Below are 72,089 nucleotides of genomic sequence, written 5' to 3'. Positions count from 1 at the left end.
TTTATGCTTTTCTCTGAGTCATTGCTATGGCTTATTTAACATTAGAATAAATTTTAAGACCTATGCTTTTTCAGTAAGTTAGCTATAAGAGAAATACTCAAGCATGAAATTGAATCATGCTTTCCTGAGGCATTCTTTTTTTATTTCTAACTATGCTCCTGTCAACTTTGCTATACGAAATAAATTATAAAAAGAGAACGTAGATCTGAGCATTTTATAGCTTGAAGAAAATAAGAATAACAAATGAATCAATTAATGAATACTTAGAGTAATTTATCAGAAATTTATTTTCACTCAGTAGTGTTTACATATACTTTAAACTTTTATCGCTTTAGGAAAGTACTAAAGTAGCTAACATATTTTGTTATATAAGTAGAAAACAATAACTATATCACTAAATGCTTTAAATTACTCATATACATAATTATAATACAAATAAAAATATTGATCAATTTGTTTATATTTTCATAGTTGGATATTTGAAAAACATTTAATGAAGTGATATTTCTTTCCTAACATCAAAAAATGAATGATGAAGTAGTAATATGATTTTATAAAACTTAATGCATATTAATTAGAATAATGGTTAGCCCATAGTGTGCTTTTAGTAATGTTAAATATTAAAATAACAAGAAGATAGTAAAGGAACTTTTCTGGTAGCCTGACTAACCTTCCCTTCTAGAATTCCCTGATGATTATTTCCTTTCTTTTTTTCCTTTTTTTAATTATTAGATTATTTAAAAAAATAACAGTCCAAATTCCTACTCTCTTCCTTTCTTAACTAACTTTCTCCATTAAGGTGTTCATGAATCTGTGTTTGTATGAAAACTTTTACCTCCTTTTTTTGGGGGGGGGGAGGCAAAAGAATTCCACTCCTGAAACCTACAAGGACTGGAGAATTTGTAGTTATAGGTTATATATGACGGGGAATATTTATAACAGGTAGAACAAATGAGAACATTGGGTAATAGAGAATAATAAGAAGAAAAAGAATAAAGAGACATGGATAGAAAGAACCTGTTGTGAGCAGATTCTCAACCCTAAGATTCTAATCCTCAAAATTTACTATGGTGTCTTGAATTGAACTCTGAGAGGGATTTCTCAAGAGTTAGACTTTAAGGGACCTCAATATCTCCTTCCCGTACTTCTCAATACTACTCGATACTATTCCTTCTTAATGCTACTTCCTGTAGTATTTATATATGCTCTGGGTCCTCCAAACCCTGTATGGCTTATTCTGGTAATCTAGAAGCAAACTCCACACTCCGATTCCAGGTAAACTGTATTGTCAGTCTCAAGTGTGCCAGAGTGTGCCTAAAATTTCCCACAAAATGATTGGATCGATGTCATACAAGTGACTTAATATACATCTGAAAACTCCAAAACAAAAAGAAGCAACCTACCCAAGAGCAGCAGATGGCTATAAAAAATTAAACTGAGGGCTGAAATCAGTAAAACAGAAAAAAAAAAAAAAAGAGAGACAGCAATACAGAGATTCATTGAAACTCGAGTTCATTAGTTGAAAAAAAAACAACACAATGGACAAAACTTTATTCAAACTAACTAAAAGAAGGAAAGCAAATAACAAAATTAACAAAATCAGGAACTAAAAGGGGGCCATAACAATAGATACCTAGTATATCTAAAGAATCATTAGGTTATATTTTTAAAAAAAGAACTCTACTTCACACAGCTTGGAAATCTAAAAGAAATGGGTAATGTTTTCAGTAGATCTAACCAGTAATACATCAATATCAGATAAACAAGTGAAATAGACCTATAACCCCTAAGGAAATAGAAGCAGTCATCAAAATTCTCCCAATCAGAAAAGGCTAAGGTAAAGAAGATTTTAGGACAGAATTCTCTCAAATTCCTCCACAAAACAGAAAAGACAGAATATTGCAAAGATCATTTTATGAGACTAGAGTCAATCTTATGACCAAACTGCAGAAAGATTCCTCAAAGAAAGAGCATTGCAGACCAAATTCCCCCTTAAACATACATTCAAAATTACTCATCAGAATACTTCCAAGTGAAATCCAAGAACAAATAAAAAATACCATCCAGCATGATCATGTAGGAACAGGAGGAGGCTAGAGAGCCCAGAGACCTAGGGTAGAACCAAATATGAATGGCCTAAATATTTCAAGAAAATAATTTCTAATGATAGAGGGACTTCTCCAATCATCATCAAAGTGGCTTTGTTCAGGAGCAGATGGAAACAAACGCAGAGACCCACACTCTGACATTAGGTAGAGAGAGAGTCTAGATTAAACGTCTCTACTGGATTGGTTCTCTCCCCTCAACTCAGAGTAATTCAAGAAAGACAGGACAGAAAGATTGTAGGAGTCAGAGGGGACAGAGGACACCAGGAGAATATGATACACTGAATCAAATCAGCAGACCTCTTATGGGATCTTTGAGACTGCAGCAGCAAGCATTCTGCCTGGATTGTCTGCCAGGTCCTCTGCCAACACGCTGTGAAATAAGCTTGTGATTTTGTGAAACTTCTAACTTTGGGAGCCAGTGTGTCTGATTCTTTTGTCTGTTTTTGAGAATTTTCATCATGCTGGATCACCTTGTTCAGCTTCAGTGTGAGGTCTTTGGCTTGTCTTGCTGTATAATGCCATGTTTGCTTGCTTTGTTTATGAGGCTTGCTCTTTGAAGATGGAAGAAGGATACAGAGTGGATTGAAGAAAGAGAGATGTGGTGAAGCTGAAAATAGTGCAAATCTGGATAACCACTGCAGGGATGTATTGCATTAGAGAAGAACCCATTTTTTTTTTTATTGAGAAAAAGAAAAAAAAAAAAACAAGTTTCTGCCTCCTCCCATCCTCCCATTTCCCTCCCCCTCCTCCCTCCCTTCTCCCCCTTCTCCTACCCTTCTCCCCCTCCCCCCACTCCTCTCCTCCTCCCTCCCCAGTCCAAAGAGCAGTCAGGGTTCCCTGCCCTGTGGCAAGTCCTAGGACCTCCCCCCTCCGTCCATATCTAGGAAGGTGAACATCCAAACTGGCTAGGCTCCCACAAAGCCAGCACATTAAGTAGGATCAAAACCCCGTGCCATTGTCCTTGGCTTCTCATCAGCCCTCATTGTTCGCCATGTTCAGAGAGTCCAGTTTTATCCCATGCTTTTTCAGTCACAGTCCAGCTGGCCTTGGTGAGCTCCCAATAGATCAGCTCCACTGTCTCAGTGGGTGGGTGCACCCCTCGTGGTCCTGACTTCTTTGCTCAAGCTCTCCCTCCTTCTGCTCCTCATTCGGACCTTGGGAGCTCGAATTTTGCATGCAAATGGATGGAAATAGAAAACACTATACTGAGTGAGGTAACCCAGACCCAAAAAGATGAACATGGGATGTACTCACTCATAATTGGTTTCTAGCCATAAATAAGGGTCACGGAGTCTACAATTGGTGAACCTAAAGAAGCTAAGTAAGAAGGTGAACCCAAGGAAAAACATATAGTTATCCTCTTGGCTATGGAAAGTAGACAAAAATGCCCGGGAGAAAATTGGAATCTTGGAGGTGGGGTGGGATGGGGGTAAGGGGAGATGGGGAGAGAAAAGCGAGAAGGGGAGGATGGGGGAAACTTGGGGAAAAAGGATGATTGGGATAAAGGAAGGTTGGATAGGGGAGCAGGGAAGCACAATTCTTAGTTAAGGGAGCCACCTTAGGGTTGGCAAGAGACCTGAACCTAGAGTGGCTCCCAGGAGCCAAGGCGATGTCCCCACTTAGTTCCTTGGGCAGCTGAGGATAGGGAACCTGAAATGACCCTATCCTATAGCAATACTGACGAATATCTTGCATATCACCATAGAACCTTCTTCTGGTAATGGATGGAGATAGAGACAGAGACCCACACTGGAGCACTGGACTGGGTAGAACCTGTTTTTAATGAGAAAAATTTCCTAATGCAACAGTAAACATATCAACAGTCAAGTTACTGATGAATAATCTTATTTTCTAGATACAGTTCTGCTTTCAGGGATGCAAACATGTTAATTCTTCATATGAGTTAATATGAAGAAATTCTAATTACTGTGTTCATTTATTCAATTAGGTAAATTTTCTATTTATTTATCTGCATGCTTGTTATTGTTTGTGCCCATATCTCTTTTTGCTTATTGCATTAAAATGTATTGTCCAAAAAATATCTAATTTAATAATCTCATATAGCTTTTATAATTACCATAAACTTTAAATAAACTGTTTGAAAATGTGCTAGAGATTTTAAGAGTTCTGTAATGGATTTAAAGAAGAGGAGTTCCAAGTTTAAATGTCATAGAAAATGAAAGCCTTGCTGTTTATAAGGCTTTGTGTCATTAAAAATTCTACAAATAAAATTCTCTAGCATTACATCAGAAAAATTGCACTTAGATAAACACGTAAATTAAAAATACCAACATTATAAAAACTGCATAATTGGGGGACATTGTTGAAAGGTCATGAAATGAAACTACTCACACAATACTCAATAGAATAGCTACTTAAACAACAGAAACTTGTAATATTTCACTGCAGAGATGGGAACTTTCAAGAATACATTTTGACCTATTTTTGTCTGTCTGCTTTGTATCATAAGAGAAGCATTAGAGATTATGCAGTAAGTCTGTGTTCACATAAAATGAAGTCGAGTTCATTGCTCCAGGATTTTCAAGGCTAAATCCTCTGCTTAAAGAGAACTATTTTACTTTAATCCATTTCAAAATTAGAATCTAAATGCATAATTAAATTTTCTCAATGTGAGGAAAGAATAATACATTTTTGGTGACAATTTAGAGCATCATGAATGCAATGTTTTGCTTTAAGTATTAATGATGATGTCTGTGTCCTCCCATACACTGAATATTTGGGGAGGCACGTGGACTTAAATACTGGTATGAGCAAACATTACTAGTCAGGATGACATTTTAATAATATATGTTTTCTGGCACTCTGTATATTATAATTCAACTGACATACATGAAAACAAATAGATATAAGGTACTAAAAACTGCCAAGTAACAAAAAGATAATCATTTTTTATTTCTTTATTCACTACTGATCTATATCCTGATCTTTTTTTTGCAAAAAAAGTTTACTCTTTTATAAATATTTTAAACAATTTGTCTAAACTTTAAAATGCTCTATGAGATTATATGTTAATTTCACTTGCATATTTACGAGAAAGGTACCCTTATTGTAGAAAGTTGTTTGCATATGTAAACTGTATTAAAAACAGAACTATGATTTTTGTAACCATTTGTACATAGATTTTCACAGTGTTAATAATACAGTCTTAGATAGGTCACACCATGAAACAGATATTGTCAAATGTAATAAATTAATATTATATGTAGCAAGATATTTCATAATAAAATATTTAAAATATAATATCCTATTAAAGTCTGTCAACTTATTTTTATTACATTGATTTATGTAGCGAGTGTACTGGGTAGAGGTGGTGCTCAAATTCCATGGTGCAACTGTGGAAGTGAGAGAAAAAAATACAGGAGTCAGTTTTCTCTCTCCTGCTCCTTAGGACCTGGTATCCAACTCAATCATAATGCTTAGCAGCAAGTGTCTTTACCCATGTAGCCCCCTCAATGGCCCAGGAAATTGTTTTTAGTACATCTGTGCATCAAAATATGAGAATCATATTTATGTGCTAATAATTATATAGCTATATATTGAATCTGGGATAGCTGTGTTGTTATCATTAATAGTTTCACTAATATTTATATTAAGACTATTTTATTCACTATCATAAATTTCTTGTTGTAAGCTATCTTAGTAACTGTTATAAAAACACTGATATGATTGCACAGATGCATTGCCCTTTTGTTAAGTGTATGATTCATACATTTTTAACCTGCTAAATGCTCAAACAAATATATATTTGGATAATATATATCCCGGGGGCATCTTCATGCTAGTCGAATATTAGATAATATAAGGAAAGGAAATAGAGAGTACATGTTCCTTTGTGTTTCCACTATGTGCCCACACACATGCACATACAGGTGTGTCTGTGTGTGTGTGGTGTGCGCAAGCTCGCGTGTGCCTGTATTTAGATTTGTTTCCCACTGTCAATAATTTCAGCTACCGTTTCTAATTCTTCCCTGAAGAAAAAGTTTTTATTTCAAAAATACTCCAAGTCACTTATTCTCTTTTGACTTGATCAGATAACCCATGGTCTCTCCAAAGTTTGACCAAAATTTTCAAAGGCAACTTTTATTAAACATTTTACACAAAAATATGATAACTTTACCTTAGTCTAGTTCAGAAAGTAGTAAAATATATTAGAGTCACAGGGACAGACACTGAAAATGGAATTGTGTGATCAAATTGTCCACATATACAACAAAATTATTTCCTTGTGGAAGAAGTAGAATAAGAGCCATTTTTTGTAAGAAAGTAACACTGTATAACTGTTAACCAGCTGGTGCCTTGCATTATAAACATTATATACATGTAACACATATCTTTGTTAAAATTCAATTTATGGCATTATCAGTAATAATAAAGCTTATTGAATCATAAAACTGCCACTAGTTGTTTTAGAGAGTTTAAAGAATGAAGACTTGAATGTTTAATTCAGAACACAATGAAAAATCTCCACGACTGACATTTTTGCAAGTATATTAATGCATATATAGTCATTCAATATGTTTGAGTACATGAATGTGTGTATGTTTGTGGACCATTTGTATCTCAGATGCCTATAAAGACCAAAAAAAGACTCAGATTTCCAAAAGTTGAAATAATAGATTGTTGTGACTTGTCTTGGATATTGGGACCTAAGACTGGGTTCTCTGCAAAAGCAACAATTTCTTTTCAGTGAGCAACAGTTTCTTCAGCCCCATTGCTTATATTTTTAAAGATGATAGGAACAAAACACAAATCAGTGGAAATGTCAGTATCAGTAAAAGATTTACTAGTTTTCAAGAGAAACTCAGAATGGCCTTCAGAAATTTTTGAGAATATTCAAGAATCTTACAATCTCAAACCTAGAAATTTGCCCTTTTGTCAAAACATCAATCTCTCATTTTATATTATTAACAACAATATTAAATACAATCAGTATACTCCATATAGTGCTGACTCTCAGTCATGAAAATAAGGTCAAATTTTGATTGCTTATTTAGGTGGTATCTGTATTGTTAATATACAGTGAAGAAAATATGAAAATCTGTTATGAATATATTGGATCAAGTCGGACAATACACAGGATTTGATTGGCATGAATATTTGATGTCGGGTAATTTACTAAGAGGCAGTATACTGACAGGTAGGAAATTTAATATCTTCTGTGATAGTAAATAGAATTTATTGAATACTTGGAGACAACAGCACAGAATTATTGAACGTTCCAAACAGACTTAATCGTAAGAAACCTAAAATATTGAGAATATAAAGTGAAAAATGGACTTTTTTATGATGTGCAGCTCATATTAATTAGGCCTACATTGTAACTCTCAAAAGGACATGATGATGATTCTTACAAGTGCCTTTAAGAATGTAATTTAGCAGGGCAGTTGTGGTACATGCCTTTAATTCCAGCACTCAGCAAAGACAAGAAGATCCCTGTGAGTTTGAGGTCAGCCTGATCTACAAGAGCTAGTTCCAGTACAATCTCCAAAGCTACAGAGAAACCCTGTCTCAAAAAGCAATAAAAACAAACAGACAAAAAAGAGACAAAAAAGAGAGAGTAATCTATCAAATCATTTCAAAGTGTTATCACTGGTGCTTTTCATTTTTCTTTAAATGATAGTTGATTCCCTGATCTAGAACAGGAGTATTTGACTCTCACCACTACATAGGCTAATATATGATTTAATATTCAAGAAACAGTAGATATTTTTTGCTAAAATAGAAAGTAATGAGAAAATTCTAAGCAGATTATATCAATATATTTAAATATGGGATAATGAATCCTAAATGAGAAAATTCTGAAAAGAATAATATCCTTCTAGTATAGATTTTACATGCATAAACTGAAATTTCTATTTCAGAGTAGGAAACCTTACTCTAATGACAAGGCACAAAATATTTACAAAGGTATTAATTCTTAATTTGTTATCAAAGGAAATAATTAACTGAGGCCTTAGATCCAATAGGTACATGTTCTTATTATATTTGAGTTATATAAGGAAAGGAAAACAAAAATGCATAAACAGGCCTTTGTGTCTAGGATATCTGCATCTTGTAATCAGTTAACCCAAGGAGAAAGTATTATGAAATAAGCTATGCATGTGCCAATGACCGTCCTCTATGTTACATATAAGCCTCTTAATAAATATTTAACAAATTAAGACATATATAAAATGGTGCCTGACATGAGGACTCACACCTACAAGCCCGGAATTCCAAAGGGCTGAGACTAGCAAGAGTTCAAGGACAGACTTGCTTGCAATTCCAGGAACCTTAGAAGCTGAGACCAGGGATTGCTGCAAAGTTTAGGACGGAGTGGGAAAATAGGGAGAAACTCTCATAAAAGCAAAATCAAATAATCAATAAAAAAGAAATATAAAAGAATACTTTACAATCCTTAGACCTCAAAGTCAAGCATTTCCTTTTTATAGAGAAGGCACTTTGTGAACTCTCTTCTGATTTTCTACTACTGATGTTCAGTCTATTGGATATTGAAAATAATATTTAAATATTGCTGAGAAAAAATCAACAAATATTAACTCTAAATATTTTGTTATTTTTCTTTTTCTTAAGATGTACTTTGCTGTGAACAATTTTTGTGCCTTGAAAGCAAGTCCACATTATTGATATAGATTATTTAAAATTTATATAATTTTAAAATACAGTAATTTTCTCTTAGAAGTGAAAAATTGTCATGCATGCAAAAACTGGTGTAAATTTAAAATTAATTGACCCTTTTCAAAGATGTTTTCACTCATATGTATTTGAAGTGAGAAAATATTTTATTTGTCATATCTATTGTAATTATAATTCTGTTGGTCTGCGCTCTCAGCTGGGTACCCTGTCCCTTTAAGAGACAACCCATCCACTCCCAATTTCTCCATTTCTACCATAGATCTCCCTCATCCTCTCTTCCTCTTTCTCTCTTGTTCATCCTTTTTCTGAAGAGAAAACCTCTGCCTCAACCTTCCTCCTCTTCCCTTTCCTTCCTACTCCATCTCTTTTTCTTTTCCCTCGATGAACCCCTTGCCCTTAAAACCTTCCTAATACCCAGTGCTCAGAGATCTAGAGAATATGGCATTTAAATGTTTAATTATTAAAAGGCCTTTTATGATAGAGATAAAATGTTGGCTCCTAGCAACAGCACCCCATTTTCTTCAAAGAAGACAGAATACAGATGGGCACAGAATAATGTCCCAACTGAAATTTGCTTTATCAAATGAAAGCATTAACCACTGATCAGAACTGCCTTTCATCTCAACTCCTGAAGATCTCCAGACAATTAATAGAATGGACCGAAATGGACAGCCTAACTTAAACTAATAGCTCATGTAAAAATTTATCTTACTCAAAGATCTCTGATGCAGCTTACAGCTGAGAGGTTTTATCAGTTTAAAAAGAGCAACATCACAGATTTCAACATAACATTTTGCCATGTCTAATAAAAGGTGTTTTAAGGTATACAAATGCAAGTTATTAATGTGGATACCTACAAATTGTAAAGGTTTGAGAACAAATGGAAGTTATCAAAATTTTATCTCCTATTATGTAGCCATTCATAGTCTTAACATTATCAATAAAATGCTGATAAGCTATCTCTCTACCTCTGGCAGGGTACTACCACTCCTGCTGTTGCCAAGATCAAGATTTTAAATTCTCTTTGGTCATTTTCTAAAGATAATTTTCATTGTATAAAAACATCTATCACAGTCATTCTGGCATAAATATGCTACTGTTTATACAATGCACGTGTCCAAAACTTATGTTTTTACAAACACAAAGAATTCTTCTGATTTCCAGGCAGCAAAATTGAAGGATCCACTTTAAACAGGTCAGAATCATCCCTCTATTAATTCCCTCACCCTAGCATTCTCTTCCTCAATTACTAGGATCTAGAGAAAAATATTTTCTTCATAAACGTAGACTTGTCCTCTGCTCAACTAACATCTCATCAGGTCCAAGAGAAAAAAGACAGCTCCACACCAAAAATCCTGGACAGCAACCTGTTCCCCTGTGGCTGGCATTTCAGCATTCTCAGGTCCTCCAAGAATCTGATGTCCACAATTTATCAGGATGCAGTCTGAGAACTTGATACCTCTTTCCCTTAATCTGCCATGACTAACTCTTTGCAATTTTATTATAAGAGAAGTGTGGGAATACTGAAATTACAATTCAACTGGCCTGCTTTGCCACCTGGGTACCCTGTCCCTTTAAGAAACAAGCACCACCCACTCCCAATATCCTCTTTTCTCCTCCTCTCTTCCTTTCTCTCTGTCTGTCCTTCTTCTGGAAAGGCAGCCTTTTCCTCTTCCTTCCCCTCCTTTCCCCATTCTTCTCTCTCTCTCTCTCTCTCTCTCTCTCTCTCTCTCTCCTCTCTCTCCTCTCTCTCTCTCTCTCTCTCTCTCTCTCTCTCTCTCTCTCTCTCTCTCTCTCTCCTTCACAACCCTCTTATCTTTATTCCTTTCACAATGCCCACTAAATAAACTCGATACCAAAGCTCTATCATCAGGACACATCAGTCTGACTCCCACCCAACAGGGGACCTCCCAGGGTTGAGCTCCCATAAATCATAACAATGTCTTTGTTGTTTGTGGAATTAGTACATGGACCTAAGCTCAAATCCAAATTGAACCAAAGAACTCTTTTGTTGTAAGTTTATCCTATATCAGAATATAATGTGAGCTCAAAAAGTAGTCAATTAAAGTGATGGATAGTTTGGACTGCTTGTTTTATTTCTAATAGAGAAAATTTGATATTATTTAGTAAGTTTTATAGTTTGCAGTTTGCTTCTCTTTAAACTGGTTAATAAAATGAGTTAATTGGTAATTTACAATAAAAGATGTAGTTTACTATTGTCTGTGTGTGACTAAAATCATCTGACTTTATATATTAACTTATTTATTGTCACTTTACAATGGAAAGAGAAATGTTTTCATATTTTACCAGTAAGACAATGTTTGCTGCTTTGACAATATCAAACTATTATAATAGCTGTTAGAATTAAATAAATAGTTTCTGCTTTAAGGAGAGACCTTATAGAAAATTTGTAGAGCAAATCACAAAATATGCCTTTCACATAATCACATACAAGTATAATTGTATACACATGTGTGCCTGTTTTATAAAAGCTTCCTCCATACACACACAGAAATAAAGTAAAATTAATCTATTAAACATTAAGCAGGTCTTTCCTATTATTTGACTCAAAGGACAAAACAGAACCTTGAGTTGTATCTGTTTTGTCCAAAGTTCTCTTATAACTCAGTGTCAATCATTGATCAGATTACAAAGACATGTCAAAGATTTCAGCCCCTCATATCACATTCTATAAAAAGAAATATCATGTAAGTTATGCTCTAAATCTAACATTTCAGACATTTAACCATAAATCTGTTTTGTACTTTGCTGTCTATGGGTGACAGGAAAAATTGCTTCACTCTTTTATAGGATGTTCTCTGCAAATTATCAGAGTTTCTATTTATGGTATCATCAAGCTAACAAGTCTTCTCTTTTTTTTATTCCTTTATTTCATATTATTTTTCTTTATTTCTGGCATATATCCTTAAATATCCAAATAAATGCCTATTAGCTTTCTTGTATGAAGATTCTTATGATTGTAATCTTTAAGAATTTGGAGAACTTAGTTATGAGTTAAGAAGGCAGGGGCACTGAAGTATGATGATTACAGTGGGGGCATGGAAGAAATGTGTGAGTGGATAATATGGAGGTATTTACGGGGTCATGAAAACCAAAGACTGTAGGTGCTTTCTAAAATGCAAGCATAAATAAAGTATACATAACTGAAAGTACCAAATAGCAGGCAGATGGAGCTTCATCTGAATATCGCTTATCATCAAATGAAATTTCCTGTACCAGGTATTGAATAATTAGCCAGAGTAGCCTAATAGGGTAGCTAAAACAATCCAAGTTGTTGTGAAAGCTTATTGCCACAAATAGACACTAAAGCCTGACTGCTAAATACAACTCATTGAAGCCAAAGAAGTCAATCTCATGCCTACCTACAGCCGTTACCCACATAGAGAGACTAGTGTTCATACTGCGGCTCATAGGTTCTTTGCACATTTATAAAGGAGAAATGTAAACAACAAATCACCAGCAAAATGTTGGGAGCAGTGAGACCCCAGATCCTGAATTTCTTGTAAACCCCTTATCTGAGTGCCTATAGCTGCTCTGAGCATGAGACCTTCAGGAGTTCCTGATGGCAGGACAGTGGTTTCTGGTGGGTTCGGCTGGGGCGTGGCTATCTCTATATAATCTGCCCCTGAACACAATAAAGGGGGCTTTCTTGGAAAATTCACAAGTGACCTGTGTCTCTGTCTCTCTGTCTGTGTGTGTCTACTACTTCCCTTAAGGGTAGGTCCTATTACCAGCAGTAATAGCCAACAAAAACTGAACTTAGTGGCACCTTTGAGGTTCTTTTTTCCATAAGGTTTAGTCAGGGCACTTATTTATCTTTTAAATTAATTATTTATTTTTTAACTTTACAGATTATTTGAGTCTTTGGGGTTTTTTGAGTATAATATTATGGCTTCCTATTTAGTATATTTATGGAATAGATGTGTACATATGTGTGTCTCTATGTCTATGTGTTTCTTTGCTTTTTGAAGTTGTTCAGTTCTTTCATTGGTTTCTTTTGTGCTATTATGATGTTTATTTTGTTTCATCTATTTTATTCTATTATTATTATATTTGTAAAAAGCATAAAATATAAGATAAAGCAAAAAATAAAACATTAGATGTATCAAACAAACAGAAGGAAAGGAGGCTCAGTGATGACAGAAACACAAAGATTCACTGGTTCACCTATGCAGGTATCTCATAAGAACACTGAAATGAAGCTGTAATGTATAGGCAATAAATAATGTATTGGCAAAGGGCAGTCTTTATGCTTCCTCTTGCATGGAATTCTTTGAGGCCTGAATGGAGGGATTTGGTGGAGACATCCCATTTGTTACAGAGTGCCATCAGCTTTTGGAGGGCAATCTATAGTATAAGCAACAGTGTGGACTGTTTGGGGTTGACATAGATTCACTTTGGCCAACAACTCAATCAGATGTAACCCATTTACAAGATTGGAAGCTTGATCTGGTAACAACAAAGGTCCAGTTGATGCTCTTTTTCTCATTTATTTGATGATTTTATTCAGATCACCTTCACGAATGTGTGTGTGTGTGTGTGTGTGTGTGTGTGTGTGTGTATATATATATATATATATATATATATATATATGGATCTGATGAATCAAGTTTCTAGGTGGAGACTGCTCATTCAGTTCCTAGTTGCTTAGACCTGAAAAATCAAACAGAAACTACTAATTTCACCACTATTTGGTCAATGACTCTAGAATATTTCTAGATAGCTCTTATACTTTAAATTGTTCAATTTCTATGAATTTTCATATCACCATGAAGTTTTTTGCCTACTGGTAAGGTTCCTAAGGTTTCAGTATGTCCTTCTCCTTACATGGCATCTCCCTGGCTTTGCCTACTCTTTCTCTATATCTCTGTTCTGATTTCCTGTCTGGCTTCACTCTGCGAAGCTATGGGCCAAACCAACTTTATTCATTCACCAATAAAGCAACACATATATAGAAGGACTTCCAACATCAGACCTTTAAATTTAGCCTTCTATCTCAACATTCCTTCCTTCTCCCCCTGTTCTTCCACTTTATCCTTCCACTCCACTTAAATAAAAGCTTCCTGTCATCTGTCATTGCAGAAACACACAGAGAATCCAAACATATAAACCTAACTTTGCCTTTAAAGGTTGTTTATGATCTGGCCTTGGGCAATGGAGAAATTATATTTAATATTTAGAAGTGTATTGTTTCTTTAAGAATAAACGGAAAGTGTATGGTTTCAAATGCAAGAGGAGCCAGGGAAGATCTTAGAGTAGCTGCTGGAGAAGAAACCATAAACATAATATATTGTATGAAAGTTTTTCAATAAAATAAAAATAAGAGAATAAGTGATGTCTTCAAATTTCTGGGCAACAAAAATAGAAAATTAAATATATGAATGTACTGACCTTTACTAAAAATATACAATTGAAATTTAATTAAAATATCCCAAAGTAGATAACATCAAGGACACACAACTTTTGTGTGGGTTTGTTTCATACATGTGTATTTGAACTTTCATCTCTATGTGTACCATACATATGGAAAGTGTTTTGCTCCTGTGCCTGGGAGTATACAACACTCATTAGCATGGGTCCATCAATGTGTGTCAGTTTGCATAAGTCTCTATCTTATTTTCATAAGATATGATTTCTCACAGAACCAGGAAAGAGATTGGCAGACTAGTCTGTAATTCTTTTGTATATTATTCAGTTATAGACATGCAAAGACACAGTTAGATTTGTACATGAATGCTGCTGATTTATACTCCTGTCCCCAAATTTGTGTAGTAATTGATTTAGCCCACTGGGTCATCTTTCCATCCCCATGATGTGAAATTATGACCAAGGAACACTATACCTGATTAAATGTATAGAGTATGCATATAACAGCATTTTGGCATACTTTCTAAATGAACAAAACAAATTCTAGTATGTTCTGTGTCTTGCTTATTTGGTGTAGTGTACTTGAAGAGAACTTGTTCTTTCCACAGTTCTTAAATTTGTTTTGTCCTTTCATTGAAAATTTTAACATGCATAAACAAATTTGAAAATAATAATCAAGCAAAGAAACTAGGATTAAGAAAAACCAGATAACAAACATCCTAAAGCATCACAGACTCATAGATCATTGTCTTAATAAGGCATGAAAAAGATAGTATATTATATTCATAAAATTGCATGAAAATTTATATGCACTTAACCAATTCCAGAGGAAGGAAAAGAAACACAAAAATTCACTGGTTCACCTATGCAGGTATCCCATAAGAACACTGAATTGAAGCTGTAATGTATAGGCAATAAATAATGTATTGGCAAAGGGCACTCTTTCTGCTTTCTTTTCCATGGGGTTCCAGAAGATTTATATGGACATGCATTTTCATTTGGTGAAGTTACTTTAAATAATCCATTAACAACAAGGATTAATAAAATAACATTTACTAAGTTAGCAATAAAGATGTACAAGATACTCTTAGAAGTCATATACTTTAAATACATTTTATTTTGCAGTTTTATTTTATTCAATAGAAGTACAGGAAATTTATTTCTACTTTTTAATAGTAGTTGCTTCATATATAAAATTAAGTGACTGTGATTAATTAAGGACATATCAATAATTTACAATGAAATTTTATATCTTGAAACCCTATATTATTAAACATATGCTCTAATAAGGAAAATTTCAGAAATAACCTGTGATCACAGGAAAATATTATCTCCACTCACTAAAATTTGTCTTAACTTGCTTATTTATTTACAAAAAGTTAATTTTAACTTTGTATAATTTCTCTTAGACTAGTGATAAAACACCCAATGAAGTAAAACACCCCTGTGATATAATGAAACGTTCTGTAAATGCCCAAATGATGGAAAACATATCCAAGTTCAATGAACATATTTAAATGCTAGATATTCAGATGAATATATTCCATAGATTAAGAATTGTGTTGAATTCAAGGAGACACACTCCTGTAGCAAACTCGCTGTTCCTCTGGCTAAAACAATCTTTCTGCCTCCTCTTCAGAAGGTACCCTCAGGGGTTACCCTAATCAAAATGTTTGTTTGTAGATCCAATTATTTGAGTTCCACTTACATGATATTATTATTATTACCATTGGGTGGCACATCATTGTGTAATGTATCACATTTTCTTTATCCATTCTTTAGTTGAGGGGCATCTAGGCTAGTTGCAGGTTCTGGCAACTATGAATAATGCTACTATGACCATAGTTGAGCACATGCCCTTGTTATATGATTAAGCATCCTTTGAGTATATACCCAGAAGTAGTATTGGTGGATCTTGAGAAAGCTTGTTTCCTAATTTTCTGAGAAATCTTCATACTGATTTTCAAAGTGACTGTACAAGTTTACACTCCCATCAGCAAAGAAGGAGTGTTCCCCTTGCTCCACATCCTTTCCAACCTAAGTTATAATCAGCATTTTTTACCTTGACTATCTTGACTCAATTATAACTTATTATTGTAGAATTAATTCATCCTGATAATGTTTGTTTGGGACAATGTAGGACAATGGTCTTGTACCCTATAAAGATTTCCCACTTGTATTAGTTTAATAAAATTCTGATTGACCAATGGCCAGGCAGGAAATATAGGTGGGGTGACCAGATTAGGGGAATTTGGGGAAGAAAGGCTCATCACCCAGACATAGGGGAAGAAAGATGAAAATTTCTCACTGATAAAAGGTACCAACCCACATGGTTAACACAGACAAAAAATATGGGTTAATTTAAGATGTAAGAGTTAGTTAATAAGAAACCTGGCTAATAGGCCAACCCATTTATAATTAATGTAGGCCTCCATGTGTTTCTTTGGGATTAAAAGGCTGCAGGACTGGGTGGAACAAAAACTCTGTCAACATTTATCTTCTATTTTTAATTCGATTTTAAATAATGTTTGTTCTAACCAAACACACATTCTTGTTATCACACCAGTAACCAGATTATTAAACTTTTTACTTTATTGATATGTTATAAGCTATGCTCTTTAAAATTGTTTTTAAATTCTAAACAAGAAAAGGCCATTTCAACATAACATAAAATGTACTCAACAATGTACGACTAATTTTATATTTTCACATTTTTAGGCTCTGGAAGCAATCAAGTTGTGGGAATTACAAAGGGATAGAGAAAGGAGAAAGAGGAAACTTATCAAAATTATATGTGATGCTTTTGACAATTGAATCAATTTTGAAGCAAAAATAACGCAAAACTCAGGCATCCTCAATTACTGCTGAGCACATATTCAAACCACAATTTGTATAATTGCATCATTACAGTGCCTTAAAGGAAGTACTTTGTAACAACTCATACAAGTTAATTGCACAATCTTATTCCTTAGGCTAGGGCCTGACTCAGTTCTTAAAATGCTTGCTGTTAAAGTTTGAAGACATGAGTTTTATCTTTAAAGCACCTATTTTTAAAAAGTGGGGAGGTGGAGAAATATGGATATTTGTGGGTCCCAGGATCAGCCAATCTAGCTTACCTTGTGAGTCCCAGGCATGGGAGGAGTCGCTGCCATTAGCAACAAGGTAAGCAGTGCCTGTAAAATGACACACAATTTTGAACAGTGGTCTCTATATGCTCCCAAACACAAGGGAATCCTCATGTGTAAAAGGAACACTACTAAAGCTTAAATCACAATCAAACCCCACAGACTAATGATGGGAAACTTTAACAACCCTCTCTCACAACTAGACAAGACTGTCAGACAGAAAATAAACAGAAAAACAAGGGAACTAACAGATATTATGTCTCAAACAAACTTAAAAGACATCTCTAGAACATTTCATTCAAACATAAATAATATACCTTCTTCTCAACATTCACGGAACCTTCTAAAAACTGACCATACTAGGTAACAAAGCAAATCTCAACAGATACAGAAAATTAAAATAACTCCATATATCTTGTCAGATCATCATGGCTTAAAATTAGAATTCAACAGCAAATATAATTTCAGAGACCACAAACACATGGAAATAAAACAATGCTCACCTGAATCACCAATGTGTCAAGGAAGGAATAAAAGACTTCCTAAAATTCAATGAAAATTACCATAGAGCATACCCATATTTATGGGACAAAAGGAATGCAGCATTAAGATAAAAGTTCATAGCACTTAATGTCCACATAAAGAAGCTGAATAACCCCACAGAGTTTACAGAAATCTGAAAACTGTAGAACAAAAAAAAGCAAACTCACCCAGAAGAACTACACAGTAAAAAATAATCAAACTGAGAACTGAAATCAACAAAATAGAAACAAAGAAAACAGCACAAAGAATTTGTCAGTGAGACAGAGAATTAGTTCTTCGAGAAAATCAACATAATAGACAAAATTTTATCAAAACTAACAAAAAGGCAGAGAGAAAATATCCAAATTAACAAAATCTTAAATTAAAATGGAACCATAACAGACAAAGACAAAATCCAGAGAATCATTGGGTTATATTTCAAAAACCTATAATGCACAAAATTGGAAAACCTAAAGAAAATTAACAGCTTTCTGGACAAATATCAATTATCAAAGTTAGATAAAGAAAAGATAAACAAATTAAACAGACCTATAACTGCTAAAGAAATAGAAACAGTCATCAAAACTTTTCAATCAAGAAAATCCCAGAGCCAGATGGTTTAAGCCCAGAATTCTACAAGATTTTCAAAGAAGAATTATACTAATACTTCTCAAATTGTTCTACACATAGAAACAGAAGAAACTTTCCCAAACTCTTTATGTAACTACAATTACCCTGATACTCAAACCACACAAAGAAATTACAAAGAAAGAGAATTATAGACAAATCTCATTCATAAATTTTGATGCAAAAATACTCAATGAAATATTGGCAAATCGAGTCCCAGAACACATCAGGAAAATCACCCATCATGATCAAGTAGGCTTCATCCTAGAGATGCATGGATGATTCAATATATAAAAATCTATCAATGTAATCCACCATATAAACAAACTAAAATAAAAAAAAACAAATGTTCATCTCATTAGATACTGAAAAACATTTGACAAAATACAACATCCCTTCATGATAAACTCTTGGAGAGAGCAGGGATACAAGGAACATATCTAAACATAATAAAAGCAGTATTCATCAAGCTGACAGCATCAGACTAAATGGAAAAAAAAAACTCAAAGTGATCCCACTAAAATCAGGAACAAGACAAGGTTGTCCACTCTCTCCATATCTATTTAACATAGTACTTGAGATTCCAGTTAAAGCAGGAAGACAACAAAAGGAGATCAAGGGGATCCAATTCAGAAAAAAAAAAAGAAGTCAAACTCCTACTATTTGCTGATGGTATCATAGTTTACGTAAGTGACTCCAAAAAATTCTAGCAAAGAACTTTAAAAACTCATTAAAAAAACTTTTAGTAATGTAGCAGGAAACTGGTTAACTAAAATAGATAGATAGATAGATAGATAGATAGATAGAGATAGATGATACAAAAAAACCAGAAACCCTCCTTTAGACAGATCATAAATCACCTGAGAGAGAAATCAGAGAAACATCAGCCTTCAAAATAGCATCTAATAGCATAAAATATCTTTGAGTAACTCTAACCAAAATATGGAAGACCTGTATGACAAGAACTTTAAATCATTGAATGAAGAAATTAAGAAAAATTCTGAAAATGGAAAGATCTCTTATGCTCTTGGTGGGCAGAATTAACATAGTAAAAATGGCAATCTTACCACAAGCAATCTACAGATTCAATGCAATGCCGATCAAAATCACAGCAAAATTCTCCACAGAGCTCGAAAGAACAATACTCAACTTCATATGGGGAAAAAAAAAACAGAATGACCAAAACAATCCTATGCAATAAAAGAACTTATGGAGGCATCATAATGCGTGTCTTCAAACTCTTCTGTAGAGCTACAGTACTGAAAACAGGCTGGTATTGGCATAAAAACAGACAGCAGGACCAATGGAACTGAATTGAAGACCCATATATCAATCCACACACGTACAAATACCTGATTTTTGACAAAGAAGCAAAAAATACAAAATGGAAAAAATAAAGCATATTTAACAAATGGTGCTGAAATTAAAATAGGTTCATATCTATCACCATCACAAAACTCAAGTCTAAATGGATCTAAGACCTCAACATAAAACCAAGTACACTGAACCTCAAAGAAGGGGAAGTGGTAAGTACATTTGAATGCATTGGCACAGAAGACCACTTACTAAATATAACCCTAGTAGCACAGACACTGAGAAAAACAATTAATAAATGGGACCTCCTCAAACTGAGACACTATGTAAAGCAAAGGGCATGGGCAGCAAGACATAAAGGCAACCTACAAAATGGGAAAAGATATTCATTCACCAACCTCACATAGAACAAAGTGCTGATCTCTAAAATATACAAAGAACTTAAGAAATTGGTTATCAAAAGAACAAATAATCCAATAAAAATGGGGTACAAATCAAAATAGGGAGCTCTCAACAAAGAAATCTCAAAGGAATGAAAGAAACTTAAGGAAATGCTCAATATCTTTAGCCTTCAGAGAAATGCAAATCAAAACAACTCTGAGATTCCATCTTACAACTGTAAGAATGGATAAGATCAAAAACACTGACTGCAACTTAAGCTGAAGAGAATGTGGGGTAAGGGGAACACTCCTAATTGCTGGTGGGAGTGTAAATTGGTACAGCTGCTTTGGATTTCAGGATGGCGATTACTGAAAATTAGGAAACAAGTTACCTCAGGACACAGAAATACCACTTATGGGTATATACTCAAAAGATACTCAATCAAAACACAAACAGATGTGTGCCACTATGTTCATAACAGCACTATTTGTCATAGCCAGAACCTGGAAAAAAACCTAAATTTCCCTCAGCTGAAGAATGATAAGGAAAATATGGTACTTTTACATAACGGAGTACTTACACAGTAGAATAAAAATATTGACATCTTGAAATTCTCAGGCAAATGAATGGAGCTAGAAAACATCATATTGAGTGAGACAATTTCAGACCCAGAAAGACATATATCATATGTACTCACTCACAAAAAATATCACAATCCCAGAGAACCTAGACAACAATGAGGACCGTAAGAGAGACATACATGGATGTAATCTACATAGAAAATAGGGAAAGAAAAGATCCCCTGAGTAAATTAAGAGCATGGAGAGGGCAGACGGGGAGGGGAGAGGAAAGAAGGGGAGCAGAAAACAATATATATAGCTCAATTAAAAAAACAAAAAAGCATTGAATTTGTAGCCCTAACAAATAATAACATAGCCTGTTAAGGAGACACAACCAAAGAAATTTAATTGTTATAGATTAAGCTAAGTAAATTCAACCTAGAATGTTAGAAAACTGGTTCTTGTTATTGAAGAATAAAGTGAATGTATTACTCTCATGATTCTTCACTTTTGAATTGGCTCTTTTGAATGAAAGTATAAAACAAGATTAAAGTATAAGGGATGGATCATTACAAAAGTCTCATTCTCTGACACAGAATTAAAATTAAAGAATACATGACTTATTAGGAATAAAATAAATGCTTGATACCTAAATAGTAATTTCTGGAAGAATACATCTCTTTAGGGATGTAGATAGTTAAATATACATGTGGTTGTCCTGAAAATTTAACAATAAACTCTGAATTGCAAATAAGGTATTGGTGCATTAACAAAATAAATCCAAAATTCTTTTTTTTAATTTTTTTTTATTTTATTGAGAAAAAGAAAAAAAGTTTCAGCTTCCTCCCAGCCTCCCATTTCCCTCCCCCACCTCCCACCCTTCTTCCCCTCCCCCCACTCTTCTCCCCCTCCCTCTCCAGTCCAAAGAGCAGTCAGGGTTCTCTGCCCTGTGGAAAGTCCAAGGTCCTCCCCTCTCCGTCCATGTCTAGGAAGGTGAACATCCAAACTGGCTAGGCTCCCACAAAGCCAGAACATGAAGTAGGATCAAAACCCCGTGCCATTGTCCTTGGCTTCTCATCAGCCCTCATTGCTCGCCATGTTCAGAGAGTCCGGTTCTATCCCATGCTTTTTCAGTCACAGTCCAGCTGGACTTGGTGAGCTCCCACTTGATCAGCCCCACTGTCTCAGTGGGTGGGTGCGCCCCTCGTGGTCCTGACTTCCTTGCTCATCTTCTCCCTCTTTCTGCTCATCATTGGGACCTTGGGAGCTCAGTCCAGTGCTCCAGTGTGGGTCTCTGTCTCTATCTCCATCCATTACCAGATGAAGGTTCTATGGTGATATGCAAGATATTTGTCAGTATTCCTTGGTATTATTTAACCAAGAATGAATCATAAATGAATTTCCTTCTTCAATCTTTCTGCATCTGCCTACGTGTATGCTGTCTTGTGAATCTGGCCCTGTATCTGTCTGTCTGTGTGTCTGTGTTTCTGTGTATCTGTCTGTCTGTGTTTCTTTTTATTTTGTTGAACAATACAGAAAACATCACATAGGAAAGGAATTACAGATACTCTTACAGAAAATTCAACAGAATATTACAAGGGATTAAGTCACTAATTCTGACTTCAAATTATACAGGTAATAAATGATTTTACATATCATTGTTTATCAAGCATTCCAGTATTTATGACATATACTCATTTATAATGATGCTTTTAGTCTATTTTCCTGTTTTCCAGCAAATTTTTATCTTAAGAAATATGCATTAGTTTTGATTCAGGATAATAGAAGAGTACATAACTTAAGAGCTATATCTTAGCTTTGGTGGAAAATATGATTACATGTGGAATGCAAGGCTTACAAAGTTGGTTTGTTACATTGTTGTCTTAAAAGTTGTGAATTAGGTTGAATACACAGGATTATATCAGCCTTAAATATTACGTGATCTGAAGATGTATTGTTAGCATTGGTTGTGAGGTCCAGTCAAAGTTACAGTCTCTTAGAATACAAGCGATAGAATCATATTTTATTGCCATATGTACCATTGTCCCTAAATTAAGTAGAAAAAATGGCAAAACATATTAACTATGTTATTTTCCAATGAGACAGAGAGTGGATTCAGATGGGAGGGAGATGGGAGGGCAGGGGAGGAGAAGAGGGAGGGAAATCTGTAATTTTTTTTTTTTCGAGACAGGGTTTCTCTGTGGTTTTGGAGCCTGTCCTGGAACTAGCTCTTGTAGACCAGGCTGGTCTTGAACTGGAAATCTGTAATTTCTAATGACAGAGAGAGAGAGAGAGAGAGAGAGAGAGAGAGAGAGAGAGAGAGAGAGAGAGTCTTTATCTTATAAAACAGACCCTTAAACAGTATTTTGTTCTTCCTTGGCATTCCTTCTACTGTTGCTACAGGTGATATATCTTTTCAGGCCATTCATTATTGTAGATTGCAATCTTTATAAATTGTTAGAATTCATGATTGCTTTTAACCTGTGGTACCAGATACATCACTTTCTAGAACTATGGAAGTTATCCCATAGTAAGGAAGCTTGTCAGCATCAACTTGACTTTTCCTTGTTAGACAAATAGTACAATGAATATGATGCTGTCAGTTGATAGCTTCTGGGAGAGGGAAGGTCCTTTTGCCCATTTGCTTTACAACTACAGTCTCAGGCTGGTTTACTAAGCTTCAGTGGAAGGTCACATACCAGAGTACATAGATAGCAAAAATTGGATTTGATGAGTTAAAAAAGGGATAACAGAAGAAACACAAATATTGGAGGGAAAGGAAGAAGTAGACAGTGGATATGGAGAAGTTGAGGATAGGAATGAATATACCCAAAAGGATAACATGTGAAATTCCCAAATTTAAGTTTGTGATTTATAAAATGATACAGAAAAAATGACAAATACATCTATGATCAACATAGTGCAGGCAGACACTGTCATGGTTAATACTGATTCTCAGCTTGAGGCTGTTTTGAGTCATAATGGAAAAACATACCTGTAGGGTTTTTGAAGCCATTCTTAGATTAAATTAACTCAGATTGGAAGATCTATACTAAATTTGGGGAAAGTTATTGTATGGGCAGTGTTTTTGAACGGTAAAAAAAAGTGAGAAAGCAAGCTGAGCCAGAAGCAATAATCATTCTCTTCCTCCTAAATGCAGAAACAATTTAGATCTGCTCCACTTTTCTCATGCCGGGCTTCTCCACCGAGACTAAATTTCATTATAGGGTTTAGAAATTAACACGTATGCTGTGACCATCTTCTTCAAGACCCACACTTTGACGTCTATGCGATTATAGACTATGTCCATTAAGTGTATGACAGGATAAATCTTTCTTCTACAAAGTGCTTTGGTCAGAATACTTTATTACAACAACAGGAAAAGAAATAGAAATCAATTGTAGATGAAAATGTTATGCTTCCTTTAACTGACTTCAATTCTATCTTTCTAAAATCTTAAAATTGCTTAATACATAGATTTCAATGCATGCACAATTATACTTTGAATAATGATAAAAGAAAGTTATATGCAATACAAGTTGAATAAAACTATATTATTTTTTATTTGGTCAATGATAATGGGTTCTGTCAGCATGGTCATTTCCCCTATTCAATTCTGCCTTCTGGTCTTTCATTCATATATATATATAACTTATTTTACATCCTGACCACAGTTTCCCTTCCCTCCTCTCCTCCTGTTCCCTCCCTATGCATCGTGTCTTTCATTTTGTGGACTACTTAGCATTTGATTTGCTTTATAGTAAATATTTTTCTGTCAAGTATATTTTAATCATTTCACTTTATTCTATGTATATAGTATTAACATAAAATTTGGAAAAAAATTAGTTAATAAAGAACAAACTAAGATAATCTTCATTAGAAACCATGTAATTCAATAGAAAGTTATTTTGTAAAAATTTCGAGAATCTATCATCAGTGTATACTTAAGATATCTTAGAGATTGAGCATAGTCATTCTGGTAGGATTAATAAACCACTAACACTTCCAATAGGACTGGGAACAGTTTTTAGAAACTCTGCACTTGTAGAACACATGAATAAATTTGCTTGAAAACGAGGTCAAGTACATCCCAGAACAGAGGGTTGAACATATTCATAAATTATAACTTGGTCAATTAATATAATGAACACAAGCCAAAGCTATCAAAAAATGAACACTTGCATATTTAGAAAGAATAAATTCAAAAGAAAAATTCCAGGCTACATTAAGTCAAAAAATCTTAAATAGTATCCTTTTGGATATTGCAGTTGTCCTGACAGTTATAAAAATATTTGAAACAGATTTTTTGAAAATTTAATTTTTCAGACAATGCATTTTGATTGTTTCTTTAGTGTCCATCTATTCCCAGATTCCTCCTACCTCCCTACCCACCTAAGTTTATGCTGTCCTCTTTTTGCGCTCTCTCTCTCTCTCTCTCTCTCTCTCTCTCTCTCTCTCTCTCTCTCTTTTCAACACAAAACCCAACAAACAAAAAATAAGACAATGAAAGTTAGCCCAGTACTGGCCCTGTGTAGTGCACCAGAACCAATATGAGGATAGATAGATAATGGATGACCTGGAGACCTACGAAACATGACTGGAGAATAGGGAAAATGTCAGTGTAACGGTGCCTCATGTTATACCCATAGCTATACCCATAGCTTGGTATCTAGGCACTTGTCAGCAGAGAGGCTTCATCAAGCAATCAATGGAAACAGATGTAGAGACCCACAGTCAAACATTTGGCTGAACTTGGAGAATCCTGCTAAAAAGAGGGAGGGAGGATTGTAGGAGCCAGAGGTAACAAGGACATCACAAGAAAACCAGCAGAATCAAACCTGTCTCCTAGTGGTCACAGAGATTGAAGTGACATGAGGAAGCCTACATGGAACCGACCTAGGCCCTCTACACACGTTACAGTTTTGTAGCTTGCTGTTCTTGTGCGACTACAAACAGTGACAACAGGGGCTGTCTCTGACTCTATTTCAGGTTTTTGGACCATATTCTTCATACTCTCTCACCTTGCCCAGCTTTAATACAAGGGGAGGTTTAGTCTTAATTCAACTTGATATGCCATGTTTTTCTTTATATCCTGTGGATATCTAGAAACTGCCCTTTCCTGAATTGAAATTGATCTGATATTGATGGGGCAGGCAGAGGAGAAGTTAGGGGGGATGGGTGAAAACAGACTAGGAGGAGAGGAGAAAGGGGAAACTAAGGTAGATTTTAAAATAAATAAATATGTTAAAAGATCTTTCCTTCAAATTAATGGCCACTTTTTATACTAAGTAACACATACATATTCCTAGATATAGCCTGCTCAATAAAATATGTATTAAAATGAATACAAGCAACTAGTAAGAGCTGTCAAAGTGTAAGTGAACAGTGATTTTACATATGTATTATAAATAAAGTTTTAATATTCCATAAAGGTTTCATAAGCTTATTTGTGCTGTCCACTGCATGGAAAAAATGATGAACAATGACTGCTTTGTAAGGTCGGTGTATTAGATGTGGCCCAAGAAAACAACCTGTTCTATTTCTCAAACATCACCTAGGATCCATGCACAATTGCCTGTATTTGAAATGGCTTATTTCTTCATTCAAATGTCAGGTTATTAAATTTCCTTTTTTATTTCTCCATGGAACAGTCTGATTTTTCCATTGTGTAAAAATATCACAGAACAGCTGTGACCTTATGTTTGGAGATGCCTGGCACAATGAAGTGTCAGAGAGAGTGAGAATGACATTCTCTCATAAAGTGAGCTGCCTTTATCTCATTAATCACTTGTTTATAATCACTGGAACAGGTGTAGGCTGATGGATATATGTTAATAAAATCACTATTTGTTCATTCTTCATTATCAGTAATCCAGAAAAGACATTCAAGGTGTAGTTAGGCCACCTTACACCATAGAAAATCAACAGAGAAGCTGGATATACTGAGCATCTCCTTTTGCCAAGCTTGAAATTGTGAAACATTTTAATTTCTAATTCCATTTTATTCTTATTTTAGAATTAGAAATTTGCTTTAAATGACTCTATCACATCAAAAAAAATTGAAAAATTATTGCAACCAGTATAGACTAATGAATATATGCTAATAAAATCACTATTTGCATTGAGGGTTTTTTTGTTGTTGTTGTGGTTTTATTTATTTATTTATTTTTGACAGAGTTTCTTTGTGGCTTTGGGGCCTATCTTGGATCTAGCTCTTATAGACCTGGCTGACTTCATACTCACGGAGATCTGCCTGCTTCTGTCCCCTGAGTGCTGGGATTAAAAGCGTAAACCACCAACACCTGGCACTATTTGCCTTTAATTAGCAGTGAACTAGAAAAGAAATTAAAGGTGTAGTTAGGTCACCTGATGCTACAAGAATAACAGAACTTAGTGTGAATCTCTGTTTCTCAAGCTTTGAAACTATTAAACATCTTAATATATAAGCTGTTTTTAATTATTTTAAAATTAGAAAGGTGTTTAAAGGATGGAGAGAGGGGCCCACACATAGTTACATTTATTGTGCAAGCATAGGACATGGGTTTGGTTCTCAGCACTCATATATGCCAGAGGCATCTATGTTGACTGTAACCCTAATTCTGTTAACGAGAGCAACTATAGGGTCTCTGATGAATTCCGGTTTCCTGAATAAATCCAGATTCAGGGAGAACCCCTGTCACATGGGAAGTAGACAGAGATGATAGAGCAGAACATCTGACGTTCTACATTGGCCTCTTGAGTGCACACACAGGTATGAGCATTCACACACAAATGAATGAAACTAATAAATATACATCCCAGTCATAGACTTAGACAAACACAATGTTTATTGTTTAAAATCTGTATAACACCGCCTTTACATTTAAAAACACCATGGCAACAGACCAATTTTAATTATGCTTTAGGTGATTATTTAAGGATATTCATTGGCGCATACTTCCACTGAAGTATTTCTTTGTACCTAGGTTGATATTCATGCTTCTAAATTTTCATGAAATAAAACTTGACAGTTGTCAAGTAGTTTTAAGTATGGGTATCCACACATTTCAGTATCATAGGATCTATGCCTTTCAATTAAGAACATATAAAATTATGATTAATAAATGAATGGAATATTATCTGGTCAAATGTTCTCTAAATGGGTTTCAGTGGCCGATAGCTGGTTTGTAGTTAGCAGGTTAAAGGTCACCGGCGGCTTGACTTCTCCCTCATATTCAGGTGAGTGCCTTCCAATGCTAAATTTAACAAAATGTAAAGTTCTCCTTAACATTTTAAATTCAATCAACCAAGAACAGCTCATAGGGTCTCACAGAGACTGAAGCAACAAACCCAGACACTGTTTGGGTCTGAACTAGATCTTCCACATATACCTTTATGGTTGTGGAACTTGGTGTTCTTGTGGGACTCCCAGGAGTGGGAGTGAGGGTGTCTCTGACTCTCTTTCCTTTGCTTGGAATCTTTGTCTCCTACTGGGTGACTTCATCCAACCTTAATATAATGGTGTGTGCCTAATCTTATTTAATCTTGTAAGATTGTGTTTGGTGGTTATCTCTGGGAGGCCTGCTCTGTTTTGTTTTGTTTTTTGAATGGGAACTGAAGAGGAGTGGATCCGGGTAAGAGGGGAGGATGAGGGAATGGCAGGGTAGAGTGGACTGAGTTAAAAATATGACATGGATGGAACATACTAGAGAAGAAAAAGCGTTTGAAGAAGCAAAAATAAAGAATTCTAAATGGTTTCTGAGTGGAATGAGAAAGTCTGCTAATTATTTCTGTGGTTTAAAACATATATGAAGGAAAAGAGCATGTAGGGAAAATGAGCTTTATTGACTTTCAGTAAGGGAAGAGTTATTACTTCTGGAAAAGCCTGGCTATTTTATAAACTCACTGCTTCTTTTTATTTCACTTTAATCTACTTTCTTTTAACATGATTTTTTTTTTTGTTGTTCAAAAGAATGGAATGTAAGTAATCTTTTACTTCAAACATACATCTACTAATAGTTACTTTCTGTTTAGTAATGCACTTAAGAATTCAATCATGTAACAGGTAGAGTATTCTTACATTACTACAGAAATTACATTAAAATATAATATTTCTATATAGGAATTAGATAATTAAAGGAACAGTCTAAAGTGAACAACTTTCTCAGTTCTCATTCAATGAGCTGTATCTCAGAATAAGACTAACACAATCAAATATGGCATACTACTTTCTCCTTAGACATTTGGAAATACTGGAAGACATGTACTTGTCACCGTCCTTAAGAGTTACTCTACAAAAGACTAACATTGCCCTGGGTGGGAAAACATAGGAAGAGAGGACATACATTTCAGAGTCTTGGGAAAATTACCTACTTATAACAAGTAGCCTGGAAAATGTTCTTCTATGCTTTTCTTTTTAGTTATTACCCAATATCATCTCTCAGGGAATATATTATCTAATCTATAGTAACTCTTACCTTCTGTGTTATGCTCTGTGTGATTCCTGTGAATTCATTTGACAGAATGAAAGGAATGAAAGCCTAGTGAGAGCCAGAGGAAGATCCTGATTCTGTTTGTACTGCTATTCTTAACCTATTTAAAAAAAAAAAATAAGTTCAAAATAAATTATAATCTTTGCTATACTATTTGGATAATAACTTTATTGTATGAGATTTTCTGAGTATTTATGCTGGATAGTGACAGAGCCAAACAAGGGGTCCACACAAGTCCAGATATGTGAACAATTGAATTTATTCTGTTTTCTCATTGGAACATATGACACTGGAAATCATGTTTGCCTTACTTGAAGTTGTACTAACACATGCTTCAATCCTCCCTTAACCTTGGACCTCTGATGTGCACTAGCACCCCAAAACTACACAGGAGGGAAATTTCTAAACCTTTTCATGCCTTTAGAAATTGAATATAAATGTCCTTATTCTCTACTTCTGAAAACTTACTATAAACTCTATTTTTCTGCTAATTTTACTGCCAGGAATGCAGGCCCAGGTCTTTGGTGGATAACCAGAGCAACTCTACTTTATGGTAGAGATGGTGATGTCATACCCAGAGAAATAGCTATATTATTTAATAGTAAACAGAGTTCCGTTTATAATTCTTTTAGAAAAGGAGTTTTGATACGACTCATGGGGAGGAATCCTAGTAGCCTAAATAATCATTAGCCCTTAAGGAGTACATTATATAGGATCAACACATTGAAAATGAATTTTAACATATTAAAATCAAAACAGAACAGTATACTGTTAGACAATAAACTTGCTCCTGGAAAAATGAATGTGAACCAAGTAAGCATCTTTCAAAGCCAGGCATGTTGGCACAGGTCAATACTTCCACTGCTTAGAAATAAAGGCAATGTCAGGAAATTTATTTCTGAAGACATAACAAGTTGGACAACAGCATGTGATACACATTGTCTGACTAAAATAACTGACTGAATGAATACATAAGTAAATAATAAACAAACACTAAGTGAAAAGAGAAATGTGTATGTTTCTAGTTTGGTTAATCTGAGGAGCCAGGGAAACTGTCTTTCTTGCCTTTTGACATTTCTATGGCATTTTTTCTTCAGTTTTAGAGGGGAAAAAAAGGAATGAAAGAAAAAAGTGCAGATATTCATATGTTGTCTGTTATGTGACAACTTTTGCTGGGAAGCAAGTTCCTCTTCTGGCTATTCCAAGCTTCTGACTTTTCTTTCCTGCCTTTCATTATAATTCTTGAGGCACACTTTTTGAATAGTCTGATGATTAGAGAGAGCACAGTCTCTGATTTGGGTAGCTCTTTTCCTGCCAGGAAATAGAACACTAACTCATCTCATTTCTATCTAGGCATACATATATCTGAGATAGTTTTTCAGTCAGTTTCTTTAATTATTGAAGCAACTCACATCATAATCCTACAACAGTTACTTCTCTGGATATCTAATCATCTGAAATATACAAAAATGCAAAATTACTTTAGAAAGGCAAAAAACACTAAGTATGTGCAAGTTCATTTTTATGACAGTTTCGACTTTTTTTTCCTTTTTACTAACCATGAATTTTTCAACTTTTACTTTCTCTACTTGATAAACAAACTAAACTCACACAAATAATCCTTCCACATTTCATATTCATAGACACAATGCATTGATTTAGTTTACAAAGTTTCATACAGAATAACAAAAGCTTCAAATTAATAGGTTATTAGAAAAAGTATATGTATAATACTATGTTGGTCATGCTGTTTAAAGACCACTGAAAAACAGCAATGAGAATCACCTTCCTGTATTCCCAGTGCATGGGAAGTAGATACAGGATGATCAGAAATGCAAGGCTATCCTCAGCTCCATAGTGAAATTGAGGCCAACCTGAGGTATGGGAAATCTTCCTGCACACTCATAAACAAACAAGAGAATAAGGACTCCTCTCTCATTATAGGTAAATCATGAAATCTGGAATCAAACTCTCAATATTCTGATTGTTGTAGTTTAGTGTCCATGGGAAGGAAAGTCACACCATACAACAGAACTCATGTGGGAAGTTTATTGGGGGAAGAGGAGGGGTCATACTGGGCACCTTGCATTTGAGATAGGAGGGCAAAAGCCCGCCGCCACCTCTTTTGCTGGCCTTCTTTAAGGGGATGTACCACATGTGCAAATGGAGTGGCAACATCTTCTGTTAAGACCCTGAGAGCAAGTCAACATAAATGCTTGAACACTAGCAAGCACATACACACAGAGAGTGAACTTAGTGGCTTCTTAAAGTATTCTCTTAGGACCTTGAGAACTGGCCAGTGTAAATGCCTGAAGGTTAACACTGATTATTTTTCAAAATAGTGGATCACATACTGGAGTCAAGACAAAGAATTGTTTTCTGCAACAATATAGGGATACTACCAAAAACAAAACAAAACAAAATAAAAACAGACAGTAAATTAAGGGACAAATCACTTACAGTACCGAATGTGAACAAGATCAAGAGAAAGACAGGATACATGATCCTTTGTCACTTTAGGGGTCACTTCAATTGTATCATTCAGTTTTGCATTTGTGGCTCTCAGGCTTTTATAGTGGCGTGGCACTGTGCATTTCATTGGCTCCTAAAACTTTCTGTCAGTGCTTTCATTCATGGGTAAATGATGTCAACCTCAACTCAATTTACTTCCTTGCTAGAGCATCTCTGACACTTGCCGTTCTGAACTGGGGAACTTAAGATCATTAACTAGTAGGAAACTAACTCACTGGTAAAGAAAAAAGAGTTGCCACCGTGCCACTCTTAACAGTTAATAGCGATGAGGCTATCAATCAACTAGACAGGAAATCACCTCTCAGGAGAAGTTGTTTATTGCAAAGATTTTAAAATACCACAGGCCTATTGCACATACAATTCTGCTCAATGGTATCTTTTGCTATGATCCAGTCTTATCCCTTTTGAATAATTTATTTAATAAAAACCTCATCTCTCTTCTGCACGTTTTTATTATAAAGAAGTATAACTTAATGAAGAGCTATTATAATTTAAATAGGATAATTTTTACTAAAGTTATATTTCCTTCATAATGAAGATGAGACATTATAAAAATGATTATATTATGACTACTTCTTATACATAAAGCTAATACACATGTGATTTTTTCATAATGTAAATTGAGGTTACTTAAATGCAATGAATATTTTTTTGTTGGCAAGCTTTTTCCTGACCTTGGCACTTCTATAGCTAAGCAGGCCAAGGTGACTCTTGCGCTACTGCTGGTCACAAGGAGAAGTGTAACCATAAATAAGTGATTATTTGATATATTTTTTTATTAAAATTTATATTGAAAGAAGATTTTATTGTTGAATAATACTGGCATTTTATATCATTCTCTCATATCTTTTAGAGTTTACTTATTCATGCACACTAGAAAAAGGAATCTGATATCATTACAGATGACAGTGAGCCACCATGTGGTTTTTAGAAATTAAACTCAGGACCTCTGAATGAGCAGTGAAGTGCTCAAGACTTGCATTATCCATGAAGAATAGCAATAGTGTTCATTGGCTTTATGTTAACAGCCTTTAAAAAATGGGAAAATGGGGTTCAGCAAGGAATATAATATATATATATATATATATATATATATATATTATCATCCTGCCAAGATCTACCAAGTAGCAAAGATTTGTAAATACCCCATGACAACATACCTTAAAAGCAAAGAGCTTCACTTTCCATAATGAAGGGCAACATCTGCAAGTCATTAATTCTGCTTATGTGTGCAGCTCCTGAGACATTACTATGTTAAGTTGAACAGTATTTTTCGTAATAAAAGTAACATAACCTTGTAAAAGGCAGGGAAAGCCGAATATCACATCATTAAATATAAATAGGCTACTTTGAAAAACCTGAGAGTCTTGGGAAAGTAAAATCTGAGTGATATGTCCTACTTCGAAAAGATGTAAGAATCTCAACGGAGAAGAGCAGCCATGTGACTTTTTGTTCTCTTTAAATAAAATTACATTTTAAAGAATGGGTATGTTATATAGTCCTACTTGATACTCTTCTGAATGGTAAATGGAGTTTGTTACTGGTACATTATTGATAAACACAGATTCATTTTTTACTTTCACATGTGTGAAAAGCCATTTATTTCATTATATAATAATTGATTCACTGAATAAAAGGCTTGAAAAATTGAGGTATTTTAGCAATGAGAGTCAGACAATGAATTTGAAATGTAAGGGAAGCTGAATATTTCACTCATATGCAAGCAGAACTATTAAAAGCTATTGAAGTGCTTTGAAGTTTAAAAAGTAGCCTCTGGTATTCGACAGTTCAATACATTGAATATGAAGTACTTACGGTTCTGAAACAATAAAGTCAGCAGACACGGATTTGAGAAGTCCCCCACACATAATTCTTTGTTGCATGTCTCTGATAGAATTAAGCCAAGAAAATGTTACAATAGATACTGAAATATATGGGAGTAATTTATCATCAATATCAATACAGAAAATTGTGTAAACACATTTTCTTGCTGTAGATCTTGATTTAATGATATTTTAGCAATTATATTCTCTTGACAATTGCCTACCACCTACCTTACAAACATTCACGTAGAATTTTATCTCCTGCTTCAAATATTTGACATTTTTTCTTTTTGTGTTGTATATTATCAGACCAGGAAGCAAAATAAAATTTTATAGATTTAGAGAAAACAGTATATTTTTATGATGTTTACCATTTTCACCTTTGAAATCATAAAATACTGTGACAGGAAGCTTTCAAGAGTGAATGGTAGATTTCATCAGGTGCTTGATGAGAAAATAAAAAGAAAAAATTCTTATAACTAGAGATCTGCATAGCTGGGTGTGAGTTTGTGCCATTTGTATTTTAGAAAACTTGAACAATTATGAGGAAGAAAGAAAGAGAGAGTGAGAGAGAGAGAGAGAGAGAGAAAGAAAGGATTAAGAGCAACAAAATTCAACACTAAAACTCTTTTCTGTTAACACAAACTGTGAGGGAGATATCTAAAAGTTTCATACGGAAGCATACATTGCTGAGACAAAAGGTAAGGTACTAATTTTCACTAGTCTTGCGACTCTGTATATATAGCTGTTACATGCATAGCTTCCAATGTTTTTGATGCCTGGTCATTCGTTGTTCTTGGATTATTGGAAACTCTGCATTAATCAAGTTTGTTTTCATACAATCCAACTGAAATATCATTTGGCCACCTTTGGTTGCTTGGGTAGTAGAAGGTTTCCAGTTTACTTTCTCTGATCACTCCCTGGTGCGATCACAGGTTGTGTGCCAGGGAGTGAGCATCAGAAAGCAGTTCTTTCCTGGGTTTCCTTCCGCCTTTCTCTCATCTACTACCATGTACTTTTCACATCAGTCATTACAGTGCTTCCTTATAAAGTGTCTTATGTGTAAATTCCTATCTCAAGATCTGTTGTAGAGAAATTGATGAAAGACCAAGTCGATAGAAAAATCAAAGGTAGACAGGAAAAAATAAACAGAAAATAGAAGTATAAAAGATATTCACACAGCTGACTATGGCTATTGTAACCAGGAAAGGGAATGCAGGCTTAGAAAAGACAAAGTACTAAACTGAGGCATATGAAATTTGCCTGTGGAATTTGAGCATTTGTAGGTACCTAAAGGAGGATAGCCAGACTGGCAAAGGCGGAACACTGCTGAAAGCTCAACCCTTGGGATAAGAGTCAGGAAGCCCACAGGAAAGACCATAACTTGGGGTACATAGCAAGACAACTAATCAGAATAGAAAGGGAGAGGGAGCAGGAAAGAGAGAGGGAGAGAGAGAGACAGACAGAGAGAGAAAACCATAGAACACCTACACTGTAGTGTTAAATTGATTGTCATGTGTGGTAACAAAAATTGAGTTTAAACAATGAACCCAGAAGCTGAAGTGATCTAGAATGTCAAAATCTGTGGACTGATCACCAGAGAACATCCCAGAACAACAAAAAAGGTGTAGTCACCTTACATAATTATATCAAAAACATCATCCTGAATATTCATTTTGCAAAAACTCTGGAATGTTTTGGACATTTCAGTAGGACAAAGAGCCAGTGGCTCTGAGTAACTGGAGCAGAAATCTTGAAAAAAAAAATCACTGTGGAGTCCAAGCTATAATATCAAAATGAAACTGAATAAGCAAAATGTACTGAACTCTTAGAGAACATAGGATTTATTCATGCAGTTAAAGGAACTAAACTTGATATATTGATACAAAAACTATTCCAATAAAGATGAAAGGGCAGAGATGCAGAGAAAATGTGAAAACAATGGTGATTAATACAGAGAAATAAAGTACTCATAGGAAATGTCAGCTCTATAAAAAGGTTTGGATACAGTTTTAGTATGTTAAATGTAAAGAGGACTGTGGTAAGAGCTACCAGAAATTATACTGAAATTTGAATTTTTCTGGAGAAGTAGTTAACCTCTTAATTCACACAAAGTGGATAAAGTCTTGAAGCATACAGCAGTAACTTCATTGAATCAGTGATGCGTAGGTTATGGACAATCTGGGGCAAAGGAACTGCACAACATGCCTGAGCAAAGACTGAATATAAAATGTGCTCCTAAAGCCTCTCAAAGTTGAAAAGAATCCAGGAACTATCCACTTGAAGCTGGTAAGCTTAGCTAAGATGCATCGAATTTAGTCCTTTTTATGACCTCATTCACTGGAATTCACTGGTCTGTGTGTTCTGTGAGATGAACACACATTTCCTTTTAGTCTATGTTCATTCCTTGTGGACACATTTTCCTTACAGGAAGTGTGTAGCTGTGCTTTATCTATCACTGTTCAATCACTGAGAATGAAATCTGTCTAAAGAGCCTGTTTGAAAGAAAACCAAACTGAGAGACTGTATCAAATATAATTTAATGGCACACATAAGTAGTAATGGCACAATGATGATTCAGTCAACATCAGGCCATGTATATCACAACAATCTCAAAAGATTAAACTACACACGGATGCGATATGAGTTTCTGTAAGCACACGCTACAGTGTTTGCACTGTAGCCATACCACTTACTGATAATTTTAATAACATTTATCACCATTTTTAAGTGCTGCGAAGTTATACACAAATGTTTGCCAGCTGCACTGCACATCACTGAATTATCTGTTTCTGAGATTTGTTTTACTTTCAACTATTTTGTCATTTAAAACCTCTGAGTACATTTTATTTTGCACATCTAATTTCCTTCAAATTATTAATCAATAAAAAAATATCAATCAGTATCTTGGGACTTCATTAATTTTCTACAAAATAAGATTTGAATTTTAGAATCTGCAGTGAAAATAGCTGCAACTAGATATGACAGCTAGCAATTCCATTATTTTTCTTTGATATACTAGCTATGTTTTTATGAAAATAATTACTGGTTTTACAGATTGTGTATCTGTAATTTCTTCATGTACTGTTGATGAAAAATAAATTGAGAAAGAAATATTCTTGCAAATAATGGTACTTAGACATATAAACTTAGGAATTAAGGATAAAACAGTTTTTTTGCACAGATTATTAAGTTATATATTTGTTTATTATGGAGGCCAAGAAATACAGGCCCATTCACCTTGTCTGAGGGTCAGAGAGTTTTGGAGAATAACAGGTGTAACTGTACCTTCTAACTCAGGAGGTGGCTGCCTGGCCCTTTTTGAAGCTGAAAAAGCTGATGCCATCCTGACAGGTAGTCAGGATATTCAAATGTGCTTCTGCTTCTTTCTTTTGTAACTATGAGGTCACCTGGGGAAGGGCTGACTTTCAGTGTTGCACATGATTTGGTGCACTTTGTCACCTAGGCAACAGAATGCTGATGACTAGATCTCAGAGTTGATTGTGTGAGTTAACCTCATATATCATGTTAATGAAGTCTTTGTTACCTTCTCTCCAGTTTACATTGGGAATAAAAGCTGTGGAAAATAAACACAGGCAGATTTCAGGGTCTGGATGACTCCTGAAATACCCTCCCGATACTGTCTTATTGTTTCTATCATATTATTCTTATGCATCGTTATATATTTCTTCAATTGCCATGACTCTACCCTGGAAAGAAGTGATTTAGTTGAGGCCGGTCATCTATTCCAGGTCAGACCCTGTGGTCAGGAGTAGGTAGACAACACAAACTGACTTCATGCTTTTTGGTTGTTTGGTTGTTCGAATAGTTGCTCTCCCTGAGATGCCTGTATCTGTGTGGGTGCTTTTATTTTTTTGTCTGATTTTGCTGTATCTTAGTTTTTGTTTATGATTGACTTTCTTTTCACAAGAGAAAGATAGAATATGGTCTGGATGGATAGGAAGTTGAGATTCTCAGGAAGGCATTGAGGACAGGGAAACATAACCTGAATATATTGTGTAAAGAAAGGGAAACCTTAAAAATACCAGTAAATTATTTAAAATAAATTTAACCATTCTATTATTCTATATTCAACAAACTAGTAAGGATTACACAGGTTTTCTTCATGTTCTGGTATTTTCTTTTACGGTGTGTGTAGTATACATCTGTGAACCTGTGCATTTTTGTGATAGGGTACATACATGCTGGTGGAGCCAAGGACTGGTACTGGGCTGCTTCATCCATTTTTCTCTCCCTTATCAATCAAGATTAGATGTTCACCAAATCCAGAGCTCATCAGTTGTCTTGACTAGATGGCCACGTAATTATGATAATCCGACTGTCACTGATATCTAGCTCTAGAGCTGCAGGTATGTGTGACGTGTCTAGCTTGTATGCAGGTGAAAGGGACCCAAACTTCAGTCCCCATGCTTGCATGACTGTCACATTTCTGACTAAACTATCACCCGAGAATCAGATATTATTTTCAATTATTACATTGACAGATTGAATGTGATTACAATAATGTTCAGTTTAAAACACCATGGAAGTATTTTGTGTGTGTGTGTGTGTGTGTGTGTGTGTGTCTGTAGTAAGCCCTACTTTTAGGAAAGAATATGTGCATGTGGCAGTACAAAGTGATGTTCAGTACAACCTTTGACATCTCACTATTTTTGACACAGAGTCTCTTGTTTAGCCTGGACTCACTACTTCTGCCTGTAATAACTTGCTAGCTTTTCTCAGGTTTCTCAGACTCTACCTCACCTGTCCTGGTTTCCAGTTACAAATACACTTGCCTAAATTCATCAGGGATTCTAAACTCTATGTCTGCACAGATATAGGATGCATTTTGTCCAATGAATAATCTCCCTAATCACAAATTTGTTGTTAATGTGGGTTATTGTTTTTTTTTTCATTGAAGTTCTCCTGGTCTTTAGGCTATGAAAATCTTAAACAAATGTTTTCTCAAACCATGAAATTCAATTTTAGAATGTGTGTGTGTAAGAGAGAGCAGGTGTATGTATTTGTGTTTGCTTTTGTGTGTGTCTGTGTGTGTACTTTCCCTCTGTTATCAATATTAAGAGAATTTGGTTTTGTCATTTATAGTTTAATATAATTCCTATTTCTGGATGCACTGGCATCACATGTCACTTTATTTAGGAAATTAATTAATATGCAAGATAATATAGAAAAGAAAAGAAAACTTATATTTCAAAAGAGAGCTCAGAGATTCCTTCATTTTTTCCTTCTTGTATTTTTTTAATGAATAAAACCAAGTGAAAGGAGAGAAAAATAATTTCTTAAACATTTTCTCAAATCCTAGAAAATGCTATAAACACAGTGGCACTGTTTCAATTTCTTTAAACTCAATTCCACACAAATTACAGTCATCTACATAATAAGTACTTAGGAGCACAATATCTTTGAAGTCTGTCAAGTTGATTTTTAAGGAGCTTTGTTACTCCTGTTGGACCCTGCCATTACTGCCCATCAAGAACCTTTATATCTTTCTTTTACTCACCTTCTGTTGCAGGAGAGACCCAAATTTAGGTGAGAGTGTGTAGTCTAAATGATAAATAATTAAAATGTAAGTTGCCAGCACATCAGTAGCAGTGTATTATTTTGTCAAGATTTTAAGAGCAAATCAATTGTTTCTTTAACAAAAAATAGCAATCAACTATTCCAATCCGACATAAGGCATGCTACTAAAAGGTAATTACATGAAAACAATTGTGCACATAGTACCAGTACTTACAGGCACAAACCTAATACAGCAAATTTCACAAACCAATGGTCATGTAAGGCTATTAGAATTAAAAATATGTGATATAAGAGTTGATAAGATTATACATTTCAGTATGGTCTATCTGCCACCTGTATTGGAGTAGATTTATGGACCCTCACTAGTAGCCACCAATGATTCATTGAATAAATGTGTGTTCAGTTTGTTGTATAAAAAAGTTTCAAAACATAATCTTGTAAGCGATGATTATTATTCCAGAAACTTTGAAGTCAGACTTTCAGTTCTAAGTATTCATTGACTATAAACGGAACCCATGTTTTCTTTGTAGCTGCCATAACTGCGCTTGTTTGTCTCCTCAGATGCAGATGTTTATCAATTGTGATGCCTTGGATCTAAGAGAAGGCAACCTGAGAGGTAAATGATCATGTTTCATTTACCACACCATTTATTCTTCTTATAATTTTTTCCATATTTTCATTGCTACAAACAAAACTTTTCACATACCACAAAATTTTTCAGGCTTCTATGGTTAGTAGAAAACAAAATTCAATAAATAAACTAAGACAATTTACTGTGATCATGGACTCATTTTAATTCTTATAGGTTAGTGAAAAATCTATGACTAAGAATTTAAGCCTTTATATTGGATCTCTAAAACTTTTTATGAGTAAAATATATAAAAACAAAATAGGCTTAAGCATATGTGTGATGCTATAATTCTTTAAATATATTTAAGTTGAAGCTTATTGTCTAATTATCACTATAGTATAACAATATGCTATCAAAAATACAAATATGAATACAGTATATTTCCTTAAATATATTTTAATTTTTATTAGTAATTGCTTGTATCAAAGATAAATCACTGATTATATACTTTTAAATATACCAAAACAAAATATAATACGATAAAAATATCACATAGAAATTTGAAAGGAAAAGCTATGAGAATAAAAAGAGCCCAAGAACAGACACAAGAAACAGAGACTCACTCGTTTGCAGACTTTGGAATTTAAATAAAACACTTAATTTGAAGTCATACTATATACACAGTGAACCTGGTGCAGAAACATCATAGTACCTGTTACTTTTCATATCATCAGTGACTAAATACTATAAAAATATAGTACATATGTGGCTCGTATGTAGTAATGGTACATGTGAATCAATATTTCAATTTCTTGATATTCCAATATTCTTGATAACTGTGAATTTTTTGTTCACTACTCTAGTAGATCAGAAATGGACTTTCTGGGTGTCTAGTTCCTTATTCTCTCCTACTCTTACAAGAGGCTTTGCCTTTGTAGGAATACTTTAAAGCTGTTTGCCTTCTTTGTGAAGGTTAGTTTAGGCAAAACATGATATTACCATCTGCAAATCATCCTAATTGTTGTTTTGTAAATGGCCACAGGTGTAACCTACTGAGATCAGAGAATGGCTGCATTGGAACAATAACCTACTCCTCCACATGTACACTCTAAGACAAATGGTGCTCAGTGCGAAAAGTGAGGTTTCTAATGGAGATACTGAGCAAAGCATCCAAACACTAAAAATCTCCATGTATTAACTATTCTTGAACTATATTTTATTTTTAAGGAAGTATAAACATGAAAATACAGGGGATGGACAGACAAGTTAATGGTCAAGAGAACTAGCTTCTCTCCCAGAGGAAGATTCCTAGAGTCGATGTGGTGGCTCATGTAACTAAAATCTTGGGGATTTGATGCTCTCCTCTGGATGCTAAAGGCACTGCACATATGTGTTGCACAGACAATACATGCATGCAAAACACCTATATTCATAAAACAAAAGTCATGGGAAAATGGCAAATAAAAAAAATAAATCACATATAAACATACTAGAACTACTTTACTTTTTGATGAACTTTTACTACTCTCAATGATTTGTTAAGAATTGATATTTAAAAATGATCAACAGAGGACTGATAGGATAGCTCAGGAGGTACAGGTATCTGTTGCTAAATATGCCGAACTGCATTTGAGATCTCTTATCCATGAGGGAGTAAAAAAGGATTAACTTTTATGAGTTGTCTGTAGACTACCATACGTGTATGTTGACAATTGTTTTCTTAAGTCAAATGCTATGAAAATTGCAGAAGGAATCATTAGACAATAATATTATTTAGATTTGAAGTTGAGATTTCTTTATTAGGATCACTAACATAATTAGTACCAACACTGTGTAATATTTACATTACTTCTCCATGCAAATGCCAATTTTTATTTATGTTGACACAAAGAAGCTCCAAGGTCATTGTCATAAGTAATTGCTGTGGACGTTCTGCTGAAATGTAGGAGTTTTGTATCTTACACACTGAGTAAACTTTAGACATCATTTAATTTGTCTGCAGCAAACGCTGCACAGGATGTTTTAAAAGTTCTTCAAATTGTTTATAAACCATGTATTAGATCAGCAAATTACAAAAGGAAACCAGGGTGAGTCGATCTGTGGGATTTAGAATATACAGAATGCACTAGTTGATTACCTTTTTGAAAGTTCAAGTGTAAGTTCATGTTTTATAGGAGGAAATGTGATAGTATAGGATCCGGGTAAATTATGTGGGTTTAGTGCTCTGTTCTAAACATCAGGAATGAGGTTTGTGGGCTTCAAGCTTTGGCTCTAGTATGTTGTCATTGTCCTGAATGTTTACAAAATGAATAACACTGTTTATATCTCTTGAAGTTCTTCCATCACTACAGAGTTGTTTCATAGTGTTCAAAAGTGATCAAGCAGTTTAAGCATATAGTCAGAGTAAAGAAAACTTCAGAATTATAAGACTTTTTCAAGATGTTTGAATATGCTTCAAGGAAAAAAAAAATAAAAAGTGGAGAAATAGTAAATACATGTCTTTGTGTTTTTAGTGGTTTTACTAAAAATCAATTGTTTTCATAAAATATATTCTAATTGTGTTTAACTTACCCCCAACTCCTTCCAGATTTTCTTCCCATTCCTATTCACTCAAATCTATACCCCTCTCCTGTGCTCATTAGAAAGTGAACCTACATCAAAAAATCCCATTATGTATATATATATATATATATATATATATATATAAACATGAATAGTGTAGAACAGATAATTGAACAGGAACAAAAGCAGAGCCAAAGAAAAGGCACAAAACCCACATATAAACAAAGAGTCACAGAGACACACATATTCACAGAGATAGATCTCACAAAAGCACAAAATCAGAAACTGTACTATGTAACAGAGAAGATTTCTCCTCCTGCAGACCAAATACAGAGGCCTACAATTGGACAAAGTACAGAGAGAAAAAAGCTTCGGAGCACTCAGTCTTAAATGGAATACATTGAGCCTGCAAGACTCAAGGAAGAAGTTAGTGAAAAAGGATGTAGAAAGATCGTAAGAGCTAATGGGGACCGAAGATACAAAGGAAAAGAAGGCTTCTAAACACAGCAGCAATAATGCACATATAAACACATTGAAACGGTGACAGCAGCCACAGGACCTGCACAGGTTTTAGGCAGAGAGAGTCCCAGCAATGAAAAGGGAAGTGGGCACAAGGCATCAGCTCTAAACTCAAAGTTGACTCAAGTGTTGAAACAGTCATTAGCATAACAGGAATTTATGCATGACATGATATGCTACCCAGAATTAAAAAAAAAAAATATTTGTGAAATGCCTTACAATAATGATTTTGGAAACTTGCAGTACAATAGACTATTTTAACAGCAGTTTTTAACTTCTCTGGGTTTTAATTTTTTTTTACCACTGATAGATATTTCAGTTATTGTCTGACAGCATTGGATACATAGAATTTCATAAATAAAATTTTCATTTATGTTATTGTGTGCCAGATTATCCATATATACACTCTGTCCCTGTCTCTGTCTCTGTCTCTGTCTCTGTCTCTGCCTCTATTTGTATGTGTGTGTGTGTGTGTGAGTGTGTGTGTGTGGTGTATGTGTGTGTATGTATACATGCACACACACACACAGGCTCATGGAGGCCAGAATGTAAACATACATAGTTGTCATCTGTACAGTGTGGGTTTTGGAAATCAAAAACCATCTTATTTGAAAAGAACACGAAGTGCTCTTAGCTGCCAAGCTATTCATCCAGCCTCTGAGAATGATAGAGCGATACTGAAAATAAGAATCTGCATATATATGGTTTATTAGTTTGATTCTGCATGGTCAATGAGTACATATCATTAACTACTACATATTCATGAAAAGGAAATTTATGTGGAATTTATCCTATATAATTTGATTATCCACCAAAAACAAGTGATAAAAGTAAAAGTGAGAAAATTCTTGATCAATTTGATAAGCTGCCACACATCATTAAGATCTCTCATAATCCTGTAGGGAAAAGATGTCAGTCCTTTCTGATCTTTGCCTTCTCATCACCTGGGCTCATTAAGGCTGTCCAGAAAGGATATCCATAAATGTATACTGAACATTCATAGACTAGAAGTTTTCTGTTTTATCATCAAAACCATAATAAAAGGATAATTGAAGGAAGTAGTCCTTGAAGAAGTATTCAGTACAGAACAAAAATGTATTAGCTTTAACACATAGCGCCATCTAGCGAAATTTGAGGAAACTGTCCAATATGCTGCAAGTGATGCAGATATTGGACATGGTAGAGTTTTTGATTGCATATATTTTTCTCCCAGAAGCTTCTCAAAGTACAAATAAAATATTATAAAATTATGTGGAAATATTGGTAGATAACTATTTAAACATAATGCTAAAAATTTCAACTTATTTTTCATTGGTATTTGTTTATAAAGCCAAGGGTTCTCTTTCTATAATATCTAACTTGCAGTTGTGGGATTTTTTTATTTATTCATGTTTTATTTAATATTAGTGTTATAAGATCTACCAGAGCTCAATGATAACATATGAAATAAATGTTCTTACATAATCTGTGTTCTTTTAAGTGAACCAGGGAGTGATCAATGTATCCACAAAAATATATTCAAGGTTCTTCTTCTTATAAATTTGCTAAGGTTTTATTTTTTTTACCTTCATCCCATACTTCTTCAAACTCCTGTCCTCTTGTTTTTAATAATTGGTACTCTATTCTTTATTTGGGGAGGTTTATAGGTGGTTCAGCAATTAAGAGTCTTTGGTGCTCTTTCAAAGAATCAGAGTCCTATTCTCATCATCCATGTGGGCCAACTCACAACTACCTGGTATTCCAGTTCCAAGTATTACTATGTTCTTCTGCTCTCCACAGGTATTCAGATGACATAGGCACACATATACACAGACACACCCATAAAAGAAAATGAAAAGTACTAAAAGATTCTTTATTCAAGCAAATTTTAAACTTTTATAATAATAGAAAATGGGCTTTGGGCCTAAGTAGAAGTTCAAATTTCATGAAATTTGACTCAAAATATTTAGTGTTTTAGTTCATAGTATTTTCTCAGGTAATAAATCTATTAAATATTAATGTAAAATAGTGTTGCAATAGCACAAAGACTTGGTGAACACTTGTCCTGATTTTTGAGTTTTTGTCATTATAACCTATAGTTTATCCACATGATTAGTCTACATTTCCACATAGGCACAAGTTGGTTACAGCTGATTTGAAATTCACCAATTATAAAAATACTTCATTATCCAAACGTTTTACCAAAACACGACATAAAATAATTAAAAATAAACCAGACAATAAAAGAATGTTATCTTCACGCATTAAGCAGAAAGTGAGAGACATTGAAACACTAAGCCATAAATGGAATTTCTCCATCAAATTCCTCCCCTCAGGACTCAAGGAACCCCATGGAAGAGGAGGTAGAATGGTTGTTGAGATTCAAACATAATGGAGGAATTCAAGGAAGCAAGACCTTCCTAATCAACATAGTCAAAGTTCATATGAACTCACAAAGACTGAACCAGCATCACCTGCATGAATGTTTACGAGGCTTTAGGGGAATATATTATGACTTCTAGGAAGTCTCTTTTCTTTTCTCCTCTTCTCTTTTCTTATTTTTATTTTCATATTTTTTTCTTTTTTTCTTCTAGGGATATTTGAATGTGGAAACAATTGGGTCCCTGATTCTTGTGTCTTTTCTTGGGATCTTTTTCTTCAGCTTTTGTTGTCCAATTACGGGGTTTGCTTTATTTTGTCTGATTACAATTTATTTTACTATATATTGCTTTATTTTATTACCATCCCTTTTAATTCTGCTTTTTCTAGTAAGAGACAGAAAGGGACTGGGGGTGAGGGAAGATGGTGAGGAATCTTAATTTTTAAAAGAATTATGAAGTCTATAATTCTAAAGAAAGTGCACATATAAACTGTGTAGCAGTTTCCCATTAATAAATTTTTATTTATTAAAATCATTCTCAATTAGCTATCATCTAATCAATGAATAAGAAAGTTGTCACAACTCAGTCAGTGAAGAATTCACAGTACAAAAGGACCGAACTGGATCTCACAATCCACCCATCTTGTACTCATTTGTGCATCTCAATCCCAGTGAAAAAGATAAACTCTGTCTCATAACAAGATAGATGGCTCTTGAGGAATAATAACAAAGGTTGACCTCTAGCTAATACAGTGTACAGAAGTGCAAGTCCACCCTCACCCATGCATACACTTCCTCACACAGAACACGTATATCCACTAAACAAAGAGAGGTGTGTCAATGAGGAGAATACATTGAAAAACATTCAGACATAGAGAACTCAGTTAAGCAAGCAAACTGTTTTAATCTAAAGTCCATTTCCATGTTTGTTTTAAAGCATTATCTCCAAAATCTCCTGAAGCTATGATCACAGACTACATGAACAAAAGGTCTGCCCTATCCTCTGGGTAACCATCTTAATTAGAAGAACTCCTGTTCCTTTCATTAGCCCCTTTCACAATTCAGTGCTTTCACACTTTATTTATTTACTTGGTTGTTCATTTATGCATTTTATTGTACTTTGTTATTATTATTACTATTAAAAACAGTAGTAGTATTTTGAGACAGTGTTTCTCTGTGTACCTTTGGAACCTGTCCTGGAACTTGCTCTGAAGACCAGGCTGGCCTCAAACACACAGAGATCTGCCTCCCAAGTGCTGGGGTTAAAGGTGTGTGTCAGCACCGCCCAGCTTATTTTTCTGTTAAGCAGGATGTTTTGCCACACAGTCTGGCTTTAAGCTCACTCTGTGACTAAGTCTTTCCTGCACTCTTGATATGCCTGTCATACCTTACAGGTGATGGGTTATAGACAGACACCAGCATGATTGATTTGCACTTGCTATTCTTATATAGTGAAGTCAGGATTGGAATACATCCAGGTAAAATGACATTCTTCAGAAACCCCACTCATATTACAGTCCTGGGTAGAAAAGACAATTATCCCGTGCAGAAGTCACAGATAGTTTGGTACACACAACCAGCATTTACATGATTTCTGAGGATCTCAGTTTCCTTCCTTAAGGTTGCATGACAAAAGCTTTCATCCACGGAGCCACATTCACCACTGTTGGGACCATTTGGAGTCCTGGCCTCCAGCTGCTCTTCCCTGCTAGAGATCTTTACTTTCCTTCTGATTAGAGTTACTGAAAGCTGTGTCAAAGTTGTTTACCAGCGCTACTTCACGAGCACTTGTTGCCTTGGCCTTGAGGATCAGAGGATAAGGTTTTCACCTGTTGGCCCACTTGACTGTTGGGTTTATAAGCCTCTGTGGTGCTACTGAATAAAGGGCTTCTTATCACTGACTAGAGGTCCGTGTGTCTGTCTGTCTCTCTGTGTGTGTTTGTGTGTTTCAACCTCCAGCCCCTTGCCCGAAGCTCGCAAACTGTATGGCAGCGCATGGAGCGCAGACTGGCGTTGTGTGCCGCACACCACATCTCCTTTTCAATATTATTTTAGACAAGAACAAGTCGAGAAAATTTCCATACTCTTCAGCTGGGAAGATGCCTGCATGGTGATATAGTAGATAACCTAGCCTCACCATGTTCTTACTGACTTTCAGTACAAGTCTTGTGTCATTTTTTCAATATAAAATCTGTAATTCTTTATATAAACTCTGTAAAACATACTTAAATGATGTAAACTTAAAAATCAGTTTGAATAGACACAAGACTGAGAATGCCTAATTTTACTAACTAGTTTCCTTGCACTGATAGGTAGCCAACAGCTTAACAGAAAAACAATGAATTAAAGATTTTGTAGCATTAAGAAAGGCAAAGCAAGCATAGGAATACACAAACACTCCATGAGGCCGAAAACCGAGTTTCTCATGATTTTATACGGCACAGGATGAGACAGGAATGAAAAAAAAAATATTTTCCAAATCTCTGCTAAGAAGCAAGGTGCTTTGCATTATAACACTCTTCATAAAAAGTCTATGGTCATATAAATAAACCGGGTTATATCTGATTAAATCACTATAACTAAATAGATAAAAATATTTTTAAATTAATCTCAAAAGGTCATGTGAACAGAGATTTCTAATGTAACCTCTTCCCAGATCTCAGCAATATATTTAAATGAAGGAGAGTCTCAGAGAGCCTAGATGTCAATTTAGAGAATCAATAAAACTGAAATTATAGAGAAAGAAACTGTAAGTTATATTTTTTATTTATGGACCTATCTGGCTATGGTTCAGTTTTGTGAACTATTTGAATATATGAAGAATAAGAGAGATTCTTAGTTGGTATTATTAAAGAAACCTAAAATAATTAATTGAAATGCATGTGCAAAGCCAAGCCAACCAATTTCATCCAGGGTAGGGAAGAGGCTCTAAATGCCCATGTGTAGCTTAAAAGAAGTTGACAGCTGATTGCTACTTATTAAGGGAAAGTCAGTTTTTGTCTTTGTTGTTTGCTTTTTTTTTATTTTGAATGCAACCATTGATAATTAACCCCTGTAATGTTGCACGTCTGTACTATAAGGGAGGACTCCATGAATGTAAAAATAAAAAGGACATGAAAAGGAGAAAAAATGCATTAAGTAAGTATAGACATATACGGAGGAGAGGGTGTAAATGGTGGACTTGATCAGTTTGTTTTATTCATATATAAAAATCTTAAACAATAAGGAAAATAAAATAGTGTGGAAACTATCTTAACTCTACAGAGACACTAGCATTTTATTAGTGAATGTAGGCTGGACTGAGCACTTTAATGTGCTGTCATGAGCCTATGCTCAATAGAAGACAGGCTGATTAATTTCTGCAAGCTAACAATGACTTTGTATGAAAGGGTAGGACTGAGGGCATATTCTTTGTTTTATGTTTCACTAATATTATCTCTTCAATGTGGCTATAGTTTTGTTTCTAATTAAGAAGACTAAAGATGCCCTTTTCTTAGTCATTGTCATGAGAGGTTAAATATAAATGTTTAAGGAATAAAGAATAAGGAGAATAGCAATGACATACATCAAAGTGTGCTTTACATTGGAATTGGACTTGAAGACCTGCCATCTCAGCTACAAGTCAAGCTACAAGGGAATTGCAAGTTCAACATTTCCTTGAGTTAAAATGTAGAGATCAATGACAATGAGTCAACTTAGTGAAGATTTTCTCAAAATATAAAGTAAAATTGGAATAGGGGATAAGTCTCAGTGACAGACCACTTATTATTATCAAGGTTGTAGGCTCAATCTCTTCTAACACACACACTCACATACACACACACTCACAGGTGGAAAGAGAAAGAGAGAGTCACAGACACAGAGAAGGAAAAAGGCAGAGGAGAGGTAAAGAGAAACAGGGAGGCAGGGACAGATGTGAGTAGATATAGAACAAGAGTGACAATATGACAAAATGGTAGTAATTTAAATAGCAAAAGACATTAAAAACATATTTACCACAACAGTATGGTGTGGGAGGTCCTTCTGTCTCTCTGTGTTGCTTTTCTTAGTTAATGAATAAAGAAACAACCTTGGCCTGTTGATAGGGCAGAACTTAGGTAGGCAGGGAAAACTAAATGGCATGCTGAGAGAAAGGAGGTAGAGTCAGGGAGAAGCCATGGATCCTAAGCCTGAGATGGATGCTGGTTAGAACTTTACCTAGTAAGCTACTGCCATGTGGCGATACACAGATTAATAGAAATGGGTTAAATTTATATGTAAGAGTTAGCCAATAAGAAGTTATAGCTAATGGGTATGCCTTTTAAATCAGTTTCTGTGTGATTATTTCGGTTTCTGGGCAGCCAGGACAAACCAGCATCCCTCTCCTTGCAACGATAGTAGTACTTACAATTATCAAAAGGGAATCTCCTCATAATAGTGAAGAATTTAACTGGGGGCTGATGGTGCTAGGAATGTAAAGATTGAGTCCTCTTATTCTGAAGACTGATAAATAGAAATCCATACATTCATGCACTCTAAATGCAAAAGTGGCTAGATTTTATCTTGATGAAGTTTAGATAATAAGTATTATTTCTTTTATGAACTTTCATAAAGAAACTAAAATTTCTAACAAAGAACACTGCAGAAGTTATTGACAGTTATGAGTAATTCGCTTATATTTAATTCTTATCTCCTTTACCACTTGTTATGGAAGGCCCACCAAAGTCTAATAATGCACATGATATTTTAAATACTTGATTTTCATGAATAGATATTTTACATTTTTTGCCATTGAAAGATAATGAAATAAAAAAAAATTCTTGTTGAAACACGAGTCTACCGCCCACACATCTGTGATTTAGGTCCCGCCTTTAAAAAATTCCCCTGGAGTTCATAAAAATTCCATAAAAAGATGGAGAGGCATCACTAGACTGTGTTCCTTTGGGATGTTTTTAGGTACAAAACATTTCCTTCTATTTTCTTTCCCTTGAGAAGGGGCAACAGAGACTACATCAGTAGTCCAACAAACTCAGTCCATGGAGGATATCACTCAAATTGCTGCAACTTAAACTTTAGGAACTGAAAGCAGCTGTCCCTGACTTACTGTTATCTCTAGTACTTCATACTATTTTGGTCTATTTGAAGAATATAATTTATGCTACTGATAGATAAAGCCTAAATTATGGATTTTGCCTTACACTGGAATCCAGATTGTTAGAAAAAAATTTCAACACTTTTCTGAATTTTGCAACATGATGCCCATAAATATTGTACTTCATGATTTTTTTATTCCTTCAGTGTAAAGAAACAACAGTTACAGAGAAGCCTTTGCGAATGAAAATGTGAATGCATCACATTTGAGGTTTTATATTTTTTACTTTCATAATAACCTTCAAGAAGGGATGACAATGCTAATTTTGTTTGAAAGTTTCATATCTATATATTTACCATTTTTACTCCTTCCCACCGTCATTCTTCCTGCATAAGCTCATCTTCAATACTAGAACTCTTCTAGGTTTCATGTATTATGTTGTGTTTGTTTTGTGACCTATTGAGTATAATTATGAGTGCTTGCTTATGCATGAGTAGGGAAAGGCTTTATCTACTACAATGTGGAAAACTTGTTATCAGCTACACTACCGAAAAAAAAAAAATGACTCTCAATGCTCATTACAAGGCCATAGTTCCTTAGTGACAGGTAGGAACTTCATAAACCCCTCCTCCTTGCTCAAGTATGTAGTGATGCCTCTTGGCAATTTAATTTAATTTAAGTGATGCACAGCTTTTTTCTTCATTGTTGATAAAATTAAACAAAATAGATTAGTATTTTGATAAAACATATTTTCTAAGAATGAACAAATTATTTAGTCAATAATTTCTGAGTTGTAAAAATTATTCCATAAGAAGAAATGAATATTATTATTGTAACAATTTTGAAATATTTTTTGTTCTGTCTCATGGTTCTATAGAAACTTATATTGATACAAATGTCATTTTAGTTCACATTAATTTAGATTCAATCTATAACAAAAATTCCTTCCAGATCACCCGAGTATCTTCCACATGTGAAAGCAATTTGAAATACATGATTTTTCACTTAAATTTTCTTTCAAACGATATATTTTGTTGTATTTCCCTCTCAACAACTCCTCCCAGACCCCTCCCACCTCCTTAACCACCCAACTTTATGTTTCTGCTTGTGCTTTCTCTCTCTCAAACAAAAAGAAAAATACAAAATACAACAAACAGAAATTAATGCAAAGTTTAAGGTAGTGCTTTTGTTATTATTTTCATCCTGCAATGTAAGGCAATATTTAGCATTTCAATTTATCTTTTTTTTTTAACTTCTTTATTGAATCTTCAGGGTTTTCCCTTCATTAACTCTAGTTCTGGTCACCTCCCAGCCCTGCCCCATATCCCTCCTCATCCCTGCAGCGCCCCTCCACAAAAGAAAATAAAACAAGTAAGCAAGCAAACAAACAAAGCAAGAACAAAATACTCCCCCACAAACCAAAACAGAACAAAAATCACACCAGAGCCGGGCGGTGGTGGCGCACGCCTTTAATCCCAGCACTCGGGAGGCAGAGGCAGGCAGATCTCTGTGAGTTCAAGACGAGCCTGGTCTACAGAGCTAGTTCCAGGACAGGCTCCAAAGCCACAGAGAAACCCTGTCTCGAAAAACCAAAAAATAAAAAAATAAAAAAAATCACACCAGAAATAGAAAAATCTCTTCTTGTTCCCTCCTGACTTTCTATCACCTCTTCATTTGTCCTGATGACATTAGAGGCTTGGGTGTATCATATAGTAGATCCCTTTGCCTTATTAGTTTAACTAGTAAATGTTCATTGTCATGAGTCACTGGTTTGGTTCAAGGCCTCTGATTTTTTGATACAAAATTTTCACTGGGTCCTCACTAGAGCTACTCTGCAGTATCCTGTGCCTGCCCTGAGACTTGGATATCTTGAACCAGTCACTTCACGAGTACCAGCAGGTCCCAGACGGGGTAGATGCTAGGGCGGGTCAACTCAAGTCCCAGTGTGGACCTAGGTATTATCCAGGCAGGTCATATTGAGCCGTAGACGTCACACACCTCAGGTTTGGGGGCAGAATCATCTCCCTTAAATGCATGGATTCATCCTCGCCTGTGGTGATGTAACCCTTTTTCTGGAGTGCAAGGGTCAGTTCTCTTTCCTTAGTGAGAGACAAGGCCAGCTTCCCAGAGCAGTAAAGGGTGGGGCAAGTGCCCCATAACCCTCTGATTTCACCTCACATGGTTCTCAGGGCTTCCTTAGGTGAAACCGGCCACAGACATCAAGAAATACCATGGACCCAAACATGGTCCTTGGCAGCAGCCCAGGCCTGGCTGACACCATAGTCACAGGTGACAGCAAAAGCTACCCAGATATGTATGGCCCCAGTGGCATCATGGCTTGTGGACCCAAATTCAGCCCCGGAAGGTGGCAGGCCACTGGAATCACCAAGGGTAGAAACACAGACCCTGGTTCCTGCAGAATCAGAAACCCAGGCATGGCCCTTTGGCAGCAGCTTGATCTGGAGATCACCATGGTCCCAGGAGGCAAGCAGACTCTACATATGTCCACTTCTCTCTGACTACATTTTTTCATTTATTAGTCTTTCCATGGGATATGAACCATTACGTTTCTCTAGCTCTTCCATTTTGTCACTCCATATTTCAAAATTATGGGGCACACATGTCCTTTGCCTTTTAGACGGCATGCCCTGACTATCTTCTTCCCAGCCTGGGCTTTTCTTCTTGTTTGCTGGAGCTCTGAGGGTCCCCACCGGCCAGACTGGACAGTGTCTTAGATTTCCTTTTATCTTGTCTTGAAATATAAAACAAATAACACGAGATTTCTCTTCTGTTTGGATTGTATATTTTGAATTTTTCAAGGACTTCTTGAAATGTGTGTTCTAAACATACTTTGCAACACTCCTCTCTCTCTCTCTCTCTCTCTCTCTCTCTCTCTCTCTCTCTCTCTTCAGCACCAGCTTGTTGCCCTCTTATTACTGGCTTAGTCATGAATTTCAACCTTTATCCAAAATTATGTGTCAAGGGTAACTATTACAGGGTACTTAGAATCAAGGTATGAATTTAAATTCTTCGTTCTTCTTGATTCATTCTTGATAAGAATAAGGGCTCTCTCATGCCCTCCCATAGCCCACCCCATGACACAAACATATACTATTATGATTTCAATTGTGGAATGAAAATTTCAGATACTGCAAACAAAATCCACAATTTTCACCACAGGTTTTTGTAGATGAAGTTTTTATGTCATAGAGATTATGTTGCCTTTTTTTTTCTTATAAAGAAAATATTTAATTGGAGTGGCTCACATTCAGTTGAGAAATGAAATCCATTATCAACATGGTATGGAATATGACAGTATGGAAGCAGATGTGCTGCTTGAGCAATAGCTGAGAGGGTTACATCTTGCAGGATGTCAACTGACTTACTGGAAGGGATTCTGAGCATTGAAAACCTTGAAGACCACCCCGCTTGTGACACACATCCTCAAACAAGGCCACATGCATTTTATCAAAACCACACTTCCTAATAATGCCACTCCCTATAATATTATGGGGTCTGCTTGTGGGTCACCTGGCAGTGGAACCAGGATATATCCCTGGTGCTAGAACTTGATTTTTGGAGCCCATTCCCTATGTTGGGATTCCTTGTTTAGCCTTGATGCATGGAGGGGAGGAACTTAGCCCTGCTTCAACTTGTTAGGGCAGTTTTTATTGACTCCTCATTTGAGGTCTTAACTTCTCTGAGGAGTGGAGGGATGTGGGGTCGGAGGTGGGGTGAGCAGTAGTAGGAGACGGGGAAAGTGCAGTTGGTATGTAAAATGAAGGAAAGAAAAGAATATTGAGATTCTCACAAGCCAACAAGGGAGATGACCTAGAATACCAGAGAGACGCACATAGAGAGCCACAGGGCACTGGGTCTTTTAATTTATTTCCTAGGGTCTCTCAGACCGGGCGGGAGGAGGATATTACACTCTGTATAAAGTAACTGTGGTAGTTTAATGTACTTGGCCCCTAAGTTAGAAACTTTTCCCATGATGTGCTATAGGTCATAGAACTACAGTTTTAGACTATTTAGACTATTATTCAATTTAAGTAATTTGTCAGGCTGAACTTTTTAATGCTTCTTTTATTTTATGTCCAGTAATATCTTGCATTATTTTAAAATATTCAAGGTTTTCTTGGTTTTATATGTGTTCTTTTTTCATTTGCTCTGAGACATTTGCATCCCAATGTTCAGGCTAATTTTCTTTTAGTCATTGTTTATCCTCACATACCTAAGAAAAATTAACTTAATTAATCAAATAAAGGTTCTTAAATATGTGCCAACATCACTGGAAACATTTAAATTATTTTAAAAGAGCTTCTCATGGCAAAAATTGGATATCCTGTTGGTCTCACTCCGATACAATTTAACAGGGCAATTCTGAAGCTGATAGCTTCTTTATGAGACCATTAGGTTACAGAGGTAAAATGTTGCCCCAGACCAGTGAAGTGACAGGGGAATAGAAAGGACTAGACAGATTCTATACATATTTAAGTGGTAGGATTGATAAGATAGAACAAGAATTGATGCACAGAATGAGAAAAGGGGAAATGGTCTGTCTGAAAAAAATTGAGTTTACCAAAGTGAGAAAAATCAGTTGATATTGATATTACATTAGTATCACAGAAAAACTACAATTTACATAAAGGGGATATTCTTTTATCACGTCTAATTAAAAGTAGGTGTGCTCTAATGGGTTTTCTTCTTTAGGTTAATTATGCGGAAGAATCTTTAGGATCATACACAATGTGATCAAAGGTCTTTTTCTCTTAGTGTGCTCTAATCCCTCTGGCTCTTACAATCTTTCTGTTTCATCTTCCACAGGGTTCCCTGAGCTCTGTTGCGAGGCATTTGATGGAGTCATTCTGTTAGGGACAGGTGTTCCAATGTCTCTCATTCCCTGAATATATTATCTGTCTGTAGATCTTTCTGTTTGTTCTCAAGTGCTGCCAGAGGATGCTTCTTTCAAGATGTCTGTGCAAGTCACCAATCTATGAGAATAAAAGAATATCTTTAAGAGGTATTCTTGCTACATTCTTTTTGTAGAACAGTATATTTGGTTAAACCTAGTTCATGGACTATCTAGTCTCAAGTTCTTGTTCACCCGAGTAATGTCAGATGGGTTCCATTCCATGGAGTTAGCCTAAAGTTAAATTAGACCATGGTTGGTTACTTGCCCAAGTTTTGTGCCACTATCATACTAGCACATTTTTCAAGCCACACAGAGTATAGATCAAAGGTTTTGTGGCTATATTGGTGTTTATAATCTTCCTTTGGTTGAGTACAGTATCTTACTGAAAAAAAAACTAGCTTCTAAGTGTGAAGTTTCTTTAAGGCAAAATTCAACTTCTCTATGTTCCATTTGTTGTGTATGTGTTGCCTTCAGCAATGGGTAATTATCATTCATTTGTGAAGAGCAACCTACAGTCTTGGCAACAGCCTGGGTTGTTTGTGGTCCCCCTTAGAACCCCTTTGATCAATGATTCAATTAGATTTAACCCATCCCTGTAATGGAAACTTTATTTGGTCACAAAATTTGGCCACTGGGGCTCTGTCTCGACTATTGTTTGATAATTTCATTTAGACCACCTTCATGTATGTGTGTATATACGTACACATACATGTATTTTATGAAGCTTTTACTGTATTATGTTTTTAGCTCTTTGCTTCCCATGTTAGTCTTTAACAGTAAGGCTGTGCTTCCACCTGCTGGAAAATGTTGGAATAGGAGTTGTTTTCCCTCTTAATGCTATTGATGGAAATGCTACAATAGATTTTAAAAAAAAAAATTGAAATAATTCTAGAGGACTCATGTTAAAAGTATCTTGTGTGTCTGGCAGTATTTCATTCACTTTCCATTACTTCAGTCCCATGTTATTTCATCATTAGTCTTATTCTTTGTTAGTGCTTATAGAAAAATATGTGTTAAGAAAATTATAATTTGCCACACCACTGGTAAAAGCTTTCTTCCCATTAGAGGTCTGGTCAGCATCTAGACAGGTAAGGTCTTCCCCAGCCTCACAAATCAACTAAACCCACCCTACTTTTCTTGCAATCATACCCAAGCCCACATCTCTTGACCATAACCTCCCATTCTACCACAACCCTAGCAAGCATCCTGAAACCCAGGTAAGACTGCCGCCCCCACCTGGCCCTTGCCTGTACAACATAGTCACAACCTCCCCTCCACTCCTCCTCACTACATCCAAGCCCACATCTCAGGCAGAAGCCTCCTTTTCAATCAGAGGCCAGGCCAGCATCCTGAACTTCATGGAAAACTGTCTGCCCACCCCCAATCAAGCTTCCCCAGCAAGACTCCAACTAACCCTCTCTCCTTATCACCATATTTGCTTAGAAATGTATTGATGGCGCTTTATAAAATGTTGTAGCAGTTACCATGATTTAATTTTAAACATAGCATACCACTTTTACACAGAACAATTAATGATTTTCATTTCTCACTATTACTGTAATGATGTTGATAGAGAACATACCATATGCTCATAGTGCAGAAATTACTCTTTACCATAACACTCAGCATTATCTAGCTCAATTCTAAGTCTATGTAAAGTAAGAAATTTTTATGAAGATAGAGGAAAGCATGTTTTTTTTTCCTGACTCATAAAACTTTAGGACATATATATAGTATTAGTGAAATTTCCCTGAATTTGCCCCTTAGGGTGTAATTTCTAAATAGAGCATAATGTGAATTGTGAAATTCAGGTGTCTATTTCAATTGATGGACAGGTTTACACTGTAGGTCTTCCAACTTTCTGTATAGTTTAATTTATTTTACTTTGGATATACAGTAATGCTGCAAATTGAATATATGATAACATAACCTCTTTCTCTAGAAAAGAGTATATGATAACAGATAATAAAGTGATGAGTTTCAAAATACTGCAAATGTATTTGTGTTTACATATATACTCAATTGTACATATTATACAGACATTACACTTTACAATAAAATTTATTGAGTTACCTAATATGTATATTATATATAATATACAATAATATGATTATGCTTATGTAAAGACTTTTACGATTGTTAGTTTTTGTAATATCTTCAGGTGTTTGAGTTTCTCAATAGTTTTTGAGATTTCATTTTACAACTCTGAATTATCCATTTGTTTTATACAGATTTAAATGAATGGTATAATTTTCAATCACTAAAAGAAAAAGTGTATTGGACTAATGACTCCAATTTTTTACAGACAGGACAAAATATTAAATCAAATCAAATATTACACTGTAATATTACAGATACTATGTATTTCTTTACTGTAATAATACATTTTCCTACCAATATAATGTGAAGTAAAAGGGAAATGGAAAATTGCATAAGTATATGTTTCCTAGGAATGGAGATATCTCATTTATCATGCAGTTTATAGCTTCATGGCATTGGTGATGATAACAGATCAATAAATAGGAAGGACAACGTCAATCAAGAAGTAGTGATTTGAAGATATAAATGTTACTGTAGCAAACTGTCAGGCTTTGGTCACCATCCCGGTACATGATAGCCTATCAAAATATATTGAAGTTATATTATTTGTTTAGAATAATAAACCAAAATATTTATTTATTTTATTGCCTTAAAAATTAATTATCAAGTAACTATATTCAAGAAATCTCTAGGCTGAATCCTCTTTCTTTACAGATTGCAGAAATATATAGTTTAAAAATAATAAAATATACCTCCTCTTTCCTCTTTACTCAGCCATAAGTAACTAACAAACTCCCACCTAAAACAATGTCCAGTTCTCTCAAATTGCACAAATGTCATTTATATAAATCTTAACTAATTTTTATAATCATGACTTTTATATCACAGAATATCTTTTGTTTCAATTATGATGGTCATGTCTAAATCTATACTTTTCTTATATAGGTTCTCAGTTGTTAGTGCAAGCAATTCCCTATTGAACAAGAGGGATTTTCCTCTCCTTTCTTTTTGTGAACTATCCTATTAGAAATAGCTCTTAAGCAATGGACCTACACCATAACTGATTCTTCTTCTGTAATTGAGTCCTCCATTTAGCATCATTTTTGCCCTCTCATAATACTAAAATTAACTCTAAAATTAACTTTTTACCCAGTTGTTTCACTTCTGCACATAATTTTACACTTTGTAATATGTTTTTCTACATATTTTTTTAATAAAAGGCTGATGATTTTCTTTAAGACAGTAAAAATAGTCACCAAAATAGTTATATTTTTTGGAAACAAGTATTTATTTACTTTTTTTGTTAACTACAATCATTTCTTCAATTTAGCATACTGAAACAGAGTTCTTGATCTTTATTTTATTTTACCTACTTCTCTTAAAAGAGAATATGCAAAATAATTAGAAAGAATTGAAAACTGATCTTATAGATAGGAAGAAATTGCAACTGTAGTATTACCCTTCTTACTCTAGTCAAAGTGGAGAGTAAACTATATTCCCACTGTGTGGTCAAACTCCACTGTTGACTCCGTGAAGTGATTTCCTATTCATCCAAAGAGATCACAAATCTTATCAGTTTGGCCTATATCCATTAGGAGGTGAATTTTTCATTGATCTTTTTAAATTGTTATTCAACCTGCTTGTTTAGATGCACAGATTCTTTTAGAATCATTTATTGCCCAGAAATAGAAGATCTAGGTTACCTGTTTAGATTATCTAGCAAGCTTATTTAATTCCAATTAAGTATGTGGTATATGGCTATAATGTATGTATAACAAATACATATTTGAAATTAAATTTTCAATAAGGGGTATGATATCTGACAATAAAGTTCCTCACATTATCAAATGTTGGAGAAAATTAAAAATTCAAAGACATTGGATTATGTGTCACAAAACCCACCCATACCACTTTTACTTGAATATTTCAGGAAAGGAAAGAGAACAAATGGTAACTATTTTATATATATACAGCACCAAATTATCAGTTTACAGAGGTTTTGGTTGAATGGATTGAAACATGTGATGTAAATATGTTCTGTCTACAGTAAATTCACTTTAAATGTAAATAAAGAATTTATAAAAACCATAAAATTAAAGGTTTTAAATGTATAACATGAAAATATTTAGCAAATTGGAGATATGTAAATATGAACTTTGTTTCCAAAAAAATTAAAACATCATTTTACTCTTAGTTTGTCCATTGCTTCAATAGACAGCCTTGTAATACAGATTCAACCAGGCCCTATTGCATCATGATTTTATCATATATAATAACTTCATATTTCATGTATTCTCACATTCACTGAAACCACAAAAAAAAATTTCAGTTGGAATGTGATCAGCACTAAATGGCCATTAGGATCATTAGAGGCAGGCCACACTGTCATTAAAGTCATGAAAATATAGATGAATTCTTTAGTGACTTCTCAGATGTCTTTCTTAGCATTTCAGAAATTCAAAAATAAGCAAGTTCCTAGTATTACAGTAATGACAATTGTAGAGCTTGGGTTCTATCTCCTACCACATCTTTCCTGAAAACTCACTCTTTATTCCTAGAATGCTGATATATGCAGGGCACTAGCATCATTTCTATCTCATTCAGAGAGCACAGGCATTTTAATAACTATACAGCTTATATTCATAGGCAAGAGACATATTATAATTTGTTTTACTAGCTTTTAGATTAAAGTTTTGGTTATCTCAATATTTTATATTTTAAAATATGTAGAAATATTAATTTAATATTTTAATTGTCAATTTACTGGGGATATCTCAATAAAGTGAAAGTAGTTAGAGTTTCTTGGTATTCAGGACTAGGATGATTGTTTTTAAATAGAAGTAAAATATCAGGCAGCCAATCTGAAATGCATTTTAAACACACACACACACACACACACAAATATATTTATGAGACTGATGCTACCTACTGCGCTAACGAGGCACCTCACAAATATATTTATAGTCACAGAGATATACACACATTTTCACTGAGTAGATTTCATGACTGCCATATACTCCTATCAATTAATAAACCCTATTAGATGTTATTTTAGTTATTTTTTCTTTCCAATATTGAAGTTCATCTGAATCCAAATCTTAATTTTGCTGATATACCCTCACTAAACTTCAATCTAGTCTTGGTTTAAGGAAATGTTATGATCACATTTTCATTGAAATTTGCTATTGTGTTCAGAAAATATTACTAAAATACATTACCAATATTCAAAAACCAATGTGTAAATACCTCTCTTGTACTTTATCAATAATTGGTTCTTAAACTTACATTAAAGTTTGCTAATGAACGTATAATATATATATTACATGCAGATGTTAATGTTTCAAGTAACACTGCTATGGTAGTTTATTTCTCTTACTCTTGCAAGGAAAATTTTTCAGAAATCCATTTGAAGAGTGAATAACAAAGATAAAAGCCCATTTTTGTCCTGCTCTGATAGAACTAATGCTACTTCAGTTGGAAAAAAAAAGCTAGTAAGTTAGCCTAAGGAGTGCTGCAGTCTCAATTTGTCTCTCTTTTACATCCTTAGGTTACAATATAATGGATGTATTGGTCCAGAGTAAGTGCATTTTCTATTGCTGTTGTAGGTAGTAAGCATTTTTGTTTCAGTGATTTTCTGTCATTGTGTGCATGGGAGACTGTGACTCACAAAATGGTATAGGTAAAATGTTTCTTTGATGCATTATGTACCTTAGCAAAGTTTCTGTTCAGTTTTCTCACAGGAGAATAGAGCTTGTGGTACCTACAGAAAACCATCCTTCATGAACTTTAATTTCATGAAGCAGTGTGGCACAGAGTACTTTTTATCCTGAGTGCAGAAATAGATGGGAGAAATAGATGTACATCTCAGGAAGAATGGGGTTTCATTGTTAATGAGCAAAACATAGACATATTCTGAACACTTTTTATATATATTTTTTCATTAGTACTACAATAGTCTAAAATCTGACTAAGTTACTTCTTAAATAGTTCAATTCCTTGTTTTTAGGAATTCATATTTTGTGGTGTTTGTTTTCAAATTATCAGTTACTTCAACCAACACTAACTTGGTTTAAATATATAAATGCTAAAAGCAATACTTCTTTTTCTTATTGAAAATATAAGCCTACACACAGCTATGTTACCTAGCTAGATGTACTAGAAGATGAATCAGTGTGGGCCCATATTTCTTCATGGTATGGCAGCCAGGCTCTCAAGCCATAGTTCGCAACTAAGGTGGTCACATAGTCTTCCACACAAGCTGTCCCTACACTAACTGTCAGGATGTTGTTCTGCTCCTTTGTAATTTGGAGGATTCCTGGAATAGAGATGCTAACTCAGGCCTATGTGACAGAGCTGGAATACAGAGTGGGAAGATAGGGAGACGTGACAAAACTGGCATAGAAAGGTGTGGTCAAAGATGTGGATGTGACTAGAGACATTTGCCTGGTTACCTAGGGAACAGAATGCTAATAAATTCCCCCCTCAGTTTACATTTTGGTATAAAGGCTGTTTGGAGAATAAATACAGCGGAATTTTCAGGATGTTAACTCAGGATTTCATGAGGGATCACTGAGAATTTCCCTCCTGAAAAAGCCATGTGAGTTGTCTCAACGACTTTTCCTTCTATGAGAAGTCATTCTCTTCTTTGCATTTAAGTTGTTCTATTTTTATTTATTTTTGAACACACACACACACATACACACACACTTGGATTTTTTGAGACCAGGTTTCTTTGTGTAACAGTCTTGACTGTCCTGGAACTTGTTTAGTATATCAGGCTGTCTTCAACATCACTGGGTTCTGCCTGCCTCTGCCTCCCAAGTTCTGGAATTAAAAGCAAACACCACCATTGTCTGGCTGTCTTTGAACATTTTAAACTTTAATGAAATCTGAATGTAAAGTTCTCTGCATAGATCAAATCGATTTTTCATTATACTAAACATATGGTTATTATATTTTTTATACTGAGTGCATTCAAGACATTTTCAAAAATACACAATTTCCCCATCTCACGTATCTCTCCTTTCAGTATTCTCATGAGTCAAATGATGGTATGATTACGATTATTCATTTCTCCAAGGATCTGTTTATTTTTTCTCTTTCTTTTGTCTACACTACTCCAATTGTAAAATTTTAATCAAAGTGTTCACTTACTCTTTCCATTTAAGTCAATTTCAAATACTATTGTTCTACTATAAAATTTTCATGTTTCAAAATTAAGCTTTCTTTATTAATATTTAGTCCTTTCTGAGAAACTGTTACCATACAGTTCTAAATTCATATCTGTGTTTATTTTGTTCCCTGACTTTATTTATAACAGCTTTATAAATGTTATCTTCCAAACAATTGCCCCATAAGTAATTCCCTTATCACAGTAGCTCTCCTCTTTGCATAAACCATTCTCCTGTTGTTAAAAACCACAATTATACTACACCGAATGAAGTTGATGTTTGGTCTTCATGATTGATTGCTTTTTGTCCTTTATCATCTGTCTCTGTTGTTCCAAACTTATCCATCCTAAATCCTATAAATGGCTGTGTTTACCTGGACTTAGTTTTTGAAAAATGAAGCTAAGATTTTTAAAAATGAGTGTGGTTTTCTTAGTGGGATCCTTCATTTATTGAGTAGATGATCAGGGGAGTAGAAGGACCCAATCTTGCAGCCTAGGAAGATTTTACATCTTTTTGATGTGGCAGAAGGAATAATCTAGGACCCGTAAACTAATGATTTTCAAAGATCATTCAAATATTTATTAAATTAGTTTATAATAAATATTTTTATATTTTCATGATTATTTTATAAAAAATCAATAGACCACAAGCTTGTTTACAAGTTTATTTAATATTTTTGATTTTTTTGGTTGACCTTTTAAAAAAAGAATCTATAAGTTTTTCCCTGGTCCTATCCTAATAGAATATTTTTGTTTATGTTCTTGGATTATTTTTCTTCTGTTGGTTTAGCTTATCCAACTTTACTGTGATAGTTTTGTTTTTTACTATTACATTTGATTTTGTTACATTTTATTATTATGTATTTGAGACCTGTTCTTTTCTAACAACAGACAGAAGGGAAGTACATCCAGATGGAAAGATAGGTGGGAAAGAACTGGGAGGAATAGAAGGAGGAGAAAACATAATTGAGGCATATTTTAAGAAAAGAATTTTTCAATAAAAATACAAAAGAATGTTTAGCCCTACCTTGTTGCTGAAATTATTTAGTAAGTGAAATAAGAAATAATACTTCATTAATAATTGTCACTTGAGAGAGATCACAGAGGATATTCAGAAGGTGTAATGGGGAGAAAGAAATGAAAAAAATTGTAATTATAATCTTGAAGTATAACTCAAATTTATCATACAGCAAATGCTTTTCATGTATACAATGATTATTTCACTTTTCATTTATTTTTATAAAAAGGAAAACAAAAATAAATCATTTTCTTCGGTTAAAAGCACTACCCAGGCAGGAAATAAAGAAAAGAAATTTTATAGTGGGCAGAGAAGAAGAAATTGTAATTCATACCAAAGCAATTAGCTGTGCATTGTTAAGGATTTGCCGTCACTTTGAGAGCTTTTCATCTTTACAGAGTTTGAGAGCCGCTCCTTTCATCTTCACTGCAGTGCGTGATAACTGCCACTTGAATTCACAGTCATTCTCATTAAATACGATTTCTTTGAAGTAAAATCTCTTGCCATTTAAATGCAATTCCATGCTAATATGGAATGTGACACTCGTTATTTGGCAAAGGAAAAATTACTTTGAATGTGACTCATATAATCTTCGGGCAAACAGACTCGTGAAATGCATAAAATAGATGCAATTAGAATAACATAAAAATGACTAAACTGATTCTTAAGTTTTATTTTGAAAAATGAAAATTATGCATCTATGTTTACATATGAACACAGGCACACACGCACATACACACATTCTTTTTTAGGTGGTGATGTGCTTTTTCTGCAGGGTTAGAGCTCCCCTATGTGGACATTTTGCGTAGACACAATACAGCTTTAAAACTAATGTATTGCAATTAGAAATTCAATACCCGCCTAGTTAGCTCTTCTTATAAATATTCAGAAGTACCAACTACAAATACTATCAAGATTTATTAAAAATATTTTCCACCCTATATGTTACACTGGCAGAGAGATTTTAATAGAAAAAAATTAAAGGCAAACAATAAAATGAAACATTAAAGCATATCCATGAAATAAACAAATGATGCCTAGTCAATTATATTAGCTTCATACACTTCCAAAGCCAGAAAGTCTGATATATCTCATTCATAAATAATGACAATAATTTAATTTTCCATTCAGTTAATTAATTTACAGTCTGTAACTTACTTGTGTGTTATAAAGTGGGAAAATAGCAGAAAAAAATTTTGATTCCTGGATAGTGATAACACATTACGTAGCCGAACCCTCTTTTTAAAATTATTTACTATTCTTAGTGCACATGTATATGTGTTGCTACTATTGGTTATGAATAAAGAAGCTGCTTGGTCTGTGATAGGGAAGAATAGAGCTAGGTAGAGAAGACTGAACGGAGTGTTGGAGAAAGAAGGCAGAGTCAGAGAGAAGCCATGCAGTTGCAGATAACTCCGCTGGAGCCTGATGAAACTTAGCTGGTAGGCCATGACATTTGGTGATGCACAGATTAATGGAGATAGGATAGTTTAGGATATAAGGGCGAGCTAGAAATATGCTTATGCTATTGGTCAAACAGTATTGTAAATAATATGGTTTTAAGTGATTATTTCATGCTCTGGGCAGCCAGGAATGAGCAAGTGGCCTCCTACAGCATTTTAGTTACTGTTGTTTTAAGTGTCTGTTTTTATATTAATGAGAGAGAGAGATGAAGAAAACATGAGAGTTTGGGGAGAAAGGAAGATCTGGGAGGAGTTTGAGGAGCAGAAACCATAATCAGAATATGCAGTGTTAACACTTGCTGGGGCAATGCTGGGGTAAAACTCGTGGGAGTGGACAAGAATATCTCATTCTTCCCACCCCACTTAAGGGAACCCATGCCAAGTATTGCAGGGATGGCCAGGAAACAGAGACTGTACAGCCCAGAGAGCTAGGGTCAAATCAAACATGCCTAAGAAAAAAAAAATGGAATGATTCCTTATGATATTCTGTTATTCTCATAAATGGGTGTCTTGTCCTGTTGGCATCAGAGAGGCTTCCTATGACAGTAGATAGGAATAGTTTTAGACTCATAACCAGGGATTATACAGAGAAAGATTCTAAATTGGAGGTATCTATTGGGTCCTTCCAATATCAGACCAGAAAGCCCCTCCGATGAGGGAGAAAAGATTGTAGGAATCAAAGGAGATAAGAAGACATCAGGAGAACCTGGTCCCCTGAATCAACAAAAAGTACTCATATGGATTCACAGACATTAAAGCAGCAAGCACAGGTATTGTAAGTATCTGCATCAGGACCTCTGCATATGCTATGGCAGTTGTGTTATTGTTTTTGTGGGATTTTTAACAGTGGAGTGGGTATATCTCCAACTCTTTTGCCTGCTCTTGGGACTTTTGTTCTGCTATTTGTTTGTCTTGCTTAGACTGAATATGAGGGCTTTTGCCTTATCTTATTGTATCTTGTTTTGTACTTTTTTGTAGGCTTGACGGGGAGTGTATATGGAAAAGAGATGAAGTTTGGAGGTGGCTAAAATGAATGGATGGGGAGAAACAGTGATTTAGAGGTATTATATAAGAGAAGAATCTGTTTTCAATAAAAATAAATAAAATTAAACAAGCATCCATAGTATTAATTATCTAGGTTAGTTTTCAGAATGTAAACTAAAATAAAATGTCTTTTATAATAAGGTCAGCTTTTAATGTACTATAGACCAAAAGGATCTTATTGAAAGTCAATGGTATATTGACACTCAAAACTATTTCTTCCATTCTTTTAAATATCTGGCTAATTTTTAAGATCAAAACATTGTTGTCTTATGGAAGAAACAACTCAAAATATAGGTATTTAATCTTTTAAGTTTTGCTGTCCCTATCGCATGGTTTATAAAATAATATATTAATTCTTTGAAAATTTCAAAGAATCTATTTTGATCAAATTTACACCATATTCATCTCCATAATTCCTCTAGGTTTAATCCTCACCTTCTTTACCACTCTTATATGTTTTCTTTTTTTTTCTATTTTTTGTTTGTTTGTTTTTGAGACAGGGTTTCTCTGTGTAACAGGCCTAGCTGTCCTGGAACTAGCTATTATAGACCAGGCTGGCCTCACACTCACAGTTATCTGCCAGACTTTGCCTCCCAAGTGCTGGGATTAAAGGCGTGCACCAGCACTGCCTGACGGTATATATATATATATATATATATATATATATATATATATATGTATATTAAAGTACCCCACCAAGTTATATTTGTATTCCTCTTATAGCCACGAGGGTGTAGCCATCTGTAGACTGTAGGTCATTTATCAACACTGACACTATTGACAAATCTGACTCTCCCTCACCCAGTAGCCATTAAGATTAGTAGCAACTCTCTTAGGAGATGATTGTCCTGAGACTTTCCCTCTTTCAAAATACCAAGTTTTCTGGCTTTATATAATCAGAGAACCAGCACTACTGTGAGTTTATAATTCCAGCAGTTATATACTGTTCAGAAATACACTTTTCCTTTGTTCTCCATTTACTCTAGCTCTTTCCTTATTCTATATTTTCCTAGTTTCAATTCTTTGCTGTGTCCTTCTCTGTGACTCCCATGAAGCACAAATCCAAAGTGTGACTAGAAAACATTGAGTTTGAAGTGGTATTTAATTGTGTTCTTTAGGTTTTCACTCACTTTTAGAGTATTGATTTTACCTTTTTCACCCAATCTTTAATGACTTGAAAACACACACACACACACACACACACACACACACGAGTTTAAACTCACATTTACCTCACTTGTATAGAGATCTGATTAACAAAAGTCTGAAAGACAGATGAGAAATTAAAATGCTGAAAACCTGATCATGATCATTCTTGGAAGGGAAAGCATGCAGGGAGAGAGAGTGTGACTGAGAATAATTGAAATCAGATATGAGTGATGATTCATTTTCCCAGGATTGATTAGGATGAAAGGAGATGATGTGGATATGAACAGTGAGGATTTACCTTCATGATTATTTCATGGATGTGATTTGTGAAGATCTCTGTCTAAAAACAATAATAGGATCTATCATGATGCCTCCTACTTTGGACTTACATTGGAAACACTAAACAAACCAATCCTTTGTTTGGAAACACAGCAATTATCTGTGACTTGTGAACCTGATATAGAATAAAAGCCATTTCATCTGTCCATAGAAAATGGATTTCTAAACGTCTGAGAGATTTATGCAAGATTGCCAGATTTGTGATTAGTTCATATTTTATGCTCTGCTATCAGCAACCATATAATGATTATGATTCAAATAATTCCCTTTTGGTTTTGAGTAAAAGAGAAGTAAAAGATCAACATTGGATCTCTTCTCTACTGCTCTCTACCTTAGATTTTTATATCAAAGGACCCTGAATGGCTAGATTAATTGTCCTGTGAACACAAGTGACACATCCATCAACACAGCCCCTGTCTCACCACTACCAGTTTGAGGGTTGGAGACACACATCACCATACAAAACTTCCAAATGATTATATGGGAAATGAATTCAGGATCTAAATCTAGTAAAACAGGCACTTCAATGACCCAAGCCATATTGTCATTATTATTTTTAATACATGATCTTTGATCTCTATCAATTTATTTCCACATAGTATGAAGTATAAACTTCAGAAGCTTAGTAAAAGGCTTTCCAGAACATCATCTCATTTTATTAAGAGTTCATAATTGTGTCTTTTTCAATATCAAAATAATAGGCCTACATAAGTCAAACGAATATTTAAACAACATGATCCGCAAAACAGCTAAATTTTTGCCATAGTTGGGAACAGTTGTCTCGAGACCTTATATACGACCAACAAACTACTGAAAATTGATAGAGGGAGAACCATTCCTTTTGGTGGATATAGTGGATGTCCATGTCCCAACAGTAATCTACAGATGGGCAACATTTATTGAACTCTGTGGTTTGAAAAAATAAAATTAAAGAAGACATGAAGATGAGAGGAAGTCATATTTTAAGTTATATGGGGGAGTTGAAAAGTGGGAATGAGAGGTTAATATCATTACATTTAATTATATATAATATACGTTGTCAAGAAAATTGAAAATGTATTTTTTTAATAAATTGTGAATAAGAACTAAGACAAGATATTCAGATAGATTGTGCTATAATCTCAAACATGATTTGGATTTAAGGTGACAGCATCATGAAAAACAGAAAGTGGAAAAGGGTAGAGCAGAACAAAGTGCCTGCTTTAACTCTAATGATGGATTGAGCAAAAAATCATTAAACTCATCGAATTCCCTTTAACAGTATTATAAGCTTACCTACTGGAGTTTTCACAATTCAAACTATTGAAATATCCCACTTTTCTAGACCAACATTTCAGATTAAGCAAGTAGCATGGTCTTGCCTGTGATTCTAATGGGGAAGATATTTTAAAACTTAACAGTAGCCCAGCACAAGAAATTCATATGCATACACACATTTTTATATAGTTGCTCTTACATAAATTATCATATTTGGATTTTTTTTGCAATGCTAGCTTGATAAATCCTTAAGGTGGTCATCATTCTCCTTAAATATTTGTCGCTTATGATCTGTGTGGTTCAACCTATCTCAACCCATGCACTCTCATTATGCATATAAGACAAATCAAACATCTGTATTATATTTATAGTTCACAATCAACTTTCATTCTTATGAGGAACCACTACTTAGAGATTTTATTTTCTGAAATACGTATGACCTCAAGATTTACCATTTTTTTGAATCAAGATTCATGGTATTTATTAGTTTTTTTTTTTATTTTGTAGTTCACTATTCTAGAACTAAATCATTGTAAATTCTGAAAAAAACCTCACAGGTGAATGGACCTGTCATATTTTCTAGGAAGCAAATCAACTCTAAATAATCTATGACACCTGTCTGGACAGCTTTTTTTATTGCCATTTATTCCCTGGCATGATAACTCAGCGGTTTGAAACAGTGAATTACTACAACATGGAATGCAACAATGTTTATATAAGGAATGCTGGAAATGAAAAGGCTTGTGTTATATTTAAATAATTTATCAAAGTAATAAATCAACAATTAGAGAGAAAAATCAGTGTCATTTTTAGAAGGCTTCATTCTTGGCAGTTTCTTGGGGGAAAAGATCTGTTTTTTTCCTTATACTTCAGACTATAATAAAGAACTCTTTCAAACTAGTTATGGAAAAATAGAAGTGCACAGGTTAATAATAGAAAATGTACCATAGAATTGTAAATCTAAATCATTTAACTTGGGTATAGAACCAGAAAGTGTCTAGTACATTCCAAATGTGCTTAAGCAAAACCACATCAACCATTTATGTATGCATTTTATTAATAAGGGGCACGCTAGAGATTTTCTTGCTGATAAACCATATCTCAGATGATATCCAATTGTTATTGACATGTCTACAAACATATCTCTGATAGCACATTGATAGATGCATACCTTCACATCATCATTTAGTACCTGGCAGAAATATAATTTTCACCACATTTTTCTAATTTGCAATAAAACAACAGATATAGAAGTGTTTACATCACACATCAAAACCCGCATTTTGAAATATTTATATCACATTATTTGAAATTTTAATGATGTTATGTTCAAATAAATACAAGGATGACTTACCAGGTTTTCACCAATTTTCTTTTAGATACATAAGTATGCAAACTTAAAAATTAATCATGTAAAAGGCATAGCAGCACTAAGATATTATATTAATTTGTATGTTATATAAGATTATATTATTATGTTATGTATACTAGGCCTATATTGTCAAGAGGATAAGCAATATGAAAATGAAAGAAATTTAAGGAATGTATATGATGAAATGTGAGATGTATAATTTATTTAGAAAACTCATAAAGATGATAGAGAAAAGAATGTTTTTCCCTAAATAAAATGTCAATAAATGGATCACAAGTTTATTTATTTTCTTTATATAAGGATCTAAAGACAGAGTCTCAGGCTTAATTTCCCATTATAAGTAAGATCTCTAAATTTGAGAATCCAACTTTGTTTTTATTTAAGAATTATCCTGTCTCAGCTTCTCTTGCCAATCAGCAAGCAAGCTTCCTGCAGGTAGTCTGCTCCAACAAGTCCCAACCCACCCCCAGATGCTCCTATCCCTTATGACCTCTGAAGCACAGACTGCCACTGCACAGAGAGGACCAAGAGGTGAGTGATCATCCACATGGCAGAGAACCCCACTCTCTAGACCCTTGGTACTGGGGCAAAACCACAGGACCCTTCCCCACATGCATCAGCTTCTTTAGCCAATCATCAGGCAAGCTTCCTGTATGTAGACTGCTTCAACTCCCCAACTTCATTGATAGGACCCTATAAGCTGCAAGTCCCACTCTGTCCCCAAACGCTTGATCCCCCACCCCTATGACCTCAGAGGAACTCTGAAGCACTGACTATGACTATGCAGAGCAGACAAAAATTGCAGACCAAGGGATTGAAACAATGGAGTGGGGCGTGAGAGACCTCAGGGACTCCCTAAGGCAAAGAGAGCAATAACACAGAGCAGAATAAGAACAGCTCTGAAAAAAAAAATCAACAAACAGACAACTGCAGGGTTGGATAAGAGGCAAAGACACTGATAACCCATTTGAAGGAAGAGAGTTGGTAGATATCAATGAATGCAAGAATTCATTCGGCAATCTAAAAAGCAACATGGTAACACCAGAACCCAGTGGTTATACAGAATGAAGACTTGGACATCCTAATCAAGAAGAAGCAAAAGAAAATGATTTTAAATGTAACTTTATGAGGATGATGGAAACTTTAATGAGGAAATGAAATATTCCCTTAAATAAAGGGAGGAAAAGACAAATAAAAAAATGGAAGAAATCAATAAATCTCTTTAAAAAAAAAAACTTAAAAAAAAACCCAAGGGAAAAAAAATCAAACAGTTGAAGCAACCTGTTCAAACAGTTCAAGGCTTGAAAACTGAAATAGAGGCAATAAAGAAAATACAAAATGAGAGAATTCTGGAAATGGAACATCTGGGTAAACAAACAGGAACTACAGATGCAAGCATAACCAACAAAATACAGGAGATAGAGAATCTCAGGTCTTGAAGATACAATGGAGGAAATAGATTATTTGGTCAAAGCAAATATTTGGTCTAACAAATTCTTAACACGAAACATCCAGAAAATCTGTGGTATCATGAAAAGACTAAATCTAAGTATAATAGGGGTAGAAGAAGGAGAACTCCAGCTCAAAGGCACAAAAATTACATTCAACAAAATCATAGAAGAAAACTTTCCCAAACATAAGAAGAATATGGCCTGGAAGGTTAAAGAAGCTTACAGAATAACAAATAAAAGAGACCAAAAAAATTGTCCACTTGCCATATAATAATCAAAATGCGAAACATAAAGAATAAAGAAAGAATACTATTTATTTATTAAATAAACCTATAACCTGCAACGAAATAGAAACAGTCATCAAAAGCCTTCCAACAACAACAACAAAACCACAGGGCATGATGGTTATGGTACAGAATTCTACCAGAACGTCAAAGAAGAGCTAATACCTATTCTCCTCAAATTGTTCCACATATTAGAAACAGAAGACACACTTAAAAACTCTTTTATGAGGCTACAGCTGCTCTGATGACAAAACCACACAAAGGCTCAACATGAAAGCGAATTTCAGACATCCTACCTCATGAACATTGTTGCAAAAAATTCAATAAAATACTGGCAAACCGAACACAAGAACACATCAAAAAAAAAAAAAAGTCATCTACCATTATCAAGATGGCTTCATTCCAGAGATGCAAGGTTGGTTCAACATATGAACGTCTATCAATGCAAACCACCAT

Source organism: Microtus oregoni, unplaced genomic scaffold (assembly GCF_018167655.1).
Source record: "Microtus oregoni isolate MIOR12 unplaced genomic scaffold, Mior012 000001F_ref0000356, whole genome shotgun sequence".
Taxonomy (NCBI): Eukaryota; Metazoa; Chordata; class Mammalia; order Rodentia; family Cricetidae; genus Microtus; species Microtus oregoni.
The sequence above is the reverse complement of the archived record's forward strand: the minus strand, read 5'-3'. Positions refer to the sequence as shown.